At 36.0% G+C, this 72,089-nt stretch overlaps 1 pseudogene; it reads right to left on the minus strand.

The window, feature by feature from the left end:
* Positions 1-20,673: 20,673 nt before the first annotated feature.
* LOC119529486 lies at positions 20,674-55,880 on the minus strand (annotated as a pseudogene).
* Positions 55,881-72,089: the final 16,209 nt, after the last annotated feature.

Genomic DNA, 72,089 nt, shown 5'->3' on the forward strand with positions numbered 1-72,089 from the left:
ATCTTAGCAGGTATGTGCACTGAGGACTGAGGAAAAAGTGGAATAAGTAGTTAGAAGCATATATGATAGTTTTTCCAGGAAAAAATTGTGACAAGTAGAACTCCAGTTCCCAGGACTATTCCAAGGCCCAAATGGTGGGAAAAGATCCCATTAAAAAGTTCATAAGCATGTCCTCTAATTTCTCTCTAGTTGAAGAGGGCTGACACAGGATAATGGTAGTCAACATTACTGAGCTGTTTTCTCAGTTTTGAAGATCATGACACTGTGATACTTTTTGCTTTGTATTCACTTGTGTGTTTGTGATGCAAAGGATAATGTCACTTTTAATAGCACCAAGATAAGATGCACAAAAGATTGGTTTAAGCGGCTGCATGTCCATTTACATAGACTTTGAATTTTGAAGATAAGCATCTTCTTAGAAGGAGGGCCTCTAATATAATTGGGAATTGCAGCAGCAAAGTAATGCAGTTAACATCTCCAATTGCAAAAATGTTGTAACAGACAAAGAAGGACACCATATAGTAATAAAAGGGGCAATTCAACAAGAAGAAATAAACAATCATAAATATCTATGTGCCTAATCAAGATGCTCCAAAGTTCTTGAGGCAAACACTGGGAAAATTGAAGGGAGTAATAGATGACTCTACCATTATATGGGGGACTTCAACACACCACTCTCTCCAATAGATAGAACAACTAAACAGAGGATCAATAATGAAACAGAGAATCTAAATAATATGATAAATGAACTGGACCTAAGAGATGTATATAGAACATCACACCCCAAAACAGAAGGATACACATTTCTTTTAAGTGCTCATGGAAAATTCTCAAGGATAGACCATGTGCTGGGGCACAAAACAGGTCTCAATAAATTTAAAAGTTTGAAATTATACAAAGTACTTACTCTGATCATAATGAAATGAAGCTGGAAATCAATAACAAATGGAGAACAGGAAAACACACAAATATATAGAAGTTGAACAACATGTACTTAAACAATCAGTGGGTCGAAGAAAAAATTGCAAGAGGAATCAGTAAATATCTTGAGATGAATGAAAACAAGAACACAACATATCAGAACATTTGCGATGCAGCAAAGACAGTGCTGTGAGGAAATTTATAGCCCTAAATGCCTACATTAAAAAGGGAGAAACTGTAAAATCAATGACCTAACTGAACACCTGGAGAAACTGGAAAAAGAACAGAAAACTAATTCAAGGAAAGAAGAATGAAAGAAATAACAAAGATTAGAGCAGAAATTAATGAAATGGAGAATAAAAAGAAATAGTCAATAAAACCAAAAGTTAATTTGATAAGATCAATAAAATAGAGAAACCCTTAGCTAGACTGACAAAGACAAAGGGAGAAACTGCAAATAAATAAAATCAGAAATGAGAGGGGACACATTACCATGACCCCAAAGAAATAAAAATGATCATAACTGTATGCCTACAGCAATGAACAACTGTATGCCTACAACATAGACAACTGAGATAAAATGGACAGCTTCCTACAAATACACAAACAAACTACATTGACTTGAGAAGAATTAGAAGGCTTCAACAAAACAGTCATAAGTAAAGAGATCAAATCAGTCATCAAAAACCTACCAACAAAGAAGAGCCCAGCACCAGAGAACTTCACAGGTGAGTTTTACCAAGCATTCCAAGAAGAGTTAATAACATTCCTGCTCAAAATCTTCCAAAAATTGAAGAAGATGGAAAACTACCTAATTCTTTCTATGAAGCTAAGATTACCCTAATACAAAAGCTGGATAAAGACACCAAAAGAAAAGAAAAGTTCAAATGAATCTCTCTAATGACTATAGATGCAGAAATCCTCAACAAAATGTTTGCAAACAGAATCCAACAGCACATTAAAAGAATTGTACACCATGATCAAGTGGGTTTATCTCAGGGATGCAAGGTTGGTTAAACACAAGGAAACCAATTAATGTATCACACCGCATAAAAAAATTAAAAGGGAAAAACCACATGATCATCTTGATTGACACAGAAAAGGCATTTGAAAAATATCAGCATCCTTTCTTTGTGACAACACTTAAAACATAAGAATTGAAGAAAACTTCCTCAAGATGATAAAGGACATGTATGAAAATCCACAGGTAACATCATACTCAATGGTGAGAGAGAGCATGTGTGTTGGGCACAAAGTTAAGTCTTAATAAATTTAAGATTGAAATTATACAAAACACTTTCTATGATCATAATTGAATGAAGTTGGAAATAAATAACAGCCAGAGACCTGGAAAATTCACAAAGAGGATACTACGAACAACTGTGGCAACAAATTGGATAACTAAGATGAAATGGACAAATGTCCTAGAAACACACACAAAAAACTTACACTAACATGAGAAGAAATAGAAGATCCCAACAAACCATCACAAAAAAGAGATTGAATCATTCACCAAAGACCTCCTAACAAAGAAAAGCCTAGGAACAGACAGTTTCCCAGGTGAACTTTCCCAAGAACTTTAAGAATTAACAATTGTGCTCAAAATCTTCCAAAAAATTAAAGAAGAGGGAAAATACCAAACTCATTCTATGAAGCCAGCACCACCCTAATACAAAAGCTTGATAAAGATACTACAAGGAAAGAAAACCACCTGTAATTAATACAGATGGAAAAAATCCTCAAGAAAACTCCAGCAAGTCAAATCCAAAAGTACATTAAAAGAATTACACACCATTACCAAGTGTGTTTTATCTCAGGGATGCAAGGGTAGTTCAATGCAAGAAAATCAATTAATGTAATACACCAATCAATAAATCAGAAGAGAAAAACCACATGATCATCTCAATCAATGCAGAAAAGACATTTGACAAAATCCACCATCCTTTCTTGGTAAAAACACTTCACAAGTTAAGATATGAAAGGAAACTTCCTCCACATGACAACATGTGTGAAAAACCTACAGCTAACATCATACTCAATGGTGAGAGGCTAAAAGTTTTCCTACTAAGATTAGGAACAAGACAAAGATGCCCACTGTCATCACTGTTAGTCAACCTTGTGCTAGAAGGCCTAACTAGATTAATTAGGCAAGAAAAAGAAATAAAAGTCACCCAAATTGGAAATCAAGAAATAAAACTTGCACCATTTGCAGAGGACATGATCCTGTATTTAGAAAGTCCCAATAAAACTAGGGCAAATCTACTAGAGTTAATAAATGAGATCTTTGAAGTGGCAGGATACAAGACCAATAAGCAAAATCAATAGCACTTCTATACAAGAGATAATTAGGAAAAGATTCCATTCACAATAGCAACTAAAACAAGAAATATCTAGGAATAAACTTAACCAAAGATGTAAAGCACCCATACACAGGTAACTACAAAACATTTCTAAAAGAAATCAAAGAAGACTTAAATAAATAGAAATAAATTCTTTGTTCATGTATGGGAAGGCTAAATATTGTTAATATGTTAATTCTACCCAAATTGATCTACAGATTCAATGCAATACCAATTAAAATCCAAACAGCCTACTTTGAAGAAATGGAAAAGCAAATTATCAAATTTATTTGGAAGACAAAGGGACCTCACTAGCCAAAAACATCTTGAAAAAGAAAAATGGAGTAGGTGAACTCATGCTTCCTGAGTTTAAAGCATATTATAAAGCCACAGTTGTCAAAACAGCATGGTACTGGCATAAAAATAGACATATTGATCAATGGAATTTAATTGAGGGCTCAGAAATAGACCATCATATCTATAGCCAATTGATTTTTTTTTTTAATGTATGATTCCTTTTCATAGGACATTTTGGAAAAGGCAAAAGTATAGAGACAGAAAAACACAGAATTGGTGTCAGGGACCAGAGGTTGGGGAAGGTATTGACTACAGTTGGGTACAATGTAATTTTTTGCAGTGATGGAATTCTTCTATATTTTAATTTTTTTAAATTTCCAACTTGAAATTTATTCCTCAGACATCACACAAAGAGGAATGATTTTATCCCTATTTCCTATTGAAATGAATTATTTCAATGGCAAGATCAGTTGATGCTTCTTGGGAAGAGTATGGAGGAAATAAAATGGCCAATGGATGAGGGTCCATATCTGGAACACGAGGATTTGGGCTTTGGGCCCAGTACTGCAATTTGACAGCTAAATTATCTTGGGCATCTCTAAGACAGATGTAATAATATATTCACAGTCTTGTTTTTACCCTCCTAGCCAATAAATTGCAATATACTTTTTGCAAAAATATTTGAAGAAAATAAACCTTCCTTGGAAATGACATGGATACAAATGGGCAGCTAAAAGTTAAACAAGTGAATAAAACAAACATGGAACCAAGGCCCCTAATACAGGAACCCTAGTGCTGACCAGGTTGGACCAGAGAGAATAAAAAATTCTGAACCACTCAAAACTAGGAATTCAGATGAGAATGGAAAATATCCATGGTTTTGCCAGGGACTTCCTTTAGAATCTTTACCAAATACTATGAGTTCAAGCTAAAAACTGATAACAGAATTGTAACATGCATCATTTGTGTACATAATTAATCTTAGGCTAACTCTATAGTAAATTGTGTATTTTCTTCAGTTTATGGTGACATTTCAATCATTTTCTGTTAACTTGTTTTTTAACCTCCCAAAAGTTATGGTTTAAAGAATATTTCTATATTCTAAATAGAGATATGTGATACTTGGACTTTTGTGGCTCAAAATTATGGTTTCAAAATAGGTCAAACCAGGAAATTTCTCACTATAGAATACAAAATTAGATTGGCTTATTTCATAGTGGCTTATTTCATTCTGTGGCAGTCATGTCATGTCATAATTCTGCATCTTTTTTTTTTTTGCATTATCAAATGACCTCAGCTCCTAATCTTCATCTTTATATGTCTGGAGTCAAATTCTTCCTGTTTCTCCCCCAAGTCAGCTCTTCTTTGCTATATAGTTATGCAATCATTATCAAAGATCAAGGCTACTGCATTACAGCTCAACAACTTCAGGTGTTTCTTTCTGGATATTCTAAAACACTAGACACTAAAAAGAAATACCTATATACTGTGTCAGTCACAGTCATTAGTTAAATACTAATTTCTCAGTTACATCTCCTCCCTCTCATTTCATCTTTCTCTCAATATTTAGGGATACCTGGGCAATGGCCATTTTAACTTCTTTATGCTGGAAAGGGGTATTGACCTTATAGCACAGAGGAATGAAACTGGTTAATGTCCTTGGAGAGACTGGTTCCTCTGGGTTCAGGGCTCATCTGGCATAGGATCAAACTGGAGGCCTTAAATTTCTGAAAAAATAAACTTACTAAGATAAACTTTTATAGAGACTAGATGGAGACCAGTGCACTCCTAAGGGTTTTCAGGAATAATGTTGGTTGGGGTTTGGCATACTATACTAGTTTGCACTATCTGGCTGAAGCTTGCATAAGAGTAACCACCAGAATGACTCTTGGTGCTATTTCAAATCTCTTAGCCACTGAAACTTTATTTTGTTACATTTCTTTTCTCCATTTTAGTCCAGAAGGCATTCTCAATCCCTCAGTGCCAGGGCAAAGCTCACCCTGGAATCATGTCTCATGTTTCAAGGGAGAATTACACCCCTGGGAGTCATGTCCCACGTAGGGGGGAATGTAGTGATTATAATATTTGCAGAGTTGACTTAAAGACAGAGACCACATTTGAGCAGCAAAAGAGGCTATCTGGGGGTGACACTTAGGTGTAATTACATGCAGACCTAGTTTTGCCATTTCAGAAATAAATTTCATAAGGACAATCCTTAAGATTGAGGCCTTTGCTTATTAAATTGTGAGTCCCTATTGCCTGAGAGAATATCAGGAATTCTCCAGATGGGGGTTTTTAATAGTTCCATATTTTTTCTTGATTCACTCAAGGGACTTGGCAAATACTTTTTAAATTTCTGCCCAAATTACTCTGGAATGTATCAGGTTATTACATTAATCTCTACAGAATAACAATTCCCTATTCTAGGTTCCATGTAATTAGGTTGTTTAAAGAAACTAACCAGACAGGGTCAAAGTTAGATACTGTGCTACAGAAAACTAAAATTTTGGACAAAATAAACATGCTTCCTTTGGTGTCTCACATAATTTGAAGTTTTAAACTACAGCCAATATCATCCTTTACCCTGTATTCTGATTTACCTTTGCCCTAACCAGGTCCATTTCATTCATATCTCTAATTGGAGTCTGAGCTCATATTCAGCTTCTTTAACAGTCCCTGTATGGAGTAATGATTACTTATAGGGCTTTGGAATTCTAACTCTGAGTCTCAGATGTCACATAGATACCCAATGTTCCAGGGAACTACCAGGTTATACACAAAAAGCAGAGCATCTCAGAATTTAGAAATGAAAATTACAACTTAGAAATAGATGTGACTGCTGTAAGGGCTTACAATCTAGGAACCTTTATAATGAGACTTATTTGAACATTCTGTACTCCTTAATCATTGACTGCTCAATCTCTGCCCACTTTCTATTCCCTGATAACCTAGGCACTCAGACTCAATTCTGTTTCCTCATTATAGTTTGCTATGTTAGTGAGATCATACAGTATTTGTCCTTTGTTTCTAACTTATTTCACTCAGCATAAAATGTTTAAAAATGTTTATGTCCCTGATTTCAGTTCCTCAGGGTACATTCCTAGTAATGGGATTGCTGGATCATTTAGCAATTCTATACTTAGCTTCCTGAGAAACTGCCTTCCAGAGAAGTTGCACTATTCTTCATTCCCACCAAAACTGAATGAGTGTATCATTTCTCCACATCATCTCCAGCATTAGATTTCCATTTTTTTTTGTTTGTTTTGTTTTTTGATAATGGCCATTCTAGTAGATGTGAGATGATATCTCATTGTGGTTGTGATTTGCATTTCCCTAATCACTAGTGAAGCTGAGCATCTTTTCATGGTTTTGAGCCATTTGCATTTCCTCTTTGGAAAAGTGTCTGCCCATGTCTTTTGCCCCTTTTTCAATTGGGTTATTTGTCTTTTTGTTGTTGAGTTGTACTATCTCTTTATATTCTGGATATTAAAACCTTAACGAATATGGGGATTCCAAATAATGTCTCCCACTGCATAAGCTGTCTTTTCACTCTCCTGACAAAGTCCTTTGATGTGGAAAAGTATTCAATTTTGATGAGATTCCATTTATTTATTTCATTGGCTGTGTTTTGGGTGTAAGGTCAAGGAAACTACCTCCTACCAAAAGATCCTCAAAATATTTCCCTACATTTTCTTCTAAATGTTTCATGGTATTAGCTCAAATGTTTATGTCTCTAATCCATTTGGATTTAATTTTTGTATACAGTGTGATATGGGGGTTGTCTTTTATTCTTTTGGATGTGGATATCCAGTTCTCCAAGCACCATTTGTTGAAGAAGCTGCTCTGTTTCAGTTCCTCTGACTTGACCACTTTAGCAAAGATCAATTGTAGATGAGAGGGTCCACTTCTGAATATTCAATTTGATTCCACTGTTCAGCATAGCTATCTTTCTGCCAGTACCATGCTGTTTTGATCACAGTAGTTGTGCAACATGCTTTAAGGTCAGGTAGTGCAACACTTCCCACTATATTTTTCTTTCTCATTATTTTTTTTTTCTATTTCCACAAAGTAAGTTGGGATTTCAATGAGTATTGCACTGAATCTATAAATCAATTTAGGTAGAATTGACATCTTAACTATATTTAGTCTTCATATAGACATACCATTGACATACGATGGACAGACCATGTCCCTGTTTTCAGTTCCTCTGGGTACATTCCTAATAATGGGATTGATGGATCATATAGCAATTCTATACTTAGCTTCCATTTTTTAGGTCTTCCTTGATCTCTTTTAGCAATGTTTTGTAGTTTTCTGTGTTTAGGTCTTTTATATCCTTGGATAAATTTATTCCTAAATATTTGATACTTTTGGTTGTTTTGTAAATGGAATTTTTTCTCCATTTGCTCCTCAGATTGTTCCTTACTAGTGTATAGAAACACTGCTGATTTTTGTATGTTGATCTTGTATCCTGTCATTTTGCTATACTCACTTATTAGCTCTAGTAGCTTTATTGTATATTTTTCAGGATATCTATGTATAGAATCACGTTGTCTGCAAACAGTGAAAGGTTTACTTTTTCCTTTCCAATTTGGCTGCCTTTTATTTCTTTTTCTTGCCTAATTGCTCTAACTAAAACTTCTAGCACACTGTTGAACAACAATGGTGACATTGGGCATTTTTGTCTTGTTCCTGATTTTAGCAGGAAAGCTTTCAATCTTTCCCCACTGAGTATGTTAGCTGTGGGTTTTTCAATATATCTTTTATTATGTTGAGGAAGTTTCCTTCCATTTCTACCCTTTGAAGTGTTTTCATCAAGAAAGGATGTTGAATTTTATCAAAAGTCTTTCCTGCATTGATTGAGATGATCATGTGGTGTTTCCTCTTTAATTTGTTGATGTGGTATATTATGATAATTGATTTTCTTCTGTTGAACCACCCTTGTATACCCAGAATTAACCCAATCAGTCATGGTGTATAATTCATTTAATGTGCTGCTGGATTCAATTTGCAAGTGTTTTTTGTTTGTTTGTTTGTTTGTTTGTTTGTTTTTGTTTTTTTTTTTTTTTGAGGATTATTGCATTTATATTCATTAAGGGATTGGTCTGTAATTTTCCTTTCTTCCAGTATCTTTACCTGGTTTTGGAAAATAACAAGACAGACAACCCAATTTAAAACAGGTAACAGGCATTTTTCCAAAGAGAATAAACAAGTGGCTAAAAAGCTCTTGAAAAGATGCTCACATTCAGCAGCTATTAGGGAAATACAAATGAAACCCACAATGAAATATCATCTCACACCTACCAGAATGGCTGCTGTTAAACAAAAAGGAAAATGTAAGTGCTGGATGGATGTGGAGAAATAGGAACTCATTTAATAATGGTGGGAATGTGAAATGGTACAATCACTGTAGAGGATGGATTTACAATTTCTCAGAAAGCTAGGTATACAATTGCCCTACAATTTAGCAATCCCAGTACTTGGCATGTACTCAGAAGAACTGAAAGCAGGAACACAATCTGGTACTTGCACACTGAAGTTCATAGCAGCATTATTCACAATTGCCAAAAGATGGAAATAACCAAAGTGTCCATCAACTGATGAATGGATAAACAGTATGTGGTATATAAATACCTTGGAATTTTATTCAGCAGTAAGAAAGAATGAAATCCTGATGCATGCAACATAGATGAACCTTGTGGACATTGTGTTGAATGAAATAAGTGAGACACAAAAGGACAAGTATTGTATGATCTTACTAACGTGACCTAATTATAATTTGTAAACTCATAGCATAGACTCCAGAGTATAAGTTACCAGGAGATAGAATAGGGCTAGAGAAGGGGGATTGCTTGTTTAAGATATACAGAATTTTTAACTAGGTTGAATTTAAACGTATGGAAATAGTGGAGATGGTAGTACATCATTGTGAGTATAAGTAACAGTGCTGAATAATGTGTGAATCTGGTATAGGGGAAGTTTAGAGTCATGTATGTCATGAGAAGGAAAGCCAGAGGTTAAAACATGGGCCTGTATAACACAGTAAATTTTGTGGTGGATGAAGATTAACAGTAAATACATAAAAAATTTCTCCATGAACTGGAAAAAAATGTATGAAACCATTAAAAGGAGTTAGTAATAGAGTGGTATATATGAAAAATACACAAGTATTGCAAACTTTGGACTACAGTTAGCAGTAATATCTTAATAATCTTTCATCAACAGTAACAAATGTATCACATCAATGAAAGAGGTCAATGATGGGAGTACAATGGTTATGGGAGTTTTTGGTTTTCTCTCTTCTTTTTTCTGAATACTGAAAATGTTCTTAAATTGATGTGGTGATACAAAACTATGTGATGATGTTGTGAGCCACTGATTGTGTACTTTAGATGGATTATATGGTATGTGAGCACATATCAATAAAATGGTACTAAAAACAAAATTCTAAAAGAACATTCCAAACCAGACGTCTATGAGTAATATTTATAAAGTGCTGAAAGAAAGAAACTAAGACCAAGTATACTATAGTCAGACAGTGGTCATTCTCACATAAAGAGAACAAAACAACATTGCTAAACATCATCCCAGAAAACTGAAATCCTTGACCTTTCATTGAAAAAATATTTATAATATCCAGAGAGAAGAAATCAATCCAAAAATATTTCAGAATAAAAAATATCTAATTAAAAGACAGATGGTGAACATTAAATCAACTCAAATACAGCAAAAATACAGCAAATATAAGGATAAAAAATGTAATGCAAACATCTTAATCGGGTCATATAAATAATACAAATTGTGAATTATATTATGATAAAATTTAATGAGCATAGTTAAAAATAATGACCCCAAATATTATATAAATATACTATATTAATTCTCAGGGAATTGTTTAAGAGAAAAAATTAAGAATAAGGAGATCTGAGAGGCAGGGCAATGTGACGGAGTGGTGAAGTGTAGAATTTAGTCACTCCACTAGGGCAGTGGGTAATTAGCCAGGAAATGTAAGAAACAGCATTTTCAGGGTCTCCAGTGACCAGTCACACACCATACAGTACTCTGGAATGGATGGAACAGTGGAGATCACAGAAAAACCTGTAAGTTTCCCCAGCCAGGTGTCTGGAATTCCTCCCTGCCCAGACCCCATGGACTCTCTTACAGTTGGCTCTCTGAAGGAAAAAAGAAAAAAATCTGCTGGGATCAAGATGGGGGGGATCACCCCAGCCTCAACAGCAGAATAAATAAATTAATTAATTAACTTTTGGAGTGCAGTGTTCAGGGTACTGGAGAAGGGCTGGGTTCTGTGAATGGGGGAACATAGAAGGAGGCACACATTCCATGGCTCCAAAATGGCTTGTTTGTTTATCTACATATTGTACCTTTTATTTTCTTGCTCTCTGACTCCTTATCTTTTTACATTTTAATAGCCCCCTGGCAAGGGCAGAATTAAAGCTGTTGGAGACTAACTATCCAAATAATAGCCTAAAGTGCATATCTTTAAATATTCTGTAGTGACACTGAGAAAACTTGGTGTCTGCAGAAAGGCTTAAAAAGGAATTTTTTTCTTTTCTTTTTCTTTTTTTAATTCTTTTTAAAATAACTATCCTAAGTAGCTCTTTAAAGAAAGCCTAATTTTGCAACTCACCCCTAGACCCAGACAACAGAGAGCTGAGATATGTCTGACAGACAAAGCAATGAAACTAGTGGGGAACACAATTCCCTAAAGGGCATAACTTCCTCTAGAAAAGGGGGGCATGGTCCAGCTTGAGGGGCAGCCCTCCTCCAGGGAACTCAGACCTCAGGGTCTGGAAAATAGAAACCAGCTTCAGTCAGCCATGCCCCTGATAGGGACCAAGTCTTCAGACAACTAAAGGCATTACTCCTCTTTACATGGGGAGTTGCAGGCTGACAAGCACCGCCTGCTAGATAGGATAGGAAAAGTGTAGACTCTAGAGGCCTCAAAGAGGGTCTCAGTCTCACGGAAACTCCATATCCTCCTCCTGAGACCTGGGCCTCTCTGCACTGGGTAAAGCTGACTGGGGTTAACACATCTGAGAAGAACCTCTCACAAAAAGGCTACATAGAGGCAGGGCAAGAAACAGAAAAACAAAAGATGAAAAATACTGATCAACTAAATAGAACAAAGTTAGAGGTCTAGGAGAAGTTGAACTGAACCCCAAAGGATAGAGAACAAATCAACCAACAAGAAAAACCTACAAAAAAGAGTGAAAATGTGCTCAAGAGAAAACTAATCAAGAAAATCAGATGCCTAGGCAGCTTAAGATAATGGGTCATACTGGAAAACATGAAAATATGGACCACCCAATGGAACAAACTGAGATACAGGAGTTGAGACATCTAATTAACGATGTTCAAACAAATCTCCTAAATCAATTCAATGAATTGAGGGAAGATACGGCAAAAGAGATGAAGGATATAAAGAAGACACTGGATGACAATAAAGAAGAATTCATAAGCTTGAAAAACAAATGGTAGAACTTATGGGAATGAAAGGCACAACAGAAGACATGAAAAACAAAATGAGGGGATACAACAGTAGATTTGAACAGGCAGAAGAAAGGATCAGTGAACTAGAAGACAAGACATTTGAAATCACATACATAGAAGAACAGATACAGAAAAGAATGGAAAAATATGAGTAGGGTGTTAGCTAAGTGATGATATAAAGTGCATGAATATACATGTTGTGGGTGTCCCAGGAGGAGAAGAGAAGGGAAAGGGGGCAGAAAGAATAACAGAAGAAATATTCACTGAAAACTTCCCAACTCTTATGAAAGACAGAAAATTACAAATTCAAGTAGTACAGTGCACCCCAAACAGAATAGATCCCAATAGACCTACTCCAAGACACTGATCAGATTGTCCAATGTCAAAGACAGAGAAAATTCTGAAAGCAGCAAGAGAGAAGCAATCCATCACATACAAGGGAAGCTCAATAGGACTATGTACGGATTTCTCCACAGAAATCATAGAGGCAAGAAAGCAGTGGAATGATATATTTAAGATACTGAAAGAAAACCTGCCAAACAAGAATTCTATATCTGGCAAAACTGTCCTTCAAAAATGAGGGAGAATTTAAAATATTTTCAGAGAAACAGATACTGAGAAAGTTTGTGAATAAGAGACCAGTGCTACAAGAAATACTGAAGGGAGTGCTACAGATGGATAGGAAAAGACAGGACAGAGACGTCTGGAGAAGAGTGTACAAATGAAGATTATTAGGAAGGGTAAAAGGAGAAAGAGAGAAAAAAAAAATAAGAAAAGACATATAAAATCCAAAAGGCAAAATGGTAGAAGAAAATACTGCCCTTACAGTAATAACACTAAATGTTAGTGGATTAAAATCCCCAATAAAAAGACATATACTATCAAAATGGATTTAAAAATGGGACTCATCTATATATTTTCTTCAAGAAACTCACTTAAGACACAAGGACAAATATAGGCTGAAAGTGAAATGTTGGAGAAAGATATATCACTCAAACAACCACCGGAAAAAAGCAGGAGCAGCTATATTAATATCAGACAAATTAGACTTCAAAAGGAAGACAATTAAAAGAGACAAAAAAGGACACTATATATTAATAAAAGGATCAATTCATCAAGAAAATATACCTATCATAAATATTTATGCACCAGGCCAGAGTACCATAAAATACATGATGCAAACACTGACAACAATGAAGGGGGAAGTAGATACCTCTACAATAATAGTCGGAGATTCAATACACTGCTCTCATCAATGGAAGGAACATCTAGAAAGAAAATCAATAAGTGAATGGAGATGTTGAATTGTACAATAAATGAACTAATCTTGACAGATATTTATAGACCACTGCACCTCAGAACAGCAGGATACACATTTTTCTCAAGTGCTCATGGAACATTCTTTAGGACAGACCACATATTGGGACACAAAGCAAGTCTCAACAAGTTAAAAATATTGATATTATACAATACAATTTCTCTAATCATAATGGAATGAAGTTGGAGATAAATAACAGGCAGAAGGTCATAAAATTTACAAACCTATGGAGGCTAAACAACACACTCTTAGAAAACCGGGGGGTAAAGGAAGAAATTACATGTGAAATTAGTGAATATCTCAAGGCAAATGACAATGAAAACATGACATATCAAAAATTATGTACTGCAGCAAAGGTGGTGCTGAGAGGAAAATTTATTGCCCTAAACACCTATATTAAAATAGAAGAGAGAGCAAAAAATGAGGAAATAACTGTTCGCCTTGAAGAACTAGAGAAAGAACAGCAAACTAACCCCAAAGCAGACAGAAGGAAAGAAATAACAGAGAATAGCACATAAATAAATGAAATTGAGAACAGGAAAACAATGGAGAGAATCAAAAAAACCAGAAGCTGGTTCTTTGAGAAAATAAAGAAAATTAATGGACCCCTATCTAGGCTAACAAAAAAGAGATTGAATGCAAATAAATAAAATCAGAAATGGGAAAGGAGACATAGCTGCTGACCCTGCAGAAATAAAGGAGATAATGAGAGGCTACTAAGACCAACTATATGTTAATAAACTTAGATGAAATGAACAACTTCCTAGAAAAGCATAAACAATAAACATAGACTCAAGAAGAAATAGATGACCTCAACAGACCAATCACAAGTAAAGAAACTGAGTCAGTTCTCAAAAAGCTCACAAAAAACAAAAGCCTAGGACAAGAGGGCTTCACACGTGAATTCTAAGAAACATTCAAGAAAGCATTAGTACCAATCCTGCTCAAACTCTTCCAAAAAATGAAGATGAGGGAAAGCTACCTAATTCATTCAATATAGCCAATATCACCCTGCTACCAAAGTCAGACAAAGATACTACAAAAAAAAAAAAAAAAAAAAGAAAGAAAGAAAATTATAGACCAATCTCTTTAGTGAATATAGATGCAAAAGTCCTCAACAAAATACTTGCAAATCAAATCCAGCAGCACATTAAAAGAATAATACAACACGACCAGGCAGGATTTATTTCGGGTATGCAGGGCTGGTTCAACACAAGTAAATCAATTAATGTAATACACCACATCAATAAATCAAAGCAGAAGAACCACATGATCATCTTGATTGATGCAAAATGGCATTTGACAAAATTCAACATGATTTCTTGATGAAAACACTTCAAAGGATAGGAATAGAAGGGAACTTTCTCAATATGATAAAGGCAATTTATAAAAAACCCACAGCTAAGATCTTACTCAATGGGGAAAGACTGAAAGCTTTCCCTTTGAATAAGGAACAAGACAGGGAGGCCATTCTCCCCATTGCCATTCAACATTGTGGTGGAATTTCTAGCTAGAGCAATTAGGCAACAAAAAGAACTAAAAGTTATCCAAACTGGAGAGGAAGAAGTAAAACTTTCACTGTTTGAGCATGACATGATTCTTTACATAGAAAATCCAGAAAAATCTACAGCAAAGTTACTAGAATAATCATTGAATACTGAAAGTGCCAGGCTACAAGATCAACATGCAAAAACCTGTAGTGTTTCTATACACAAGTACTGTGCAACAAGAGGAGGAAATCAAGAAAAAAAATCCATTTAGAATTGTAACCAAAAGAATCAAATATTTAGGAAGAAACTGAACCAAGGCCACAAAAGAACTATGCAGAGAAAACTACAAGAAACTGCTAAAAGAAATCCACAGGACCTAAAAAATGGGAGAACATACTGATGTTCATGGATTGGAAAACTAAATATAGTTAAGATGTCAATTCTACCTAAACTGATTCATAAATTCAATGCTATAACAATTAAAATCCCAACATCTTACTTTGCAGAAATAGACAACCAATAACCAAATTTATTTGGAAGGGTAAGGTGCCCCAAATAGCCAAAAATATCTTGAGAAAGAGGAATGAAGTGGAAGGTCTCACATTACCTGACTTTGAAATATATTACAAAGTAACTGTGGTCAAAACAGCATGGTACTAGCATAAGGATAGATATATTGACGAATGGAATCAAACTGAGTGTTCAGATATAAACCCTCGCATCTGCAGACAATTGGTCTTTGATAAGGCAGTCAAGAGAAAGCATCTGGGACAGAATAGCCTCAATAAATTGTGTTTGGAGAACTGAATATCCATTTCCAAAAGAATGAAAGATGTCTCCTATCTCACACCTCATACAAAAATTAACTTGAAATGGATCAAAGACCTGAACATTAACACTGAGACCATAAGACTCCTAGAATAAAATGTAGGGCAATATCTTAAAGATCTTGTAATGGGAGGTGTTTACCTAGACCTTAGACCCAAAATGCAAACAACCAAAAAACAAATAGACAAATGGGATCTCCTCAAAATTAAACTTTTGTACATCAAAGAAATTTGTCAGAAAAGTAAAAATAAAGCCTACACAATGGCAGACAATATTTGGAAACCACATTTTAGATAAGGGTTTAATATCCCAAATATATAAAGGGATCCTACAGCTCAACAACAGAAAGACAAACAACCCAATTTAAAAACGGGCAAAATTCACAAAAAGACACTTCTGGAGAGGAAATACAAATGGCTCAAAAACATGAAAAAATTCTCAAGTTCACTGGCTGTTAGGGAAATGCAAATCAAAACCACAATGAGATATCATCTCATACCTGCCAGAATGGCCATTATCCAAAAATCAGAAATTTCAAGTTCTGGAGGCGATATGGAGAAAGCAACAGACTTATTCACTGTTGGTGGGAATGTAGAATGGTACAACCACTTGGGAAGGCAGTGTGGCAGTTCCTCCGGAAGCTGAGTATAGATTTGCCATATGACCCAGCTATTCCATTGCTAGTTTATGCACAGAGGAAATGAAAGTTAAGACATGAATGGACATTTGTAAGCCAATGTTTATAGCGCCATGATTCGCAGTTGTCAAGAGATGGAAATGGCCCAAATATCCATCAACAGATGAGTGGATGGGCAGACTGTGGCATATACATACACACTACGGATCATTATGCAGCTGTAAGACAGAACAAAGACATGGAACATATAATAACATGGAAAATCCTTAAAAATGTTATGTTGAGCAAAGTTAGTGAGAAACAAAAGGACAAATACTGTATGATCTCACTAATATGAACTAACATTAATGAGTAAATTTTGAGAGTTAAAAGCTGACAACACAGGCTGTCATGAGATAGAAAGAGGGTAGAAATAGGCCATTTGATGCTGAAAGACTACAGAATGTTCAGCAAGATTGATTGTATAGATCCAAAAACAGTTGGCAGAATACTGTGTGATGGTAGCACAATTTTGTAAGTACACTGAACAAAGATGTCTGTGAGTAAAGCTGAAAGAGGAGGGCTAAGGGTATGCATGACACCAGAGGTAAAGACAGATGGTAAAGACTGGGACTGTATAACTTAGCAAAAATTGGAGTGGCCAATGACTGTGACAAAATGTACAAATAAAAAAGGGTTTTTACATGTGGGAGAATAAATGAATGTTAACCATGCAAAGTGTTGAAAAAGGGATGGTATTCAGGAAAAAGTATAATCAAAGCACACTGGAGTCTATGGTCAACAGTAACATTATTATATGTTTCCATTAAATGTAACAAAGGCAATATACCAAAGCTAAATGTGTATGAGTGGGGGATATAAGGGAGGGATATTGGATTCTTGGTAGTGGTGTTGTTGTCTGCCCTTACTATTATATTGCATGATATTTTATTTTTATTTTTATTATCCTTTTTTATTATTCTTTTTAAAAAAACTTTTTTTATAGTAATCAATAGTTCAAGTGCTGAGTGTGTTGATAAATGCACAACTATATGATGATACTGTTAATGATTATACACTGTGAATAACTGTATTGTATGTGAATATATCTCCATAAAATCATAGGAAAAAATATAAATAGGGATAAAAGTGCTGGAAAAAAACACGGAGAGAGGGATGTACCTATTTACTGTTGGTAAGGAGGCAGAATGTTGTAGCCTCTCTGGAGGACAGAGTGCTGGTTCCACAAGAAGCTAAGTATGTAGGTGCAGTAAGGTCCTGCAATCTCGTTATGGGGTATATTCTTGGAAGATCTGAGAAGAGGAACATGTATGGACCTTTGCACACTGATGTTTATGGAGGCAGTATTCATGATTTGCAGTGGGTGGAGGTGGCCTAAGGGTACATCCATTGAGGAAAAGAAAGGTGAACTGTGGTGTATGGAATATTGAGCAACTGCCAGAAGGAGTGAAGCTGTGAGACATGCAACAAGAGGAATGGATCCTGTAGACAGCATTTTGAGTGAAGTACACCAGAAACAAAGGCAAACATTATAATGCCTCACCAATACGGACTGACTACAATGTATAAATTCATAATTGAATCTTAGAGCACAATTTATCAGAGAAATGCTTAATGTAATGGTCCTTAGATTATAAGCTCTTATAGCAGTCACATCTATTCCTGAATTGTAATGGTTATCTCTAAATTCTGAGATGCTGATCCCTTTATGTTTAACCTGATTAGTCTCTGGAACTTTGGGTACATGTGTGATACCTGAAACTCAGAGCTAGAGCTTGGCAGGTATGAATGTCAGTATTGGCGCATACAGCAAGTGTTAAAAAAGCTGAAAAAGGGTCCAGACTTCAATTAGAGATATGAATGAAGCAGATCTGGTTAGGATTAGGGCAAATCGGCCAAAGGGTAAAGGATTATACGGACTGTGTTTTAAAACTTCAACTTCTGTATGAGACCAAGGGAAAAGATGTTTATTTGGTGCAGGATCTATATTTTCTAAGCAATTTAACTTGTACAGTTTGCTCAAGCACCATAATTACACGGAACTTTGAACAGGAGGTGAGATCTGGTAGGTCTGTGTACGTTAGTGTGAAATAGTGACACATCCCAAAGTAATTTGTGCAGAGAATAAAAATAGATATGTAGGCCCCCATGAATTGCTGGGGGAAAATGAGAAAGTGTTGGACTTCCTCACCTGGGTTCTTGCTGATGTTCTCACTAACACTGTGGACTGACAGTTTGGTATGCTGAGCTCTCTGTCTTGGGGCTTCCCCTTATGAAGCTTGTTACTGCAAAGGAGAGGCTAAAACTGCTTATAATTGTTCCTAAGATTCTCCCTGAGTACTTCTTTTTTGCTCAGATGTGGCCCTCTCTCTCTAGCTATGCCATCTCAGTAGATGTAATAGCTGCCCTCCCCTCAATGTGGGGCCTGACTCAGGGTGTATATGCAGGATATGACTCCAGGGAATGGGTCTCCACCCAGCATTGTAGGATTGAGAACATCTTCTTGATTAAAATGGGGGATGCAAAATGAAACAAAATAAAGTGTCAGTGGCTGAGAGATTTCAAATAGAGTCGAGAGGTCACTCTGGTGGACATTCTTGTGTACTACATAGATATCCCTTTTTAGGTTTTAATGTATTGGATTAACTAGAAATTAACACCTGAAACTTTAAAACTCCAACCCGCTAGCCTTGACTCTTGAAACAATTGTATAATTATGTAGCTTACAAGGGATGACAAGGTGATGGTGAAAACCTGTAAATCACACTCCCTTTTTCCAGTGTATGGATGGATGAGTAGAAACGTGGGGACTAAAACTAAATGAAAAATAGGGTGTGATGGGGGATGATTTGGGTGTTCTTTCTTACTTTTATTTTTTATTCTTATCTTTTTCTTTCTGGTGTAAAGAAAATGTTCAAAAATAGATTGGGATGATGAATGCATAACTGTATGATGGTGCTGTGAACATGTGATTGTATACCATGGATGACTGCATGGTATGTGAATGTATCTCAATAAAACTGAATTAAAGAAAAAAAAGAATAAGGAGATCTATCTAAAATTAAATAAACATATGGTTTTATTTGAATTCATTTTTCAGTTAAATAAAATGGTATTATATTTAAAGATATTATTTTAAAGAACCACATATAGTTCCAACAATATGTATAAAATTATTTATTCACTTACATTGCTCCTCTTATATTATGTGCATAATGACGAATGGTTTACACTCTGTGTTAATGGTGATCATTTCAGAATGGGTAATATCAGGCAAATTATCTCTTCCATTTCTGTCTGTACTGAATGATTTATAATGTATAAATTAGAGTGTATATATGTGTGTGTGTGTGTGTGTGTTCACCAAAATAAACAGATCTTTCTGGAAAAACTCTGAGAATTTATATAAGCCATAATACTATACATTCATTTTGAAAAATATTTTGATGGAATATCTGTGGTCATCATTTCTTTATTGCAATTTCATTAAAGAACTTAGTTTGGGAAAAACACAAAACAGTGACTTTTATGTTTGTCATATTATGGTGGTTATTAGAAGATAAGCCATTTACAAAAATTACATGTTTTTAAAGAGCAGACTAGAAATATTCCCTTTGCTTTGTTCCTTCCTTCTAAGTGAGGCTCAGCTCACACACTGGCTCTTTGGGAAGGTCACTGCAAGCTTCTAAGGACTGTCTACCTTGGGGTCAGGCTTCAGGGCAGGGCCTGGGGGCTGTAGGTAAGGACCCAGGTGAGCCAACAGCTCCCTGCCTGCTGCTGACAGCTCATCCCCAGGTTTTGGCACATGCTCCCTTTCTGAGTCAGGAAGGTGAGGGCTGAGGGGTCTGCAACCTCCTTGAGGAGCTGGCCATAGCCCAATTAGGGGGATGTGGGGTCTGGGGACCTGAGCCTCCAACTCTCCATCTATAGAGCAACCATCTGTGTCTATGAATTACACATACTTTAATGCATCAGGCTTCTGAGTAAGCCCTCACTGAAGAGTTTTTCGGTGGCTATGTGCAGATCTGCTGCGTTGGGCTGTGAGGAATGAGCTGTGCCAGAGGCCTCCAAGGAACTGGAGCCTGAGGCAGGGGTCCTGCTGTGCCTGATCCCCAGGGTCTGAGGTCCTAGTGGCCAGGAGAGGGTGGGGGTGGGTTGGTCTTAACCCATCTCAGGCCTCTTCACATACATCTCAGAAATTATTGTTTACTTTGAAAGGAGACAACAGTCCTGACAGGGCAGGCCCGGCCTGGAGTGTGCTCAACAGCATTTCCAGGGCCCAGTGTGGGACAGGTGAGGGTGGAGCGAGGAGAGGGAGCATCAGAACTTCCTCAGTGTTAACACTGGACATTTTCTAGTAGGATGTTTAACACATCCATAGTGACTCTTTAGAGAGCAGCTGTACTTACGAGGGTTCATTAATGACTGCTCTCAAAGCTCTGAGCAAATCTGCACTTGTCATTGTGTTCATGTTCATGTCCACAGCTGCTCCTTTGGCCTTCACGTGTGCGATGTTATCAGGCTGATCATCAAACAGGGGAATTCCCACCATAGGGACCCCGTGATAAATAGCTTCATAGATTCCATTCAGTCCACCATGAGTGACAAAAGCTTTTGTTTTAGGATGACCTAGTTTAAGGGGGAGAGGATTGAAATGTGGGGTAGAATTTCATTACAACATGTTAACATAATTTCAGAGACAGAAGGGGAAGAAACAACAGGATTAATCAGTCAAGGAGGAATCATATTGCATAAAAGCCAAACACTTGATGCTTTGCTTCCACAGAAAAATTGCAGCATAGGAAATCCTGGCAACACCTCTGCATTGTCAGGAAGGTTTTACTGAAGAGATGCTATCTGATCTAAGCATGAAACTTGAAGAATTATGAGTCTGAACTGAAGATACACGTTAAGTCAACAATTGGAGGCATGAATCTATAAAAGTAGTGGACAGTTATTTAATTATTTCTGCTTTAAAACAGGAGATAAAATGTGAAACTTTACAATTATTAAATATGTCTTTAATTTCTTTGCTTTAAACAAATTCTCAATTTGTCCCTCGTGCAGCACTAAAGCTTTTCCTCCTCATAATCTTACCAAGAAGATCATTCTGGGGCATCCAATCATAGAGCCGAGTATTGGCTCCTAATGTGGCTGGTGTCTTTCCTTTGTATCTCCATAAAACCTGCACAAGAAAATGAATTAATTTCACAAGTAAAACCCCAAGACTATGGCATTTTAAGGCTTTAGAAGCATTTACAAATCACATAATCACAGTTTACATCGTACTTCAGGTGGTAGATGAGAGGGGGTATAAAATGGGTTCTTTGCAAACAGTGAATGATTTAGTAGGGTTGTTTGAAACCATCTTTTTTGAAGGGATTACTAATACTTTGTTAGGTATAGTATCATTTTGACAGTTACGTATTCAAAGATTTGGATAGTGAGATTACAAGTGAAGGATGAAAAATAAATCAGTATTGGTTCAATGAGATTATGGCGATAAATTTTTTCAGAAAACATGAATTTCTGTGTAGATTAAAGTCCTGGGCCACACTCTCATGTTCCAATTTTATTGTTTTATCACAAAATCATATTGCCATTTGTCATTTAAGAGCTTTGGATAATGAGATCATAGGAGCAAAATTACAAAATCAAAAGGACAGTTTAATAAATCAGGGTTGGGTGTTAAAATTTGTTGTGGACACTATAACTTCTGTTTAAATCTGTCACTTTGGACATCCTAACTCTCATGTATCAAATGTAATGTTTTACATAAATATAATTTGTTTTCTACTTTGTGTCTCCTATCTGAATGATTGGTTTCATTTCTTTCTCCCTTCCTTAGTCCCACCTTTCCTTCCTCTCCTCTTACCTCCCTCCCTCCATCCCTTCTATCCTTCTTTCCTTCTTTCCTTCCTTCCTTCTTTTATTTTTTTATAAGTTTTTTTTGAATGAGAATGAGATGAGGGGTTTGCTTTCATTCCATTCTTGTATGAAGTTTCTAGTGAGGTTATGAACCTTTTCTTTCATGCTCTTTATGCTTTGGGAAGTCTGTTAGACTAATTTCAGATTGAATAATAAAGAAAGATATACATGTCCTATACATTTAACTGAAGATATTTAAACACAAAATCAAAGTTTTAATATATTCAATTAGCATACTTGTTCTATAGAATGTCATGTGTTTTAAAAATGATAGAAATAAAAAGAGCCCTTGGATATTCCATAAATAGTGGTATCCAAATCTAGACTTCTTCTCCTAGCCCATCTATACTTGAATAGAGTCCTAAGAATGCCTAGAGGTGTGGAGTATATTCTTGAGCATAATTCCTCTCTACTTTCAGTCATTTCAGCTCTCCCTAATCAAGACCTTGTAAATAAAATACTTCAGAACTTTTGTCAGTAGTCAGACAACCCCTTATTTTCAAATACTGAAATACTGGTAGGGGCCTAATGTTTTCATATTTGTTACCTTTAAAATACATGACTACAAATATACATTTCCCCAGTAATTACAAGACTGAGTAGATAAATGACCAAATATTCCTAAGTGCACTATTTTAATATTTAATGAATTTTTACTTAATGCTCTTGCTAGTTATCCATGATAACTATATCTTGCTAGTTATGCACAATAAATAATATTCTATAATTAGTTCCCACATTCTATTCAGAGGAGCACTTGTGACTACATTCTCTTTCCAATTCTCATAGTAACTGCCTGGGGTGACTTGGAGCTATGCACTTCAGAAAAACATTCTTTATCTTAATCCATTCCATTGGATGTGAACCCATTAAAAATGGACCTTTTGATAAAGTTACTTCATTTATGGGATGGCCAAACTGAATCAGGATGGGTCTTAATCCTATCACTGGAGTCCTTGATTAGCAGAATGAAATTCAGGTAGAAAGAGGGAAAACCACAAGAAGAAGTCAGAAGGCAATGGAACCCAGAGAAACCAGGAGAGTCCACCATATGCATAGCTATATGACAGAAGGGCCAAGGACCAAGAATCGCCGACAGCTAGCCCCAGAATGCCAGTAATCAAACAACACTTGATGACTCCTTTATTGGAATTCTAGCCTCAAACTTGTGGTCCAATAAATTCCTGTTGTTAAGCCAAGCCATTGCATGGTATTTGTTTTCACAGATAGGAAATTCAAACAGTTTTTGGTACCAGCAAGTGGGGTACAGCTATTAAAAATAGCTAAAATGTGGAAACGGGTTTGGAATTGGATAATGGGTAAAGGCTGGAAGAACTGTGATGTGATTGATAGAAGACTAGAGACTGTTGGTAGAAATATGGATGCAAAAAGTCCTTTCAATGAGGTCTTAGAAGGAAAGAATGAATGTGCTATTGGACATTGAAAGAAAAGTGGTCCTTTTTAGGAAATTAGAGCAAGGTCCGCAAGATAAGCAGTTGAACTAACCTTCTGTGGAATCTGGGTAAGGGCGGAGGCAATGAGATTGGCCTTTTCTTCTGTGAGGTTTGTGATCATTGACCCAAGAGAAAGCACCACAACACCATCTTCACCCGAGCTCTGGACAAATTCTTCCATTTCCTCCCGAGAAAGAAAAATAGCTCTACTACAAACATACAGCATCAATGGAAAAAAAGTAAGGTTCACCTACATTTCTTAACTTGAAGATCCAAGCAAAGTGTAAAATCCATTGTTATTAAGACTCTATTAAAGGATAGAAAAATCTAATTTCTTTTGGAGGAAATATATCCTGATACTTATGGCTTAAATATATAACCAGTGATTTCTAAGATAGACATTAAATGAAATCATTATCCAACAGCATTAAGTGATAAGGAGTAGGGTAGCTCTTTTCCCGGTTTATGGACTCTTATCCCCCAGGTTTAAGTTGCAAATAACTGAGTTTGTAAACTTATAAAAATATTATTTGGAAGCAAGCCCAAGGAAGGGTCCTGATGTGGGCTTCTGGAATTTTCAGCAAGCTATTTTTCATCCAATAAATTATTACCAAATTGATCATCTTTCCTTTCAGGCAGAGTTTCAGGATTATTTTTTGCAAGCTTACACTTTACTGATTAATTGGGTAAAGAAGTTTGTTAGAAAAGGAACATATAATAATATCTTTTAAAAGAGGATAAATTGTTTAATGCTGTTATACCATAAGAAATATTATGAAACAGTGCTATTTTGGGCCTCCTGATATATAAAATTCCCACCCGAGTTAGAACATTGACTTCAGACTTTAAATTGAACCTTATCCCAGAATTGACAGGTAATTCCCTGTGTCACCACTTATACTTGTGCAAGTTTGGCACCGCAGCCTCTGGGTTTGCAGTCATTCATTTCATAATATCTGTGAGTGCTACCCTCTAAATATATGTCATACATTCCCTGTGAAACTGTTTGTCGCATCTCTGGAGTTACTATGTTTCTCAATTTACAGATATTAAAATAATCAGGGGAGAGGAAGTAAATGAGGTAAAATTAGAATGCTATTTCTCAGCTTGCCTAATGTTAAGGGAACATCTCAGTAGCCACAGAAAATGGTGTTTTACTATTTTGATTCTTCTATTCTCAACAAATGTGTTGTGCGGTTGTGTACAAATGTATACAAAAACATACATATGTATCAGTTGAGTTTTTGACCTTGATTCCACTATACTCTAGTGTCATTTTAATTTTTGTACTCCCAGTCTTATTGTTATTCTGTGCATTCATTGACAAATCATTTATAGGAGCTATAAACCATGATTTCCCAAACTTCTATATCAATAGGTACACTGAATTTGAAAGAGAATAATTATCTTCCTCTTGCATAACTTACCTGACATGTTTTTGGGAAATTATGAGATTCATGTGGTGTGTTTTTGTGTATCAGGGGAAGGTGGAGGTGGGAGGCTGTGCAGGTGGAAGGACAAGTATAGTAGTGTGTAATGAGAGAGGATCTAGAGAGCCATGACAAAGTCACATCTCTATCTCTAGTTGGATAGTGGTTCATTATCTCCTATAATACCAACTCTCAGTAGAGCTTGGTTTACAACTTTAATTTCACTGGTATCAAAAGGATATTCAGAATCCTCAAAAGAAATTTCATACATCAATAAGCACCTGATCACAAAAAGAAATAAAGAACTCTCCTGGAAGGAAATAACATTTACCCTGATATATTCCTAAAGAGATTTTGGTCATTTTCCCACAACCTAAGTAAATAGAGTCTGTATTCTTATTACCTATTGATAACTAAATACAAGATTCTTATCATACTTGTCTATTACTCTCTTTGATTCTCAGTACTGTTAACTTCCAACTTTCCTGGAACTCTACATTTATGCTTTGGTGCATGGTATGAATTTTATTTTTCACTCCAAAAATTCATGCTGATAAAGAATCAATTCAACATTTGAATCTCTCATTTCTCTGAATTCTACTTCATGCTGACGAACCTCAATCTATTTCTGTTGCTGTCTGCTGAGATTGGGACCTTGTACTATCCAATTAATTTCTAAATTCCCCCTAAAAATTGCATTGTCACCTTACAGTGATTTGGACCAAACTGAACTCATTCTCAGCACAAAGGTGTTTTTCCACTAAGTGTTTCCTATCTCGGTAAAATTCACCAGTGTCCAAATGACCTCCAAGATGGAAATTCAGGAGTCGTCAAAGAATCTATACTTACCAAATCTGTGGATTTAACCCAAAGTTCTTGTGAAAGCAACTTTATCTTTTTTTCTACCATGGTAAATTGCCTTGTTTAGAATTCTATCATGCTTGTTAGACTCCTAGTTTTTTTCTCTAGCTCTAGTTTCCTGGCCCACCAATCTGTTACCTGAATGATAGCCACAAAGACGTTTTTAAGAGTGTCTATGTCACTTTTCTGCTTAACATTTCAATGTGAAGACCAACATACTTAACATTACTCATAAAAACACCTGTGACCTGGAAAATAGAACTGGAACAGCAAACACAAGTTATCTAACCCATGTATCTGTTACTGAGGCAGCATGCTTTAAAAGAAAATAAGGATAAGCTATAGTGTCTTAAGGTATACAAAAGCCTCCCATTTAATAGACTTACCTTAGGTAAAGATTTAGCAGGCTTGCAGTGCAATCCTCCAACAAACTCAAAATTAGGTAAATATGGACGAGGATATTCAAAATCCCAAAATGTTCGAATTAGCCAAATTTCAGCTTTCCCCACAGTCTCACATAATGTAGTGGGTCTTCCTGGAGAAAAGAAAGAATGGTGGGTGGGAAGATTAGCATAAAAGATAAATAAGAACAATTGTACTGGTAATTTTCTGATAAGCTATGAAAGGAAAATCAATTTGTATCCTCTAGAAACTCATGGATTCTAGATGTCAAAATGTAGTGCATTATGGTGCATTAAGGCTCTAATAGGAAACTATTAGAATGTAAATATGGAATGTATATAAGAAAGAAAGAAAGACAGAAAGGTGAACAAGTTAAAAAAAAGAAAGAAAGAATGAAGGAAGAAGAAAGGAAGGCAGGAAGCAGGAAGGAAAGAGAAAGGTGGAAGAAAGAGAGAGAAAGGAAAAGATATATAGAGAGATGAATGAAATACAGGAGGAGAGGGCAAGGAATTTTGGGTAGAAAAGAATAGTTTTAAGTAAGTGTAATGGTACCACAATTAGGTTCATCCAAAATGTAACCACAGCTCCAAGATACTGAAGAATTAATTACTCATTTTTTTTTCTCTATGATTAAATTACAGATGCTGGTTTAGTCACAGCATATCTGTACAAAATCATCAGTCAATAGTTTCCAGTTTCCTGTCAAGAACATACTTGCCTCATATTTGAAAGATCTCACCACTTACATCCCCCTCTTTAGTCAATTCCATCATTTCTACTAAAGGGTCATTATTTTCTTAGTAGCAAGTCCCTGTGTAATTCACATCCATATTGACCCTCTTTTGGAATTTATGGTACACGTGAACATACCATTATTACATGCTTACTTTTATTTTATCTTTGAATCATGTTTTCTAAAGGGGAACAAATTCGATGTATTATTAGAAATTATGTACAAAATAACTACCTTTACAAATTACCAGTTAAATCATTTCAATATGAAGAAAACATATTTTTCAAATGAGAAAAAGAAAAGAAAATCTCAGCTGGTGGTCATATAAATGTCAAAAAAAGCATCTTTTTTGAGTTTTTACCTTCTAAGTTTGATGTTATGCTTGAGGGCATTTATTCCAATAATCTACTTTGATAGTGAAGAAACTTTGCACAAGGACAGTAAGTGTGAGATTGTTAAAATTTGGATGAGATCCTGATTTCATAGCTTCAGAGACAATTTATTTCTATCCTCCATATATCTTGATCTATGTATCTGACATCCTACTGTGATTATCAATGTCTGGTGATTTTGACGCATGTGATATTTTGATTGCATTTTAAGAAAGATCAACATTAAAGAATTATCCAGAGTTCAATATTAAAAGCAGCTACTCACAATGACAATTATGATGAGGATCAAAATAAGAGAGAATGAAATTGCACAGAGTATATAAAAGTTGATAAATAAATTCATAAGATTTATTTGTAATAGCATTCTGTGTAATAAGAATATCAAATTAAAATTAACCATTAAACCTTTCCCTATAATTATATTATTCACATAAAAGTTAGTCATAAAAACAATGGATAATAATATAAATTAAATTTGAGCTATCACATAAATATTGTTATTGAATGAATTCATTACTTTAAATCTACACAGTGAGTCACATGTGATTGCTTTTAATTGTGAGAATTCTTGAGGGCAGCATCAATGCATGACCAAATTCTTTAGTGTAGGTGAGACAGACTGGAGAGAACTTCACTGGATGACTGTTTTCCATTCTCTCAGAGGTAATTCATATTACCTTTTTGGATGTCTAGAGAAAACTCTCTTAGTCTCCCTAAGTTATTAAGTTCTTGTTCAAGCCATTTGAACAAAATAATATGTACAATTTGTGGATTGCATTTTTACAAGAGAATGTTGCTTGTCCTCCATTTCTTTTTAACTTTCTCTCTAGTCAGAAAACAAATGTCCTTTCTTAACCTTACAGACAAAAACTGCACTGTAAGGGGTGCCAGAGTAATATCATACTCAGTTCCTGGATACATGGGTGACTTGATAAGCAGAAATGCCTTTCTTCCTTTGAACACTTACATCAAGAGAAATTAACTTCTCTGCAGCTTAGAGCATGGTATCTGTTTTCTCTTTTTCACTGCAGCTTATACTGCAAAGTTAACTGGTTTAACTTAGGTGAGAAATGATGGTAACTCTCACCAGGATAATGCCAATAGATGTGCTAAAAAGAGTGAAATTCTGCACATACTTTGAGGGTATAGATGATAGGAATTTCGGGCAAATTGAGGAGTAGGAGAAAAAAGAGACACAGGTTGTTGCTTGTATTTTTTATTTGAGTAAGTGCATGAATTAAGTTTCCACCATCAAATGGAGAAAGATAGGAAGAACATGTTTGGGGTGGTTTTTGAGCTGGAACTCAGGTTTAAATAAGAAAATTATGAAACACTAGTTGACATCTGTCCTAGTTTGCTAATGCTGCAGAATGCAAAACACCAGAGATGGATAGGCTTTTATAAAATGGGGGTTTATTTTGCTACACAGTTACAGTCTTAAGGCCACAAAGTGTCCAAGGTAACACACCAGCAATCGGGTACCTTCACCGGAGGACGGCCAATGGTGTCTGGAAAACCTCTGCTAGCTAGGAAGGCAGCCGGCATCTGCTCCAAAGCTCCGGCCTCAAAACGGCTTTCTTCCAGGACGTTCCTCTCCAGCAAGCTTGCTCCTTTTCAAAACATCACTCCCAGCTGCACTCACTTTGGTTTCTCTCTCTCAGTCAGTTCATTTATATGGCTTTACTGATCAGGGCCCACCCTGAATGGGCGGGGCCACACCTCCATGGGAACATCTCATCAGAATCATCTCCCACAGCTGGGTGGGGCACATTCCAAGCAAATCCAACCAGCACCAAAAATGTTTGCCCCACACAAGACCACAAAGATAATGGCATTTGGGGGACACAATACACTCAAACCGGTACAACATCCAAACAGAGAAGTGGAGTAGGAAATGGGGTTTATAAGGCTGCAGTGCAGGGGAGAACATGTCACAAAGAAATGCAAATTTTGGAGTCTTCAAATTACAATTTATAATTAAAACTGTTTAATTGGATGAGATCATGAAAAAAATGGGTATAAATTGAGAACATAAATGTTTAAAAACAAAAAACTGGGCCTTTTCAAACTTAAAATCCCATATACTTAAGAATAGGTTATGAACCCAATGCATTCTATACTTTTTGTATTATTAAGTAGTATAGTAAAGATGTTAACTCCAGATGTTGCATATTTCTAAATATGCAATGAATGTGGTCACTAAAAAAAAAAAGACATAAATCTTTAACTGACTAAAAAGTAGAATTAAGATGCTAAAGAAAAAGAAACCTTCAAATAAGAAGCAAAGGAAGTGAAAAAATCAGAGAAAAATAAAATCTGTAAAATAATTATAAAAATAAAATACATCTTTAGCCCAATTGACATAAATAGATAAAAATTCCCAGATTAATGACATTGAAATCACATAAAATTAACACAAGTTCAGGTACAAACTGACAAAACAATGCACATTTACATATTTGTGCAATATTTAAGTTCCATACAACTATAAGAAAAATAGGAAAAGTGAAAAGAAAATGAAACAAAATTATCTCTCTATCAAATAAAAAGAACAGAAAAAGGAGGGTGGGAACAATTTAAAAAAATAGAAAGACCGTGAGCAAATGTTAGAAATTAAATACAGATATTTTCAGATAAATTCAAAAGGGTAAATATTCTCTAGTAAATCACATAAACATTAGATTGAAAAAAATTCAGTTACATTCTGGTGAAAAGAGACCACTTTTAATACTTTAAGATGCATAGTAATTTAAAACAAACTGATGGGAAAAGGTACCATATATATACTTGCCCAAGAAGGAAGATACAACTATACTAATAGCTTTAAAACACTATTGCTTTAAGCTCAGTAAGGGTTACCAGAAATAAAAAGTACCTTAAAAGTAATAAGATAGTTTCAATTCACTAGGAAGCTGATAGTTTTACATATGGATACAGCTAATATCATAACTTTAATCCCTATAAAGCATATAGTGACATTTAAGGAAGAAATTTAAAAATCCAACAATATATAGAGAGATTTTATCACAAATACTTCAAAAACTGATATACAGATCTATGACCAGCCACAAAAAATTCAAAATTGTTATCATACAGGCCATATTTCTGATTACAACCCAATTATATTAGAGATTAACAGAAAAAAAGTCCCTTAGCCAATTCCATGTGGTAGATTGATTGCCTTAATGGCCTCACATTTTCATACTTCTCTGCAGCCATGTCCAAATTATGAAATAGTGCTTAAAATTTCTCCTTTTATCTTTCACCTCTGCCTCGGTTTGAGAACATTCTAAAACTAACCTGCTGAATTGATGCAAAAGATACACTGAGAGATCAGGTAAACCTCATACATGTAGAGGAGTGATCCCTGTACCAGATCCACAGTTGATCACAGTTGAATAAGTAAGCCCATTAGAGACTAGAAGTACCCTGCCAATGCATAGGCCTGTGAACAATAATAAATGACCATTCTTTGAAGCCACTCAGTTTGGGGCAGTTTGTTTCAAAGCATTCTTGTCACAACAGCTAATGGATATACTCCCTAATGGATATACTCCCTTATACTTCAAAACTGAAAGACACATTTCTGCACTGTTCAGCCAAAGAAGAAATTAGAAAATATTTAGACCTGAATAATTTAAAAATATTAAAAATAAAAACTCTGGAAAAAGACTCTTCAATAAATAATGATGGGACAATTCCCTATTCTACTGCAAAAAAAAAGAAGGAAGAAAGAAAGAGAAGGGGAGAGGAAGGGAGGGAGGATGGGAAAGAGGGAAGAAGAGAAGAAGGAACATAGTGAAGAAACAGAGGAAAGGGAGGGAAGTAAAGGAAAAATGAAAGAAACGGACCCCACTTTCAATGTACACACACACACAGAAATCCAAGTACAAATAAAATTTTAAATTCAAAACAATATATAAGGAAACATTTATGATTTGGGGATAGGAGGGCATTGCTTCAAGCATATGAAGGAAAGTCATAAAGGAAATATTTAGTTTGACTACATGATATTTAAAAACTGCAAAGCAGTTCAAAATATGATATTGCAAAAAGAATGAGAAGGCATATTATTAGCTGGGAGAAGAATTTTCATTCATAAAACCAACAAAGTATTATCTAGAATATAAAAGAATTTCTTGAATCAATCAAAATTTAAATTTTATATACTTTTTGGAAGATATGCTATCTTAAAAGTCTGCAGATTCATTCATAATATTTAAAAGATGTAAAAATGTTTTAGTATATATACACTCCTTTAAACAATCAAAAGGAAATTGGTAGACTAAAAAATATATATATTTATAGTATTTATCACTGAACATGTGCCAGAACAATTAGAGATCAATAAATGTCTGAACAGTTAGAGATCAATAAAATAATCAAACCAAAAGAAAATTACACAAAAGATGCCCACCCTCAGGAAAGGTCTGAGAATAAAGCCTAAAACACTGAACTATTTTGGATGGCAACATGGCAGACACATGTGGAAGGAATTCAATGCAACATATTTTATAATAGTTATGAGTTGGATAACACAAGTAGTATTCTCAACTAGATTAATTAAACAAATTGTTTCATCCATACAAGGTAATAATATAAAATAAATATAAAGAATAATGATGATTTTAAAGTGATGATGTGGAAAATCATAAAAACTATATTTGTTAAAAAAAAGAAATGAATATTTAGAATTGGTCCTATTTGCTAAAAACAGAAATCAAAAGAAGTGTACAACGCCAATACTTAACAATGCATAGAAATAACTTGATATGAAGAAATGAAAAGTTAACAGTGCCAATTTAGCAGAAAATGAAGATGAAATTGAATTTTATTGCATATACTTTTGTCCATTTTGGTTTTTAAACCATATTTATTTGTTTATTCTATTATGACATCAAGTATGAAACAATGCTTCAGATCTGTCTAGTGAAGAACATGAGAATATATAGGAATGAAAACAAATGAGAGAACTTGTAGCAAAAGAAAACCTTCTATAGATTATAGAGTTAAAACTCTGTCATATATACTAAGGATAAATTTAACCCACAACATTTATATATAGAAGAGACTATCCTTTTTCTCTATTTCTTTTTAATATGACAAATTCATTCAAACCTTTGTCTTAGAAACTATGGTTTGGAACTAGGGTAGCATCCATAATTTTCTGAATAAAGAGAAACTGTAGAGCTGTTTTAGCAAAAATGAAAAGGCAGAATATATTGTTTCTTTAGAATTACTATTTGCTTACAGTAATATGTATCGGAAGACCCTTCAATACTGCAAAACAATTCTCAAAATTTCCTTTTTTGTTTTTTTTTAAATAATATCTCCATTGCTTGAAAGCTACTATGTGAGCAGTTATAATTTATCATTGGATTCATCAACAAATTGGCATCCACAGACATTTAAAGAGGCAGTTCAGTTCTGGAAAATAAACCAGCAGAAACAAAAGCTGATTGATGTTTCCAAGGTAGAGATTACAGAGATCTTGTGACACTTCTGGTTATATTCCAGAGGCCACAACCTGGCACTATAACTGTACAGCCATAAGAATAAAGGCCTCCTTGGACAAAAACATGGTATTCCATAAGGATTTTCCTTAGAAAACTTTAGTTAATCTCTTAAAATGTGTTTGGATCCTTAATTATTACCTTCTCATAGCTGTAAAGAGGAAAATTCTCCCAACGTATTTTGGGGATTAAAAATAGATTACATGCTAAGAAGATAAATGCAATTCTTATTTATCTTAAAGTCAATGAACCAACAAAATCTCTCTAATACTAGCTATGGTATTATTTATACGAAAGCACATTCAACAGAAATCAAGCGAGATCATGGAAAAGGCAAAATTAATGCTCTGAAAATTTCAAGTTTTTGTATGTGCTTTGTGCCACTAAAGGATATATTTATGTGGTTAATGGTGCAGCATAAAACCTTCCTAGATACACAAAGTTAGCCCCAGAATTTTCTATGTAGTAGTGGTGGCAAAGATCTCAACTGCTTAAGTCAACTGCTTAATGTTCAATGGAACCCAAATAACAGGGGAGAGGGGAGGTGACATCATCAACAGGGCAATGTAAGGCATCCTCTGAAAGAGCTTCCTGAGGTATTTCATGAATAAAAGAACAATTCCCACTTATTAAGAACTCTTGAGCAGATAGACTGTGGAAGGACTCCAAAAATGCTGAATCAAAGAAACAAAACTATCAGGTAGGAAAATTCCGTCCCGGATCACTGGTTGGCATCCATTCCCCTCCCCTTCACATGCTCCCAGGAAGCTTGGGAATCACACAGAGGAAGCATGGGCTGCGTTCCTCCCACCACAGACGGACACTGTGAAGTGAATCACAGCAGTGAGTTAGAACTACACACACACACTCACACACACACAGAGCACAGGGACCTAAGTCCTCAGTGACCCAAGACAGAGCACAAACCACTTAGGAGAGGTACATACAAAAGGGCCCCTAGGAAAAAAAGAGAGACTAGGCTGTGCTGGAAGACCTGCTGTGCCCTCACTCAATCTAGTTTCAGTCAGCTGGTCCACCTAAGGCAAAATGACTTTCAAAATTGACCCACTTTCTGGATACACTCCCCCTCATTCCCTGGAGCAGGGCACCATTGCAGAGAGGAAAGCAGAGGTAGAAGGGCCTCACAGAAAAAAAGGGGGTTAAAATGAACCACTGTGATATAGGATGGGTCCCGGAACTGAGAAGTGTAAGGAAATCAGGGCACTGAGTGAGGGAGAGAATTTAAATAATTCATAGGAGCTGGGGAGAAAACTCACCACTAAAACATACAGAACAGAGCAAGATTTCTGGAGAAGGATCAGAGGAAAGGAAGCTCACACCTGCAGGTGAAACAACTGCACAAAAAGTACAATATTAAAAATTGTACTGCATATATAGGGCAAGACTCAGATGAAGAAGGGCTGGGAAAATATGAACAGTTAAACATTACTTATTCTAAATGTCTAGAATAAGTTAGACTAAACATAAGGAAGAATGTTAACACAAAGCCAATCAACCGTAAAACTCTAAACAAAAGGGAGAAATGAAACTTCAGAGTTACTCTTCAAGATACTCAGAAGCCTAGACATCAGCAAGAAATTATATGACATAGTGAGAAACAGGAAGATGTGGCTCAGTCAAGGGAACAAATACAAATTTCATAGGAAACTCAAAAGCTGGAACAACTAATCAGAGATGGTCAAACAAATCTCTCAAATCAATCAAAGGAGATAAGAGGAAATATGCATGAAGAGATAGAGGATATTAAGAAGACAATGTGTAAGCTTAAGAAGAATTTGAAAGTATAAAAAGAAACATAACAGAAATGGGGAGGGAAGATAAAATAGTAGAGATTAAAAATACACTAGAAGCATACAACAGAAAATTTTAACAGACAGGAGAAAGAATCAGCATCTAGAAGAAAAGACAATTGAAATCATACAGTCAGAAGAACATTGCAATAGGAGAATAGAAAAAAATTGAGCAATGTGTTAGGGACTTGAGTGACAGCATGAAACACACAATCATATGCATAATTGGTGTCCCAGGAGAAGAGAAGAGAAAAGGGATAAAAAGAATATTTGAGGAAAAAATGGACAAAAATACCCCAAATTTTATGAAAGACATAAATATACATGCCCAAGAAGCGCAGTGTACACCAAACAAAACAAACACTAATTCACCTACTCTGAGACACAAACTAATTAGAATGTCAAATGTCAAAGATAAACAGAGTTCTGAAAGCAGCAAGAAAAAAGTGATTTGTCAATATATCTTCAATAAACTTAGTGTTAATTTTCATCAGAAACCATGCAGATGTGAAGGCAATGGTATGAATCTTTAAGGTACTGAAAGAGAAAAAATGCCAGGCAAAAATTCTTAATCAGACAAAACTTCCTTCATATATAAGGGTCAGTTTAAAATATTCATCTATACCCAGAAACTGAGAGAGTTATGTAACAAAGACCTTCCCTACAAAAATTACTAAAAGGATTTCTGCAGATTGAAAGGAAAACATAGGAGGAAGTGGCTTGTAGTAGTGTGAAGAAATGAAGGGTAAATAATGGATAAATTAAAAGCCCAGTAATGCTGTATCCTCAATATACAACTCTACTATTTAATTCATATAAAAATCACATCACAATTGAACAAGAGAAAAGCATATACTTTCTGATACCAGATGCACAAAATATAAAGTGGTAAAGAGGGACAAAAAATGTAAAAAGGTGAGACAGAGGAGTATGGAAGTAGAGAATGTGTATGCGATTGAAACTATTGTAGAATCCTTTCAAATTGGTAGATTGTAGATGGAGGTTATGTAAAACAGACCCCAAGGTAACCACAGAGAACGTATTTAGAAAATATACATAAACAGAACAGAGAAAGGAATCAATCAGATACATCAAAATATATCAACTATCCAGGAAAGTATGTTGCCATAAATGAAAAGCATGACAAAAAAAGAAAATCAATTAATGTAATACACCATATTAGCAAATCAAAGGGGGAAAAAACATGATCATGTTGATTGATGCAGAAAAAGCATTTGAAAAAATCCAGCATTCTTTCTTGATAAAAGCAATTTGAAAGATGGGAATAGAAAGAGTTTCCTCAACATAATAGGTATAGAAGCTAAATCCACAACTAACATCATACAAAAGGGTGAATGATTGAAAGCTTTTAATTTAATATCTGGAACAAGACAAAAGTGCCCTTGCCACCAATATTATTCAACATTTTGCTGTAAGTTCTGGCTAGAGCAGTTAAGAAAGGTAAAGAAATAAAAGGCATCCCAATGGGAAAGGGAGAAGTAAAAGTTTCACTATTTGCAAATGACATGATCCTATATAAAGTCCTGAAAATCTACCACAAAGCTACTACAAGAACTAAAAATTCCACAAATGTCAGGATAAAAGATCAACATGCAAAAATCAGGAGTGTTTCTATACACTCTTAATGAGCAATCTGAGGAGGATATAAAGAAAAAAATCCTTTTATAATAGCAACTAAAAGAGTCAGATATCTAGGAATAAATTTAACCAAGGATGTGAAACACCTGTACACAGAAAACAACAAAACCTGGCTGAAAGAAATCAGAGACCTAAATCTATAGAAGGACATTCTGTGTTCATGGATTGGAAGACTAAATCATTAAGAGTTCAATCCTCCCCAAATTGATTAACAGATTCAACACAACCCCAATCAAAATTCCAACAGTCTACTTAGGGAAAAAGGAATAGCCATTCAACAAATTTATTTGGAAGGGTAAGGGGCCCTGAATAGCCAAAATCATCTTGAAAAAAAAAAGCAAATTTGGAGGATGCACACTTCCTGACATTAAAGATTATTGCAAAGCTACAGACATCAAAACAACAGGGTACTGAACTTCTGGCAAGATGGCAGAGTGGTGAGGTGTGGGTTTAAGTTACTCCTCTGGAGCAGTTGGTAGAAAGCCAGGAAATGCATGGACTGGACACTGCAGAGGAATTTGAGTTTGGACATACTTCATACAACACTCAGAAATGCATGGATCAGCTGAGATCAGGGAAACCTGTAAGTTCTGAAAGCAAGGGAACCAATGCCCCTCCCTACAAGGCACAATCCCAAAGGAGGAGAGGCCATTGTGCTGGGAACCAGGAGGGAGAACTGCAGTTGTACTGCTGATTAACAAACTCAAACTCCTAAACAAAAACTCCAAACACAGATAAACTGAGACCAGACACTGGAAAATCTGGGAGCAATCAGCCTGGCAGAGAGTAGACAGGGCAAGAGAAACAGGAAAAAAAAGAAAAAGAAAAGAAAAGAAATGAAAAACAGAGATTTTTGGAGTTCTGGTGAACATAATATGGAGAAAGGCCAGGCTCAAATAGAATCAGACAAATATACAAATCCAGGGATCAAGAGCCCTTGTCTGAAAAGCTGGTTTCTCTGCTTCCTTGATTGTTCCTTAATCAGTTTGAACTCCTTGTATTTTAGCATTTCAACAACCCATTAGATCTGCAGGGACTATAAATAATCCATACTGGGCCCATCTTTTTCTTTCTTCCGTTTTTTTAAATCGTTTTCTCTTTTTTTAAAAACAATTATTCAAAGAAGCCCATTACAGAAAGCATCAAAGACTTGCAATTTGGGCCCAGGCAAGAGCAGAGCTAAGAAAGCTTTGAGAGACAAAACAATAAGTCTAGTGGTGGAGAAAATTTGCTAAACACCATAACTTCCCAAGAAAAGGGGAGAGTGACACAGTTCCAGTGGTAGCCCTCCTTTTGGGAACTCAGATCTCAGTGGCTGGAATTCAGAAACCAGGTCAGGGTCACCAGGGGAATTAAAGGCTCCACACCTCCTTACACTGGACAGCACAGGAAAAGCACCAAGCCTAGAGGCCTCACAGGAGGGATTCATTTTCAAGGAAACTCCATACCCTCCTCCTGAGACCTGGGCCCCTCTCTAATGTGGAAATCTGACTGGGGTTGACCATGTCTCATGAGACCATCACACAAAAAGGAGATCGAGGCAGGGCAAGAAACAGAAAAACAAGAGGTGAAAAACTCTGACCAACTAAACAGAATCTAAGTTAAAGGTCTAGAATAAGCTGAACTGAATACCAAAGTTTAGAGATGACAGTGACCAACAAGAAAGCCCTAGGTAAAAGAGTGAAAACAAGCTCTAGAACAAACTAGTCAAGAAAGTCAGATGCCTAGACAGCTTAAGATAATGAGCCATACTAAAAAACAGGAAAATATGGACCAGCAAAAGGAACAAACTAATAGTTCAACTGAGATACCAGAGCTGAAGCAATTATTGCTAAATCAATTCAATGAACTGAAAGAAGAACTAATCGGAGATGTTCAAGCAAATCTAAATCAATTCAAATATCAAGTCAATGAACTGAGGGAAATGAAGATTATTAGGAAGGGTAAAAAGAGAGAGAGAGAAAAATGAGACATGACATTAAAATCCAAAAGACAAAATGATAGAAGAAAGTACTGCCCTTACTGTAATAACACTAAAAGCGAATGGATGAAACTCCCCAATAAAATGACACAGGCTGGTAGAATGGATTAAAAACATAACCCACCTATATGCTGTCTACAAGAAACTCACCTTAGACATAAGGAAAAAAATAAGCTGAAATTGAAAGGTTGGAAAAAGATATTTCATGTAAACAGCAACCAGAAAAAAAAGCAGGATAGCTATATTAATATCAGCAAAGTAGACTTCACAAGGAAAATGAGTAAAAGAGACAAAGTAGGACACTATATATTATTAAAAGGGTCAACTCATCAAGAAAACATAACAATCATGAATATTTATTCACCAAGCCAGAGTGCCCCAAAATTTATAAGGCAAACACAGAGAGCACTGAAAGGAGAAGTAGACAACTCCACAATAATAGTTGGAGTCTTCAGTAAACCTCTCTCATCAGAGGATAGAACGTCTAGAGAGATAAACAAGGAAACAGAGATGTTGAATTCTATCATAAATGAACTAGACTTGGCAGACATTTATAGAACACTACACCCCATAAGAGCAGGACACACTTTTTCTCAAGAGCTCATGGAACATTCTCTAGGATAGAACACATGCTGGGTCACAAAGCAAGTCCCAACAAATTTTAAAAAATGCTATTACAAAACACACTATCTTGGATCATAAGGGAATGAGGTTGGAAATAAATAACAGGCAGAAGATTGTAAACCTCACAAATATATGGAAAGTAAACAACAAACTCTTAGAAAACCAATAGGTAAAGGAAGAAATTACAAGAGAAATTAGTAAATACCTTGAGGCAAATGACAATGACAGCACAACATATCAAAATTTATGGGATGCAGCAAAGGCAGTGTTGATAATAAAATGCCTATATTGAAAGAGAAGAAATAGCAAAAATTGATAATAAAATGATAAAAATTGATAATAAAATGCCTATATTAAAAGAGAAGTAGTATTGATTCTGGGAAGATGGCAGCATAGAAAGAAGTGGAAGACTTAGTCTCCCCCAGAACAATTCATAAATGAACAAAAAAACAGTAAATAACCTGGAATGGTAGCGGGGAGACAAACATGACAGTACACTCAACATCCACCGACATGAATTGGGAGGAATTCCCGAGATCACAGCATAAAATCTGTAAGTAAAATTGCGGACCCGTGCTGAGAGCCGAGAACCTAGAGCCGGGAGCCCCTCCCTCATGGAAGCCGCGCCATGCACTTTCTCAGCCCAGCTCCAAGTGAGCTTTTAATAATAACTGCTCAATACAGACAGCGAATCCTCAACAAGCAGACAGAGGCTTTTGGCGACAACTGACCTTGGGAGAATCGGGGGAAATATTCTGTCTCTCGCTCCCTCTCTGTGGAGAAAACCTCAGGTGTTCTCAGCCAACAAGGCATTGCAGTAAATACAGCCTCACACATTCTGCATTCTGAAACGAGCTGAGAGCCCCGTGGCACAGCTAAGCGGCCCAGGGATTCCCTAGAGGGATGGCGCATACTGATGACGTAGCACGGCATTTTCTCTCGGCTGAGGGAGGATCGCGGCTGGGAGGGGGGATCTGCTCAGAGAACCCAGGGGTGCTACGCCAAGTCCGGTGGTTTACCAAGAGAGAGCTGCCCTTCCTCCCTGGCCACCCGTGCACGCACCCCACATTCAGGGTGGGCGACTCCAGCGGCGCGCCCAGGCTGAGCTCTCCAACTGAACACACAAGAATCATTTCCCCTCACTATGCGAGAACTGTCTGGAGGGATATAGGTGGCTCACAGATGCCATCTGCTGGTTACTTAGAGAAAGTGTACATCATCAAACTGTGTCTCTGAAAAATTAGATCGATATCCCTTTTTTTTTGACCCAACTTGAAAGAACCCTATCAAGCAAAACAAATGCCAAGAGGCCAAAAACAACAGAAAATCTTAAAGCATATAATAAAACCAGATGATATGGAGAATCCAGCTCCAAACACAAAAATCAAGATTTTGGAAGAAATGTTATATCTCGCAAATTTAACTAAAGAACTACAATCAAAGAACGAAAACATAGCAAAGGATTTAAAGGACATCAAGAGGACCATGGCCCAGGATATAAATGCCATAAAAAAGACCCTATAAGAGCATAAAGAAGACATTGCAGGAGTAAATAAAAAAATAGAAGATCTTATGGAAATAAAAGAAACTGTTGGCCAAATTAAAAAGACTCTGGATATTCACAATACAAGACTAGAGGAAGATGAACAACATCTCAGTGTCCTAGAAATCCACAGAACAGAAAATGAAAAAACAAAAGAAAGAATGGAGAAAAAAATTGAAAAAATCGCAATGGATCTCAGGGATATGATAGATAAAATAAAACATCCAAACTTAAGACTCATTGGTGTCCCAGAAGGGGAAGAGAAGGGTAAAGGTCTAGAAAGCATATTCAAAGAAATTGTTGGGGAAAACTTCCCAAACCTTCTACACAATATAAACACACAAAGCCTAAATGCCCAGCAAACTCCAAATAGAATAAATCCAAATAAACCCACCCTAAGACATACTCTGATCAGACTCTCAAATACTGAAGAGAAGGAGCAAGTTCTGAAAGCAGCAAGAGAAAAGAAATTCACCACATACAAAGGAAACAATATAAGACTAAGTAGTGACTACTCAGTGGCCGCTATGGAGGCGAGAAGACAGTGGCATGACATATTTAAAATTCTGAGAGGGAAAAATTTCCAACAAAGAATACTTTATCCAGCAAAACTCTCCTTCAAATTTGAGGGAGAGCTTAAATTTTTCACAGACAAACAAATGCTGAGAGACTTTGCCAATAAAAGACCTGCCCTACTTCAGATTCTAAAGGAAGCCCTACCAACAGAGAGACAAAGAAAAGAGAAAAAGATATAGAGAATTTTAACAGACACATATAGTACCTTACATCCCAAATCACCAGGACACTCATTTTTCTCTAGTGATCACAGATCTTTTTCCAGAAGGGACCATAAGCTGGGACATAAAACAAGCCTCAAGAAATTAAAAAAAAAAAAAAAATGAATATACACAAAGAACATTCTCCAAACACAATGGAATACAAATAGAAGTCAGTAATTTTTTAACTATAACTCCACTATTTACTTCCTACATGATAAAAAATACACAAACTCTAAGGACAAATCAGTGGTTTTGAATTCAATGTAAAATGTGTAATTTTAGACAACTATATAAAGGTGGGGAAATGAAGGCGTATAGGAACATAGTTTATGTGCCCTATTGAAGTGAAAGTGGTATCAAAGAAAAACAAGATTGATAGGGATTTAAGAGGTTAATTTTAAGCCCCACAGTAAACACAAAGAAATTATCAGAGAATATAACCATAGAGATGAAATTAGAGTTTGGGTTAAGAGAAATGGGGGAAGGGGCAATGGGAAGTTAAGAAAGGAGTGTGGGGTTGCTGTTTGAGGTGAAGGGAAATTATTAGCAATGGATGGTGGGAAAGAGCATAACATCATTCTAAATGTGATTAATCCCACTAATGGAAGGTTAGGGAGGGGGTGGAATGGGAAGATTTAGGCTGTATATATGTTTCCACAATTGAAAAAAGGGAAAAAAAAAAAAAAAGAGAGACAGTCTAACTAGACAGCAATTGAATGCTAAGGATGAACTTAGATGGGATTGGAGGGTGGAGGACAGGTGGCTCGAAGGAACACGGTTGAGATATAAGGACAAGGAAATATAGAATGTAAGCATGGTATCATTGTTGAATCTCTTATGCTTCTTAGCTGTGCTTAATGGAATTACGTGAAACAATGTCCTTGTTCATGGGAAGTACAGACGTGAATTATAGTGTATGTTCAAGGATGTGTGCAGCTAACTCTCATATGTTCAGAAGACAGAGAAATATATGATGGATGATAGATAGGGAGGGAGGGAGGGAGGGAAAGAAATAGTGATGTGACAGCATGTTAAAGTTGGTGGATTGAGCTATCGGGGGAGGGGGATCAGGGTATGATGGAATTCTGTGTATGGGGCTAGTATTGTTTTTGCAGCTATTCATGTAACTTTGAATTTATTTCAAAATAAAAAAAAGAGAGAAGTAGGGGCAAAAATTTCAGAATTAAGGGTCCTCCACCTGGAAGAACTAGAGAAAGAACAGCAAATTAACCCTGAAGCAAACAGAAAAAAGGAAATTAAAGATTAGAGCAGAAATAAATGAAACTGAGAACAGGAAAACAATAGAATCAAGAAGCCAGAAGCCGGTTCTGAGAGAAAATCAACAAAATTGATGGACCCCTAGCTAGGCTAATAAAAAAAGAGAGTGGATGAAAATAAATGCAACCAGAAGTAGTAAAGGAAACAACTACTGACCCTGCAGAAATAAAGGAGATAATGTAGATACTATGAGCAACTATATGCTAATAAACTGAACAACTTACATGAAATGGACAACTTCCTAGAAAAGCATAAGCAACCAACATTGACCTGAGAAGAAACAGACAACCTCAACAAACCAATCACAAGCAAAGAGATTGAGTCAGTCATTAAAAAGCTCCCAAAAAAGAAAAGTGCAGGACTAGATGTCTTCAATGTGAATTCTACCAAGTACTCAAGATTGAATTAATACCAACCCTGCTCAAACTTCAAAAAAATTGAAGAGGAGAGAAAGCTACCAAACTCATTCTATGAAGCCAACATCATCCTGATAACAAAATCAGACAAGGTACCAAAAATAAAGAAAATTATAGACCAATGTCTTTAATGAATATTGATGCAAAAGTCCTCAACAAAATACTCACAAATCGAATCCAGCAGCACATTAAAAGAATTATACACCAAGACCAAGTGGAGTTTATCCCAGGTATACAAGGCGGGTTCAACAACAGAAAATCAATTAATGTTATACACCACATCAATAAATCAAAGAAAAAGAACCATGTGATCATCTCACTTGATGGAGAAACGGCATTTGACAAAATTCAACATCCCTTTTTGATAAAAACACTTCAAAGGATAGGAATAGAAAGGAATTTTCTCAAAATGATAAAGGCAATATATGAAAAACCCACAACTAACATCATACTCAATGGGGAGAGACTGAAAGCTTTCCCTCTAAGATCAGGAACAAGACAGGGATGCCCACTGTCATCATTGTTATTCAACATTGTGCTGGCATTTCTAGCAAGAGCAATTAGGCAAGAAAAAGAACTAAAAGACATCCAAATTGGAGAGGAAGAAGTAAAACTTTCACTGTTTGCAGGCTACATGATTCTATATGCAGAAAATCCAGAAAAATTTACAGCAAAGCTATTAGAGCTAATCACTGGATACAACAAAGTGGCAGGCTATGAGATCAACATGCAAAAATCTATAGTGTTCTTACACACAAGTAATGTGCAAAAAGAGGAAGAAATGAGAAAAAAAAATCCATGTAAAATAGCAACCAAGAGAATGAAGTATTTACAAACAAACTTAAGGAAGACCACAAAAGACCTATACAAAGAAAACTACAAGAAACTACTAAGAGAAATCAAACGGGACCTAAAAAAATGGAAGAACATACTTATGTACATGGATTAGAGGACTAAATATAATTAAGATGTCAACTCCACCTAAACTGATTTATAGATTCAATGCAATACCAATTAAAATCCCAACAACCTACTTTGCAGAAATAGGAAAAACAGTAACCAAATTTATTTGGAAGGGCAAGGTGCCCCAAATAGCCAAAAATACCTTGACAAAGAGGAACAAAGTAGGAAGTCTCACACTACCTGACTTTGAAACATATTACAAAGCTACAGAGCTATCTCTGTCCTGGCATAAGGACAGAGATATTGACCAATGGAATAAAATTAGTGTTCAGAAATAGACTCTCACATCTATAGACAATTGATCTTTGATAAGGCAGTCAAGCCAAAAAACTGGGACAGAGTAGCCTCTTCAATAAATTGTTTGGAGAACTGGATATCCATTTCCCAAAGAATGAAAGAGGACTCCTACCACACATCTTATACAAAAATGAACTCCAACTGGATCAAAGACCTAAACATAAGTGCTGAGACCATAAGAATCTTAGAAGAAAATGTAGGGCAATATCTTAAAGATCTTGTGATAGGAGGTGGTTTCCTAGACCTTACACCCAAAGCATGAGCAACCTAAGAACAAATAGACAAATGGAATCTCCTCAGAATCCAACACTTTTGTACATCAAAGGACTCTGTTGGAAAGTAAAAATGCAGCCTGTACAATAGGAGACAATATTTGGAAACCATATATCAGATAAAGGTTTAATATCCCAAATATGTAAAGCAATCCTGCACCTCAATAACAGAAAGACAAACAACCCAATTAAAAAGTAGGCAAAAGACATGGACAGACACTTTTCTAAAGAGGAAATGCAAATGGCTCAAAACCATATGAAAAAAATGCTCAACTTCACTAGCTATTAGGGAAATGCAAGTCAAAACCACAATGTAATATCATCTCACACCTACCAGAATGGCCATTATCCAAAAAAATAAAACAGAAAATTTCAAGTGCTGGAGAAGATGTGGAGAAAGAAGCACACTTTTAATTGTTGGTGGAAATGTAGAATGGTGCAACCAATCTGGAAGACAGTGTGGAGTTTCCTCAGGAAGCTAACTATAAACCTGCCATATGACCCAACTATTCCATTGCTAGGTATTTACTCAAAAGAACTGAAAGTGAAGGCACAAATGGACATTTGTAAACTGATGTTTATTGCAGCATTTTTTATGATGGCCAAGAGATGGAAGGAGCCCAAATGTCCATCGATGGATGAGTGGATAAACAAACTGTGGTATATACACATGATGGAATATTATGCAGCTGTAAGCAGAACAAAGACATGGAACATATAATAACATGGATGAAACTTGAGGACATTATGTTGAGTGAAGTTAGAAACAAAACGACAAATACTGTATGGTCTCACTAATATGAACTAACATTAATGAACAAATTTTGAGAGTTAAAAGCTGATAACATGGGCTACCAGGAGATATAAAGATGGGAAAGACCAGGCATTTGATGTTGAAGGACTACAGAATGTTCAGAAGGATTGATTGTATACATCAGAAATAGGTAGCATAATACTGAGTGATGGTAGCACAATATTGTAAGTACACTGAACAAAGTTGTCTGTGAGTAAAGCTGAAAGACGTGGTAGAAGGGAATGTATGACACCAGAGATAAAGATAGATGATAAAGACTGGGACTGTATAACTTTGCAAAACTGTAGTGGCCAATGACTGTTAAATACACAAATATAAAAATGTTTTTACATGTGGGAGAGTAAATGAATGTCAACCATGCAGAGTGTTGAAAAAGGGATGGTACTTGGGAAAAAACATAATCAAAGCAAAGTGGAGTCTATGGTCAACAGTAACATTGTAATATGCTTCCATTAAATGTAACAAAAGTAACATACCAAAGTTAAATGTGTATGAGTGGGGGATATAGTGGAGGGATATGGGATTCTTGATAGTGGTGTTGTTTTCTGTCCTTACTATTATATTTTATTGTGTGACATTTTATTTTCCTCTTTATTATCTTTTTTTTATTCACAAAAAAAAAAAAAACTTTTTCATAGTGATCAATATGTTCAAATGCTGACTGTGGTGATAAATGTACAACTATATGTTGATACCATGAACTGACTGTACACTGTGGATAATTGTAATGTATGTGAATACATCTCTATAAAATTGTAGGAAAAATATAAATATGGGTAAAAACGCTGGAGAAAACATAGAGAGAGTCATGTGCCTGTCTACTGTTGATGAGGAGGCAGAATGGTGTAGTGTTTCTGGAGGTCAGTGTGGTGGTTCCACAAGAAGCTAAGTATGTAGGGGCCATGAGGTCTTGCAACTTCATTATGTTGTACATACTTGCAAGAACTGAGAACAGAGACATGAGTGGACATTTGCACACTGGTTTTTATGGAGGCAGTATTCAAGATGTGTAATGGGTGGAGTTGGCCTAAGGGTATACCTACTGAGGAACAGAATACTGAACTGTGGTGTATGCATACAATGGAATACTGAGCAACCATGAGAAAGAGTGAAACTGTGAGACACACCACGAGGTGAATGGATTCTGTAGACAGGATTTTGAGTGAAGTACACCAGAAACCAGGGCAAACACTATAATGCCTCACCAATATGGACTAACTACAATGTATAAACTCAGAATTGAATCTTACAGCACAGCCTAACAGGGAAATGATTATTGCAATGGTCCCTAGATTGTAAGCTCTCATAGCATGTCAAAAAACATGACAGCTAGAAATCAACAAAAGGAAAGATAGAATTAAACTAAAGTACGATAAAACAGTCAGACAACATTACCAATGTAAAGAGTCCCATACCCATCCCTATATCCCCCTCTTACAGGCATTTAGCTTTGGTATATTGCCTTTGCTACATTAAAGGAAGCATAATACAATGTTTCTGTTAATTATAGTCTCTAGTTTGCATTGATTGTATTTTTCCCTATACCACCTCATTTTTAGTACCTTGCAAGGTTGACATTCTTTGTTCTCCCTCATATAAAACATATTTATACATTTTATCACAATTGTTGAGCACTCCAAGTTTCACTGAGTTATACCATCCCACTATTTATCTATTGCCTATTCTTCTGGTGTCCCACATGCCCCTTACCTTCCTCTTTCAACCATACTCACAGTCATCTTTGTTCAGTGTGCTTACATTGTTGTGCTACCATCACCCAAAACTGTTTTCCAAACCTCACACTCTTATCTTTTCCTATCTGTCTGTAGTGCTCCCTGTAGTATTTTCTGTAGAGCAGGTGTCTTGTCAACAAACTCTCTCATTGTCAGAGAACATTCTAAACTCTCCCTCATATTTGAAGGGCAGTTTTGCCAGATATAGGATTCATGGTTGGCAGTTTTTCTTTCAGTATTGCAAATATATCACATCACTTCCTTCTTGCCTCCATAGTTTCTACTGACAAATCCACACATAGGCTTATCAAGCTTTCCTTGTATATGATGGATTCCTTTTCTCTTGCTGCTTTCAGGATTCTTTCTTTGTCTTTTACATTTGATAATCTGATTGTTAAGTGTCGTGGTGTAGGTATATTCAGATATATTTTGTTTGGGGTATGCTGCGCTTCTTGGTTCTGTAATTTTATGTCTTTCATAAGAGATGGGAAGTTTTCATTGATTATTTCCTCGTTATTGCTTCTGCCCTTTTTCCCTTCTCTTCTCATTCTGGGACACCCATGACATGTACATTTGTGCATCTCTGTGTCATTAAATTCCCTGAGACATTGCTCATATTTTTCCATTCTTTTCCCTATCTGTTCTTTTGTGTGTTGGATAGCAAGTGACTTTTTCTCCACTTCCTGAATGTTTCCTTATGCCTCTTGAAATCGGCTATTGTATGTCTCCATTGTATTTTTCATCTTTTGTGTTGTGCCTTTCCTTTCCATAGATTCCACCAGTTGTTTTTCAAACTTTTGATTTCTACCTTATGTTCACTCTCTGTTTTCTTTATATCCTTTGTCTCTTTTGCCTTATCTTCCCTGAACTCTTTGACTTGGTTTTTGAATGGATTTAGCATATTTACTTGAAAATCTTTGATTGTTTCATTAAAGTGAAACAATATCTCAGCTGTATTTCAATTGAGATATGTTTTTTCCTTTGACTGAGCCATATCTTCATTTTTCCTACTGTAAGTTGTAGTTTTCTGTTGTCCAGGCATCTTGCTTCCTTGGGTATCCCAATCAGATTTTCCCAGACCAGGAAAGGTTCAGGTCTCAGAATTGGGCTGTATTCAGTGTCAAGTTTCCCTAAGGCTGTATCTTAGAAGATTGACAGAGTTTCCCAAGAGGCCCCCAGCCATTAGGCTTTCCCTAACCTGCCCAGCAGGTAGTGCCTGTCAGCCAGTCACTCCCCACTGGTTACTGTTGGAACAACTGTGGTCACTTTATTTCTCAGCTTAGGTTGTTTCTGTTTTGACTGTTTTCCCCCAGACCCTGGTGTCTGAATTCTGAGGGGAGGGGAGGGACTAGAGCTGGGGCCCCACCTCCTTCCTCTTAAGGAAAATACACCCCCTGGGGAGTTATCTTCTGCATTTAAATTACTCCTTATTGTCTCTGACTCAGTTATCTCCACCCTGTCTGGGTCAGAGCACTGCAAACTGAAAATGTCTGGGCCTTTCTCTATTGAGTGGAGAGGGGAAAAGGGAAAGAAAGTCCCCCCTTCAGAGCCAGTCTATCACCCCCAGTTTCACCTATCAGTCAGAGGGAGCACCCGGTCTTCTGGGCTCCCTTTCCTGGGGCATAGGCATTTTTTGGCTCTCTACTTTCAGACATCTCTAAAAGCCTCTGTATTTGTTTTTATTATTTTTTTTCCATCAGCCACACCTCCTCTCCCCTGGGAGTGACCTGAGGGTACTTTGCTATTTGTTGGGATTTGTCTATGTTTGTAGCTTGTATTCAGCAGTCCACTTTTGTTAATTAAAACCCAAGTTGGAACTAGGTTACACTATATTTGTTCACTCAGGGAATGCTGCTTTCTCTCACAGTGCGGTCTTGCAACTCAGCCTCATATGAGGGGGAGGGAGGGTCCTGGCATGTTTCTGCAAATTTTACTTACAGTTTTTATGCCATGATCTCAGCTACCCAACCCAATCCAGGTTGGTGTATGATGTGTGGACAGTCATGGTTATCCCTCAGCAGTAGTTCCAGATTATTTACTAGTTATTTCTGGTTGTTTATTAATTATTAATTATTTACTAGTTGTTGTTCCTGGTTGTTTATTAATTGCTCCAGGGGACTACCAGTTTTTCCACACCACTCTATGACACCATTTTGCCCCTCCTCCTTATGGTAATTGATTTTTGACAAGGCTGCCAAGACCACTGAACTGGGACATTTCAGTCTATTCAAAAAAATGGTGTTGGGAGAGATGGTTATCCATATGCCAAAGAATGGAAGAGGAACCCAATTTCACACCTTATACAGAAATTAACTCAAAATGTATCAGTGACCTAAATGTAAGAACCAAGACCATAAAACCAATAGAAGAAAATGTAGGGAAGCATCTTCAAGGTCTTATGGTGGTCAATGGTTCCTTAGACTTAACACCACAAGTAAAAGCAAAATCAAAAACAAATTAGAGAAATAGGACCTCATCAATATTTAATACTTTTATGCTTCAAAAGTCAAGAAAATGAACAGGCCCACTCCCCAATGGGAGAAAGCATTTGGAATCTATATATCTGATAAGTTTTAATGTCTAGAATATATGAAGAAATCCTACAACTCAATAATAAAAAGACAAAAAACAGAATTAAAATGGGCAACAGACATGACTAAGCATTTTTTTCCAAAGAGAAAAAAATACAAATGGCCAAAAAACACTTGAAAAGATGCTTGTCTTAATTAGCTTTTAGGGAAATGCAAATCAAAACCACAATGAGAATATCATTTCATACCTGCTAAAAAGCCACTGTTAAAAACAAGAAAGCTACTAGAGTTGGAGAGGATTTGGAGAAATAGGAACCCTCATTCATTGCTGGTGGGAATGCAAAATGGCACAGCAGCTGCAGAAGACAGTTTGGCAGTTCCTCAGGAAGCTAAGTGTAGCATTGCAATATGACCTGGCAATTCTGCTAATAGGTATATACCCAGAAGAACTGAAAGCAGGGATTCAAACAGATATTTGAATACCAGTGTTCATAGTGGCATTATTCACAATTGCCAAAAGATGGAAACAACTCAAGTGCCCATCAACTGATGAATGGATAACCAAAATGTGGTATATATGCAATAGAATGTTATTCAACTGTAAAAAGGAATGAAGTCCTGATGCAACTAACAGGGCTAAACCTTGAGGACATTACATTGAGTGAAATAAGCCAGCAACAAAAGAACCAATATGGTACATTCATGATGTTATGAACTAATTTTATAAGCAAAGTCAAGTCATTAAACTCTAGAGCATAGGTTACCAGCAAATAGAATGAGTGTTGATATGGGCAGCTGATTCTTAATTTACGTAGAGTTTTTAATTAGGTTTATTACAAAATTTGGAAATGGATATATGTGATGGCAGCACAGTTTTGTGAGTGTAATTAATGCATTTAATTATGTGATTGTGGTTAAAAAGGTAAGTTTAGAGTCATATATATGCTAGAAATAAAGCTAGAGAATAAAACATGGGACTCTGTAACACGGTGATCTCTGTTGTGGATGATGACTGTGGTTAACAGTACAAATATAAGAATGTTCTTTCATGAACTAGAACAAATCTACATCACCACTATAAGGTGTTAATAATAGGGTTATAAATGGAAAAAATACACTTAATGCAAATTATGGAGTACAATTAACAGTCATATTTTAATATTCTTTCATCATTTTTAACAAAGTTATTGCACCGTTGCTAACTGTGAATAAAATGGGGCTATAAGAGATATGAGGTTTTTCTTTTTGGAATAATAAAAATATTCTAAAATGGATTGTGCTGTTGAATACAAAACTCTGTGATTATACTGAATGTTTCTGATTGTATACTTTGAATGGATTGTATGGTTTGTGAAAATATCTCAAAACAAAACTGGTTAAAAATTTTTAAAAAATCAGTAGTGTTTATATACACTAGCAATAAGCAATCTGAGGAGGAAATGAAAAATTTCCATTTACAGTAGCAACTATAAGAATCAAATAGCTAGGAATAAATTTAGTCAAGGGTATAAAGGATCCATACACAGAAAACTAAACTACCTGGCTAAAAGAAATCAAAGAAGACCCAAATAAATGGAAGGACATTCCATGCTCATGGATTGGAAGACTAAATATTGTTAAGAGGCCAATTCTGCCCAAATTGATCTACAGACTCAACAAACTTCTAATCAAACTTCAAACAGCCTACTTTGCAAAAATGGAACAGCCAATCATAAGATTTATTTGGAAGGGTATGGGGCCCTGAATCTCCAAAGTCATCTTTAAGAAGAAGAATGAAGTTGGAGGACTCATACTTCCTGACTCTAAAGCATATTACAAGGTTACAGTGGTCAAAACAGCATTGTATTGGCACAAGGATATATCTCAACAAATGGAACTGAATTGAAAGCTCAGACGTTGACCTTCATACCTATGGCCAATTGATTTTGATTTTTTACAAGACTGCCAGTTCCCCTCAATTGGGAAAGACTTGTCTCTTCAACAAATGGTGCTGGGAGAGCTGTATATCTATATTCAAAAAAGTGAAAGATGACTCCTTTCTTACTTCACATGCATATTAATTCAATATGGCTCAAAGACCTAAATATAGGAGCCTAGAGTATAAAACTTCTTGAACAAAATGAAGGGAAGCATCTTTAGGATCTTACGTTAGCCAATGGTTTCTTAGACTTCACACAGAAGCACAAATAGCAAATGAAAAAATAGATAAATGGAACCTACTAAATAAAAACCTTTTTTGTTGCAGAAGGCTTTGACACAAAAATGAAAAGAAAACCTACTCAGTGGGAGAAATATTTGAACTATATATATTCAATGAAGGTTTTATATCTAGAATATATAAAGAATCATAAAACTAGACAATAAAAAGACAAAAAACACAATTTAAAAGAATGGCCAAAGACTTGAATAGACATTTCTACAAAGTGGAAACACAAATGACTAAAAAGCACAACATCACTATTAGGGAAATGAATATGAAAACTACAATGAGATATCATTTCACACTTACTAGAATGGCTACCATTAAAAAAACAGAAAATTATCGGTGTTGGAGAGCATGTGGAGAAATAGAAACCCTCATTCATTGCTGGTGGGAATGTAAAACAGTGCAGCAGCTGTGTAAGACAGTTTTTGACAGTTCCTCAGGAAGCTAAGTATAGAATTACCATATGATCTGGCAATCCACTTACTAAATATGTAACTAGAAGAACTGAAAGCAGGGACTCAAAGAGACTTTTGAACACCAATGTTCATAGTAGCATTATTCACAAATGTCAAAAGATGGAAACAACTCAAGTGTCCATCAGCTGAGGAATGGATAAACTAAATGCAGTATATACATGCAATAGAATATTATTCAGCTCTAAAAAGAATGAAGTCTTGCTGTAGGCAACAACAGTGATGAACTTTGAGGACATTATTTTGAGTGAAATAAGCCAGACACAAAAGAACAACTATTGTATAATCTCACTAATATGAACTAATAATGATCAGCAAACTCATAGAGTTAGAATCTAGACTACAGATTATAGCAGAAACAGATTGGGGTTAGAGAATGAGGAGTTGATGCTTAATTTGTACACAAGTTTCATTTTGGCTGATTGTAAGGGTTTGGAAGGGGATGGTGGTGATGGTAGCTCGTTATTGTGAGAGTATTTAACAGCATTGAATTATGTATGTAAATGTGGTTGAAAGGGGAAATTTTGGGTCATGTATGTTATTAGAATGAAAGAAGATAAAACATGAGCCTGTATAACAGTGAACCTTTTGTGGATGATGGACTTGGGTTAGTGAAGTACAGTAGAGGAATATTCTTTCATAAATCATAAGAAATTTATGAAATATAAGAATATAAGAAGATAGTGTGATATGTGAAAAAATAAATCTAATGTAAACAGTGGACTATAGTTAATAGTAATAGTTTGATATTCTTTCATCAATTGTAAAATATCAATAATAGGTGGGTATATTTTACAGGATTTTTCTGTATACCAACAGCATCTCTAAAAAAAATTAATAATTTTTTTGAAAAAGTGGAGAGAGGCCCCAAAACATGACAAGAGGCAGAGGCCAGTATGAAAATGCCCTGTATTATGTAAATCTGATGCTTGTGATCCAAAGATGTTGCAAAACAGGAAATTTCACTATTTGTTTTCAATATTTTTTGTTTTACGTTCTGATGTAATCCAGAATTGTTTATGCACTGCAAAATATTCTCTTAGATTTTACAGATACTAATAATAAACTTCAAAAGATTTTAGAGACAGAATGACATTTTCTCTCAGTCTGGTTAAAAATGTAGGAATAGGTAGAAGAAAATGAAGATTAGGGAAACAGAAGCAGAAAAATATATATTAAACATATAATAAAGAATGGGGGACTGAGGTGAAAAGACAGGGTCAATAAGTAGCCTTATGCTAGTAAGATGCAAAACTGAGGAAAGTTAGAGCTATCCACTTCTTTTCACCAGGGGAATGATATTGCAAATCTTTGTTATAATAAGTAGCACAAGGACAGCTATAACTGTCAGTACACACTCTTGCTTAATGGGAAATGATTTTCCCTATTCTTCCCCAGTAAGAATGTGTCTGTTCCTCTTGCCGTCAACTTCTACCCTCTGAGAGGGCTTTCTTCATAACCCTCATATTCCAAAGAATTCACAGTGATATATATAGAAATTTATCTCTTCCATTTATCTCTGAACAGGGACTTGAAGTCAAGATTCTTGTCATATTTAACTCGAATCTATTGTGCCTAATGTAATCCTGAAAAACAGGTAGTGCTTAGTAATTGTAAGTTATTTACTACAATATCAATGCAGTATAAATTCAGTCATGTCTAAAAGTAAGAATTTTTGAAGTGTATTCCTTTGATATTGGTTCTGTGAAACAATTTATCATTTTAAGATCACTGAGCTAAATTAGGTAGTATTTGTAGTGTCTAATATAATCCTTTCTTTGTTAGTTCATATCCCTAGGTAATTCTAAAAGATGATGGAATAAAAACCTGCCTTAGATGAATTCAGATAACAGCTGGGTGTATAAAAATTGCAAAGCCAAACACCTTTCAGTAGAAATGGCAACCAACTTAAAACAGGTAGAATTAGTAAATCACTGAAGGGAAAAATCAACTCTCTTTTAAGACTTCCGGATGCAAAGTCTTTTAATAGTCTCTATTTAACTTTTGAGGGCTCTGTTAATACTCTCCCAAGAAATATAGTGCATCCATGAAACTCTTCAGTATGACCAGCCATGATGAAATAGTTGACATAAGATTTTCTGAAATTCCATCTAAAATTTATGAAATGGGTAAGAAGGACAGGTACAGTTTTACAAGAGAAATTGTATAAAATCAAAAGTGATAATTAGTGATTCTCAAACATTCTCAAAAGTTGTTAAGGAATGTTCAAGCAAAGCAAAAAATGTACAAAATTCGGTCTCATTTTTAATGTAGATCATATTTCAGTTTATTACGGTATCCAAGCAAAGACGTTATCTCCTTTACACAAGCATTATACGCATATTACCAAAAAAGGTATAATAGTGTATCTAAAACCTATATGAAAATTCAGCATACTGCACTTATTTGGTGTTTACTTACATGTAACAAACAAAATCTCTTCATTAGATTAATATATTTCCGTGTTTTACATTTTGGTTTGTTTCAAAGGCATCTGTTAAGTATAAGCAAGATAACACACAGAAATGCTTAGAAGACTCTGAAGAAAGAGGAGCTATAGGAAAAATCTTTTTGCCTCCACACCTGTAATTAGTTACTAATGATCAGATCATTGGTATCACTTGAAGAGTTTTACAGGATAGACAGAATTTGAAAAAGGGCTTTCTTTCATCATTGTGGACTTTTCTTACACTTTGGTTACTAGTTTAGAAAGAAAAGTAGAGTCTCTTACCTAATGCTTCACTGTAAAACTGATCCCAAATCTGACCATCATATTGCTGGAGCCAGAAGTCAAAAAAAAGGGAAAGCATGAGATTTTTCAACCTTTCCAGAAAGATCATCTTGTCGTCTAGTACAGCCATGGGAACAGGCACATAGGAAGATGGAGCTGGAAGTTTTCCACAATATCTCTCCAACATGCTACCTATAAAAGTCCTTAATGTTTGCACAAGGGGATTGCAAGCAACTCAGCTATAAGCTCTCCACAGGGCATCACAGGATCTATAATCATTATATTGTAGATACTTTCCTTGAGATTCTTCATGAGAGTCTGATTGTACATGACATTCTCACACAGAATTTTCAGATCTCCAGTTGACCGAAGGAGCAACTCTTGTAGTTTTATTGCTGATTGCAAGTATGAAAATTTTGGCATGTCAGTAACAGCTTCATCCAAAAATTCATTTAGTAAATTCTAAGCTTTCTCTCTTTCATTTGGCACATAAACCACCTTGTGTGGAAGCCTTGTTGTGGTCAATGATGTAATTGTGTGAAAGAAACAGCACCGTCACCTCATGACCCCTTGCCATGAGTTCCTCCAGAATGATCTTCATGTTGAGCCAATGGCTCATGTCACAGGGCCACACCAGGACCTTCCCACACAGTCCACACCCAACACAGCACAGCTGCAGAAGCAGAAGTGCCAAAACCCACTTCTCAGTCACCATGACAGCAGCTCTATCACACACTGGTCTGCAGGAGTTTTTGTGCTGCTGGGTACAGATACAATATGGCAGTCAATCAAAGGATAAATTAAAATTTGATTTCTAGAGATAGGAAAGGACATTTATATGCACTGAACTTTGTTCAATGTTGTTTTTGGGCATGGCACAATCTGATCATTTCTGGCAGGGAGACTAGAAGCAAAGTTGACACAAGGAGGATACTCAAAAGTGAATAGAACAGCATGAGAAAGAGAATGGTTTCATTAGTAGACACGAACTCAGTGTTTATGGAGTAGATTTTGTTACAGGGGCAGTGCAGAAAAAGAAAGCTATTTCAAATAGTGTGCTTTGGAGAGCATCAATTTCTGTATTTTAGGCAGTGTTTTAATCTCTATAAAATGATGTCTACTCAAATATTCAAATCAGGTTCATAAGTTAACCATGTTTGTCCTTTAATATAACTGTTCTGCCATCTAAACAGAATTTGAATGGTAGACAAGAGAACACAAAATAGTGTCATGTGTTGAAGAAATATATATCAGAAAAGCAAGATTTGATGAAAATGTCAGTGAGTACATAATGTTGGTTTGTAAATGGAAAGCATAGAATGAGAATTCTTTGATGAGAAATAAGAGGTGAGAAATAGGTAAAAGATGTAGTAAGCGCTTTGGTTTCCAATTTGTGTAACCAGTGAATTACAATGATTCTAGCAAAGACAAGAAACCAAAAAGGAGGAGTTACTGTGGAAAGATTTTTTTTTTTTGGCCTGCAGTTTGTGGGTAATGATTAGACACATCTTGCCTATGGAGATACCTATCCTATTTGGCCAGTTGTTTTAATTTCCTAGCTGCTAAAAACAAACAAACAAACAACAAAAACAAAAACAAAAACAAAAAAAAGCACCGTACCATACAATGGTTTGGCTTGGCTTACAGATAGGAATTTATTGGCATTTATTGACTCACAGTTTTGAGGCGAAGGAGGTCCAAAATTGAGGTTTTAGCAAAGTGATGGTATCTCCCAGAAGATTCTGGCATTCTGGGGTTGGCTGCTGACTATCCTTGTTCTTTGGCTTTTCTGTCACATGGTAGTTCATATGCTGGCATTTTCTATTTTCTTTTGGTTCTGTTAACTTTTGGCTGCTTCTGATGGCTTCTCTCTTTCAGACTTTCACTCTGCTTATAAAGGGCTCCAGTAATACAGTTTAAAGCCACTCCTGATTCAGTGGGGTCATTGGATAACTGTAACAATACTTTGAAGTTTTTTTATCTACAAGGGGTCCACACCCACCAGAATTCACACCAAGACCAAGAACATATCTAAACTGGGCTACACAGTTCAATCCACTAAATGTATGAACACTTGAATTTTTTGAGAAGTATATTTAATAATATAGGTTTGATGTCCAGTCATCCATACATTTTTCAATTCATTTTAAATTTCCCTCTAAATACATTATTTTATACCTTCAACAGACAACTTTTAGAAATAACTTACTATTTGAAAAGTTTACACTATGCACAGGACATAAAGTTACAAGAAAGATACAGTTTCAATTTAAAGTAGAAATATTGCAGACTATAATTCAGTTAACCAACACCAATTCTACAAGTGTAATGGGGATAAGTCTTAGAAGATATGAATACCTAGAGAGGGGCCAATCCTATGAATGTGCTTGCTTGGTGGAGGAAGGAAATGATGAATAATGACTTAGCTTAGTCTTTAGGAGTGAGTATTTTAGCAGGTTGAAAAGTATCATTTGAGAGAAATGGATTATTGATACATGTGTGTTTGTGTGTTCTAAGAACCATGATGTAGGTTATATAAAGGACTGTATTTAGATATAAAATTTTGTGGAATAGATAAACTAATGAAATTTAAAATCTATGACTTTTTAATATTTTCCTAAAAATAGATTTTATGGAAGGTGCAAAGGTAAATCCAAGGTCAGGGATTAGAGAGCAGCAATGTATTTCATCATTATATTTTCCATAATATCTGGTGCCAACTCTGAGTAGAGATAAATATAAAAAATCACAAATGGGGAGACAGCAGAGGACCATACCGGAAAAAAAAAAAAAAAAAGAGAGAAGAAATAGTAGTTGAAAGTCCTTTTTTAAGAGGATAAATAACTCAGAAGTGATAAGGGAAAAAACTGATAAATTCATCTTCCTGTTTTTATAAGTTTTATGATATGGTATAATAGATTTTCAATCAACCAAATGTTGAAATACACAAAATGAAATAAATCTGCCATAAATATAATAGTATAAGGACTGTTTTGCTTTGTTTTCCTGACACATAAAAGTTTTAAAGATACTTCACCAAATCTTAAAAAGATGAAAGATTTTAAAGGACATTTTAATAAAATAAATACCATTGACAAATAAACTTATGATTTAGTAAATGCAATGCAAAAACCAAGAAGATACTTTACTTATCCCGGTAGCAAAACTTACTGCTAGAAAGAATATGAGCAAATAGACAGTGATGAACAATGTGGGCTTTGCAATATTCTCCAAAATTAAAAATGCACCCCTTTTCAAGAAAACTTTTGAAAACATACTTCTGCCAAATAGGAGGTGGAAACAGAAAAACTTAGAAAGAGGAAGACTGTTTTCCTAGAAGACCAAGGAATTGAGGGATTTACTGAAGAGAGTGGAAAAGGTTACATCACTCAATGCAATCTCTGCATCAGCCCTAGATAGCACAGCCCCAAATAGACCAGGTGCAGGGAGGTCTCAGAAAAGAAAACCTTGGGAAAATAAGACAATGGGAATAGATATGCTGTGGCAGTTTGGAAAAATAAGTATATATATGTATGTATACATATGTACATATCTATATTATCTATGTCTATATCCAATTTATATATACATACAGAGAGACGGAAGAAATTATTTTGTTGAAAATTCAGGCATAAAGGAACAAAAAGAAAAGCAAAAATTTTATGCCATTGGAAAATCAATCATGATAAAATATTTGATTCTGGTTTGAAAATATGTGTAACATCTTGATATAAAAATTTATTATTTTTGTTTCTAAGAAACATAGTCTGAAAAATTATATGATTTTTTGATGTGTAGCAAAGATTTTCAATTACTCTGTAGTTTTCCTTCCATGTTTACATGATTTTTAAAATAAGTTTTAAATCATGTTTAAATATTTGTTAATCTATTCCTTTAGGTCTTTGCCTGTTATGTCTTACTGTATAAGAAGCTTTTTCCTCTCTCGATTGATGCATGTATTCTCTTATATGTTCCTTTTTTTTTTTATTAGAGGGGTTGTGGGCTTACAAAACTATCATACAAAAAATACAGGATTCCCATATACCACCCTATTATTAACACTTTGCACTGATGTGGCAAATTTGTCAAAACTGAAGAAAGCACAATTGTATAATTGTACTATTAATTGCCATCTGTGGTTTAATTTATGGTCCACTTCTTTGTAGTGTGGTTCCATGGAGTTTTGACATTTTTATTCTATTACCATGTATACACCCTAATATTTCCCCTTTAGGCCACATACAAATATACACTTCAGTGCTGTCAATTACATTCACAATATTGTGTTACCATCACCACCATCGGTTACCAAAATATTTCCTTCACTCCAAATAGGAAATTTTTACATTTTAAGCCTTGATTTCACTTTCCCTAGTTCCATCCCATCCCCTGGTAAGCTATATTCTAGATTCTGCCTGTATTGGTTTGCTTATGCTAATTATTTTATATCAGTGAGATCATAACATACTTGTACTTTTGTGTCTGGTTTATTTCTCTCAACACGTTGTCTTCAAGGTTCATCCATGCTGCTGAATGTATCAGAAATTCATTCCTTTTTACAGCTGAGTAATAGTCCATTGTATGTATGAATCATATTTTGTATACACATTCATCAGTTGCTGGACAATTGAGTTGCTTCCATCTTTGGCAATTGTGAATAATGCCACTATGAACATCATTGTGAAAGTATCTGTTATAGTCTCTGATTTCAATCCTTTTGATATGTACCTACTAGTGGGATTGCTGTATCATATGGTAAGTCTCTATTTAGCTTCCTGATGAGCTGCCAAACTTCCACAGTGTCTGCTCCATTTTACATTCCCATCAGCAATGCATGAGTGTCCCTATTTCTCCACATTCCCTCCAATACTTGAATTTTTCTTTTTTTTTTTTTTGATTCATAGCAGCCATTCCACTGGGTGTAAAATATTGTCTCATTGTGGTTTTGATTTGCATTTCCCTGATGGCTAACACTGTTCAGCATCTTTTTGTTTACTTTTGACTATTTGTATATCTTCTTTGGAGAGATCTGTGTTCAGGTCTTTTGCCAATTTTTAAATGGGTTTGTTTGTCTTTTGGTTGTTGACTTGAAGTATTTTTTAAATATATTCTGGATTTTTCATCTTCACTGGATATGTGGTTTCCAAATATTTTCTCCCTTTGTGTAGGTTGTTATTATACGTTCATGATAATTTTTTTTATGTCACAAAGTTTTCAATTTTGATGAAGTCCATTGAGCTATTTTTTCTTGTTCTTGTGTTTTGGGTGAAAAGTCTCAGAAACCATTGCCTAACACAAGGTCCCAAAGGTGCATCCTTAGATTTTTTTTTTTTTTTTTTTAATCATCATTTTATTGAGATATATTCACATACCACGCAGTCATACAAAACAAATTGTACTTTCGATTGTTTACAGTACCATTACATAGTTGTACATTCATCACCTAAATCAATCCCTGACACCTTCATTAGCACACACACAAAAATAACAAGAATAATAATTAGAGTGAAAAAGAGCAATTGAAGTAAAAAAGAACACTGGGTACCTTTGTCTGTTTGTTTGCTTCCCCTACTTTTCTACACATCCATCCATAAACTAGACAAAGTGGAGTTTGGTCCTTATGGCATTCCCAATCCCACTGTCACCCCTCATAAGCTACATTTTTATACAACTGTCTTCGAGATTCATGGGTTCTGGGTTGTAGTTTAATAGTTTCAGGTATCCACCACCAGCTACCCCAATTCTTTAGAATGTAAAAAAGGTTGTCTAAAGTGTGCGTAAGGGTGCCCACCAGAGTGATCTCTCGGCTCGTTTTGGAATCTCTCTGCCACTGAAGCTTATTTCATTTCCTTTCACATCCCCCTTTTGGTCAAGAAGATGTTCTCCATCCCACGATGCTGGGTCTACATTCCTCCCCGGGAGTCATATTCCACGTTGCCAGGGAGATTCAATTCCCTGGGTGTCTGATCCCACGTAGGGGGGAGGGCAGTGATTTCACCTTTCAAGTTGGCTTAGCCAGAGAGAGAGGGCCACATCTGAGCAACAAAGAGGCATTCAGGAGGAGACTCTTAGGCACAAATACAGGGAGGCCTAACCTCTCCTTTGCAGCAACCGTCTTCCCAAGGGTAAAACTTATGGTAGAGGGCTCAACCCATCAAACCACCAGTCCCCTATGTCTGTGGTCATGTTAGCAACCATGGAGGTGGGGTAGGCGAATACCCCTGCATTCTCCACAGGCTCCTCAAGGGGGCACTACATCTTTTTTTTTTTTTTTTTTCCTTGTTTGTCTTTTTTCTTTTTTTTTTTTTTTTTAACTTTCCCTTCTTTTTTAAATCAACTGTATGAAAAAAAAAGTTAAAAAGAAAACAAACATACAATAAAAGAACATTTCAAAGAGACCATAACAAGGGAGTAAGAAAAAGACAACTAACCTAAGATAACTGCTTAACTTCCAACATGTTCCTACTTTACCCCAAGAAAGTTACATAATATAGCAACATTTCAGTGAACTTGTTCCTACTACATCCATCAGAAATTAAGAGACCATAGTCATTTCTGGGCATCCCCAGAACGTTAAATAGCTTATCTGTTCTTCTTGGATTATTGTTCCCCCTTCCTTAATTGCTCTCTACTGCTAGTTCCCCTACATTCTACATTATAAACCATTTGTTTTACATTTTTCAAAGTTCACATTAGTGGTAGCATGTAATATTTCTCTTTTTGTGCCTGGCTGATTTCGCTCAGCATTATGTCTTCAAGGTTCATCCATGTTGTCATATGTTTCACCAGATCGTTCCTTCTTACTGCCGCGTAGTATTCCATCGTGTGTATATACCACATTTTATTTATCCACTCATCTGTTGAAGGACATTTGGGTTGTTTCCATCTCTTGGCAATTGTGAATAATGCTGCTATGAACATTGGCATGCAGATATCTGTTCGTGTCACTGCTTTCCGATCTTCCGGGTATATACCGAGAAGTGCAATCGCTGGATCGAATGGTAGCTCTATATCTAGTTTTCTAAGGAACTGCCAGACTGACTTCCAGAGTGGCTGAACCATTATACAGTCCCACCAACAATGAATAAGAGTTCCAATTTCTCCACATCCCCTCCAGCATTTGTAGTTTCCTGTTTGTTTAATGGCAGCCATTCTAACCGGTGTTAGATGGTATCTCATTGTGGTCTTAATTTGCATCTCTCTAATTGCTAGTGAAGCTGAACATTTTTTCATGTGTTTCTTGGCCATTTGTATTTCCTCTTCAGAGAACTGTCTTTTCATATCTTTTGCCCATTTTATAATTGGGCTGTCTGTACTATTGTCATTGAGTTGTAGGATTTCTTTGTATATGCAAGATATCAGTCTTTTGTCAGATACATGGTTTCCAAAAATTTTTTCCCATTGAGTTGGCTGCCTCTTTACCTTTTTGAGAAATTCCTTTGAGGTGCAGAAACTTCTAAGCTTGAGGAGTTCCCATTTATCTATTTTCTCTTTTGTTGCTTGTGCTTTGGGTGTAAAGTCTAGGAAGTGGCCTCCTAATACAAGGTCTTGAAGATGTTTTCCTACATTATCTTCTAGGAGTTTTATGGTACTTTCTTTTATATTGAGATCTTTGGTCCATTTTGAGTTAATTTTTGTGTGGGGGGTGAGGTAGGGGTCCTCTTTCATTCTTTTGGATATGGATATCCAACTCTCCCAGCCCCATTTGTTGAAAAGACCATTATGGCTCAGTTCGGTGACTTTGGGGGCCTTATCAAAGATCAGTCGGCCATAGATCTGAGGGTCTATCTCTGAATTCTCAATTCGATTCCATTGGTCTATATGTCTATCTTTGTGCCAGTACCATGCTGTTTTGGCAACTGTGGCTTTATAATAAGCTTCAAAGTCAGGGAGTGTAAGTCCTCCCACTTCGTTTTTCTTTTTTAGAGTGTCTTTAGCAATTCGAGGCATCTTCCCTTTCCAAATAAATTTGATAACTAGCTTTTCCAAGTCTGCAAAGTAGGTTGTTGGAATTTTGATTGGGATTGCATTGAATCTGTAGATGAGTTTGGGTAGAATTGACATCTTAATGACATTTAGCCTTCCTATCCATGAACATGGAATATTTTTCCATCTTTTAAGGTCCCCTTCTATTTCTTTTAGTAGAGTTATGTAGTTTTCTTTGTATAGGTCTTTTACATCTTTGGTTAAGTTTATTCCTAGGTACTTGATTTTTTTTAGTTGCTATTGAAAATGGTATCTTTTTCTTGAGTGTCTCTTCAGTTTGTTCATTTCTAGCATATAGAAACATTACTGACTTATGTGCATTAATCTTGTATCCCGCTACTTTGCTAAATTTGTTTATTAGCTCTAGTAGCTGTATCGTTGATTTCTCAGGGTTTTCTAGATATAAGATCATATCATCTGCAAACAATGACAGTTTTACTTCTTCTTTTCCAATTTGGATGCCTTTTATTTCTTTGTCTTGCCGGATTGCCCTGGCTAGCACTTCCAGCACAATGTTGAATAACAGTGGTGACAGCGGGCATCCTTGTCTTGTTCCTGATCTTAGAGGGAAGGCTTTCAGTCTCTCACCATTGAGTACTATGCTGGCTGTGGGTTTTTTCATATATGCTCTTTATCATGTTGAGGAAGTTTCCTTCAATTCCTACCTTTTGAAGTGTTTTTATCAAAAAGGGATGTTGGATTTTGTCAAATGCTTTTTCAGCATCTATTGAGATGATCAATTGATTTTTCCCTTTCGAGTTTTTAATGTGTTGTAATACATTGATTGTTTTTCTTATATTGAACCACCCTTGCATGCCTGGAATGAACCCCACTTGGTCATGGTGTATGATTTTTTTAATGTGTCTTTGGATTCGATTTGCAAGTATTTTGTTGAGGATTTTTGCATCTATATTCATTAGGGAGATTGGCCTGTAGTTTTCCTTTTTTGTAGCATCTTTGCCTGGTTTTGGTATTAGATTGATGTTAGCTTCATAAAATGAGTTAGGTAGTGTTCCATTTTTTTCAATGTTTTGAAAGAGTTTGAGTAAGATTGGTGTCAGTTCTTTCTGGAAAGTTTGGTAGAATTCCCCTGTGAAGCCATCTGGCCCTGGGCATTTATTTGTGGGAAGATTTTTGATGACTGATTGGCTCTCTGTGCTTGTGTTGGGTTGGTTGAGGTCTTCTATTTCTTCTCTGGTCAGTCTAGTTTGTTCATATGTTTCCAGGAAATTGTCCATTTCTTCTACATTATCCAGTTTGTTGCCATACAGTTGTTCATAATATCCTCTTATAATTTTTTTAATTTCTTCAGGGTCTGCAGTTATGTCACCTTTTTCATTCATTATTTTATTTATATGGGTCTTCTCTCTTTTTGATTTTGTCAGTCTAGCTAGGGGCTTGTCAATCTTGTTGATCTTCTCAAAGAACCAACTTTTGGTGATATTTATCCTTTCTATTGTTTTTTTGTTCTCTATGTCATTTATTTCTGCTTTAATCCTTGTTATTTCTTTTCTTGTACTTGGTTTAGGATTGGTTTGCTGTTCATTTTCTAGCTTCTTCAGTTGATCCATTAGTTCTTTGATTTTGGCTCTTTCTTCCTTTTTAATATATGCGTTTAGTGCTACAAATTTCCCCCTTAGCACTGCTTTTGCTGCATCCCATAGGTTTTGGTATGTTGTTTTCTCATTTTCATTCGTCTCTATATATTTAGCAATTTCTCTTGCTATTTCTTCTTTAACCTACTGATTGTTTAGGAGTGTGTTGTTTAACCTCCAGGTATTTGTGAATTTTCTAAGTCTCTGATGGTTATTGACTTCTAATTGTATTCCATTGTGGTCAGAGAATGTGCTTTGAATAATTTCAATCTTTTTAAATTTATTGAGGCTTGTTTTATGTCCCAGCATATGATCTATTCTGGAGAAAGTTCCGTGAGCACTAGAAAAGTATGTGTATCCTGGTGATTTGGGATGTAATGTCCTGTAGATGTCTGTTAAATCTAATTCATTTATCAGATTGTTTAGGTTTTCAATTTCCTTATTGGTCTTCTGTCTGGTTGATCTATCTATAGGAGAGAGTGATGTGTTGAAGTCTCCCACAATTATTGTGGAAACATCAATTGCTTCCTTTAGTTTTGCCAATGTTTCTCTCATGTATTTTGTGGCACCTTGATTGGGTGCATAGACATTTACGATTGTTATTTCTTCTTGCTGAATTGCCCCTTTTATTAGTATGTAGTGGCCTTCTTTGTCTCTCAAAACATCCCTGCATTTGAAGTCTATTTTATCTGAGATTAATATTGCTACACCTGCTTTCTTTTGGCTGTAGCTTGCATGAAATATTTTTTTCCATCCTTTCACTTTCAGTTTCTTTGTGTCCCTGTGTCTAAGATGAGTCACTTGTATGCAACATATTGATGGTTCATTTTTTTTGATCCATTCTGCGAATCTATATCTTTTAATTGGGGAGTTTAATCCATTTACATTCAACGTTAAAACCGTGAAGGCATTTCTTGAATCGGCCATCTTATCCTTTGGATTATGTTTGCCATATTTTTCCCTCTCTCTATTAATATCCTTTATTGTACCCATACCGAATCTCTTTAGTACTGAACCTTTCTCCAAGTCTCTCTGTCCTGTCTTTGTTTCTCTGTCTGTAGGGCTCCCTTTAGTATCTCCAGTAGGGCAGGACTCTTGTTAGCAAATTCTCTCAGCATTTCTTTGTCTGTGAAAAATTTAAGCTCTCCCTCAAATTTGAAGGAGAGCTTTGCTGGATAAAGTATTCTTGGCTGGAAATTCCTCTCACTCAGAATTTTAAATATATCGTGCCACTGCCTTCTTGCCTCCATGGTGGCTGCTGAGTAGTCACTACTTAGTCTTATGCTGTTTCCTTTGTATGTGGTGAATTGCTTTTCTCTTGCTGCTTTCAGAACTTGCTCCTTCTCTTCTATGTTTGACAGTGTGATCAGTATATGTCTCGGAGTGGGTTTTTTTGGATTTATTCTATTTGGAGTTCGCTGAGCATTTATGATTTGTGTATTTATGTTGTTTAGAAGATTTGGGAAGTTTTCCCCAACAATTTCTTTGAATACTCTTCCTAGACCTTTACCCTTTTCTTCCCCTTCTGGGACACCAATGAGTCTTATATTCGGACGTTTCATATTATCTATCATATCCCTCAGGTCCATTTCGAGTTTTTCAATTTTTTTCCCTATTCTTTCTTTTATGCTTTCATTTTCCATTCTGTCATCTTCCAGGTCACTGATTCGTTGTTCAACTTCCTCTAGTCTTGTACTATGAGTGTCCGGAATCTTTTTAATTTGGTCAACAGTTTCTTTAATTTCCATAAGATCATCCATTTTTTTATTTAGTCTTGCAATGTCTTCTTTATGCTCTTCTAGGGTCTTCTTGATTTCCTTTATCTCCCGTACTATGGTCTCATTGTTCATCTTTAGTTCTTTGAGTAGCTGCTCTAGGTGCTGTGTCTCTTCTGGTCTTTTGATTTGGGTGCTTGGGCTTGGGTTATCCATATCGTCTGGTTTTTTCATATGCTTTATAATTTTCTGTTTTTTTTGGCCTCGTGGCATTTGCTGAACTTGATAGGGTTCTTTTAGGGTTTGTAGACCAGTTGAAGTCCTTATCTCTAATTTATCAGATCTACAGCTTCGTGGAGTACACTTTCTCTAACTAACCAGCAGGTGGCGTCCACGAGCCACCTGTTCTCCACAAGCCAGATCTCCCCTGCTTAGCCTTTTTGGTGAGTGGGGGAGTGAGTCTTGTGGGGCCCAATTGGTGTACCAAGCTTGCGTGTGTAGTTGGTGTTGCCTGCCCTGTATGTGGGGTGTGTTTCTGGGCAGTCGGGGAGGGGGGGTGGCCCTAACAATCAAATCTCCCGGATGATCCTAGAGTTTTAAAGCTGCTGCAATAGTCTAATCCTTCAGTTCAGTCCTGCCACAGTTTGTCTCTGCCACTGACCCACAAGTCTTTGGTATTGGCGTATGGCTCCTGAGACTTGCAAGTGGGCCCCTCTTCCAGGCTGTGCACCCCGGGTCCTCTGTTGAGGGATGACTGTGCTATGTCACAGGTGAGTGCCGTCCCCCCAGGGCAGTTCTGGGCTGCTGGGCTGTGTTGGGAGGCTCCCAGTCTGCTCAAATGATGGCTGAATGGGGCTCTGTTAATTCACACTGCTCCCCCTTCCCAGCTCTGGGACATTCAGCTGAGGTTGCAGGGAAGGCTAATGTCCATGCCCAGTTTTGTGGTGTGTGCCTGTTATTTGAAGCACTTCCGTCACACTGGGTTGTCTGGGGCAGCTCTGGGCTATGGGGCTGGCGATGGGCAGGAGTGTTTCCTGTCCATCAGGATGGTGGCTGTGAGCGGACACCCCACTTTTCTTGGGAATTTGTGTTGTTTAGTGAATTTTCCCAGCCACTGGATTATTGCCTTTTGTCTCAGAGCTCTCTTAGTTCTGCTCTTGACTTCACGTGCCCAAATTTCAATTCTTTGAAGCTTTCTGTATTGAGCTTCTTAGAGTAATTGTTTTAGAAAAAGCAAAAAGGATTTAAAAAAAAAAAAAAAAAAAGGCCCTCCTCAGAGATCTAATGGGTTATTGAAATGCTAATAGACAAAGCAACCAGGGCCATTAAGGAAAGGTACACAGGGCAGAGAGATCAGCTTTGCTTCGGGATTTGCATATGCGCCTCAAGGCCTGATCTCCGCCCTTCCCCTTTCTGTGTTCACCAGAACTCCAAAAATCCTCTGCTTTTATTTTGGAGTTTTTCGTGTTGTTTTTTTTCTATGCCTGTCTCCTCTCTGCTGGGCTGGCTGCTCTCAGAGTCTCTGGTGTCTGGTCTCAGTCTATCTATGGTTGGAGTTTGAATCAGTAGAATGAGTTTCCGATAAGAGCAGCCACTGCAATTCTCCCTTCTCCTTCCCGGAGCTGACAGCCCCTCCTCCCCCGGGACTGAGCCTGGCAGGGAGGGGCGCGGGTCCCCTGGCCGCAAAAACTTACAGATTTCGCTGATCTCAGCAGTTCCACGTTTTCATGAGTGTTGTATGAAGTATGCCCAAAGACAGATTGCTCTGTGGTGTCCAGTCCACGCAGTTCCTGGCTTTTTACCTACTTTCCTGGAGGAGTAACTAAAACATACAGCTCACCAGTCTGCCATCTTGCCCCGCCTCCCTGATCCTTAGATTTTTTTCCCAGGGGTTTGATAGTTCTGGCTCTTATACTAGGTCTTTGATCAATTTCAAGTTGGTTTTTGCATAAGGTGTGAGGTAAGTGTCCACCTCCTTTCTTTTACAAATGGAAATCCAACACCATTTGTTGAAGAGACTTTTCTTTACCAATTAAGTGATTTTTGCCCCCTTATCAAAAGTGTAAGGGTTGATTTCTGAGTTCTCAATTCTATTCCATTGGTATATATGTTTGTCCTGATGCTAGAACCCTGATTTGATTACTGTGACTTTGTAATAAATTTTAAGATTAGGATATGTGAGTCCTCCTATTCATTTTTCTTTTTCAAACTGGGTTTGTCTATTCTGGGTCATTTAAGCTTCCATATAAATTTGATGATTGGCTTTTACATTCCTTCAAAGAAGGTTGTTAGAATTTTGATTGGATTGTGTTGAACCCATAAATCACTTAGTATAAGATTGACATCTTAACCATATTTTGTGTTCCAATCCATGAACATAGAAATTCCTTCCATTTGTTTAGGTCTTCTTTGATTTCTTTTAGCAATGTTTGTAGTTTTCTGTGTATATGTCCTTTATATATTTGCTTACATTTACTCATATATATTTGATTTATTTAGTTGTTATTGCCAATGGAATTTTTTTCTTGATTTCTTCTTCTGTTTGTTAATTACCTATGTATAGAAACACTACTAATTTTGGGGTGTTGGAATCTTGTACCTCACCTTTTGCTGAATTCAATTATTAGCTCTTGGATCTTTGTTGTGTTTTTCTAGGATTTTTTTATGTCATCTGTAAATAGGAAGAGTTTTACTTTTCCTTTTCCATTTGGATGACTTCAACATCTTTTTCTTGCCTAATTTCTATGACTAGAACTTTCAGTGCAATGTTGAATAATAGTGGTGACAGTGGGCATCCTTCTCTTGTTCCTGGGCAAACAGGTAAAGTTTTCAGTCTTTCACCAACAAGTAGGATGTTAACTGTACATTTTTCATATGTGTCCTTTATTATGTTGAGGAGGTTTCATTCTATTCCTAGGGATCAAAGTGTTTTTATCAAGAAAGGGTGCTGGATTTTATCAAATGCTTCTCTACATCAATTGAGAAAATTGTGGTTTTTTCCCTTCATTCTGTTAATGTGGTATATTACATTAACTGATTTTCTAATGTTGAACTACCCTTGTATACCAGGAGTAAATCTCACTTGATCATGGTGTATAATTCTTTCAACATGCTGTTGAGTCAGATTGTTTTTATTTTGTTTAGGATTTTTGCATCTATATTCATAAGAGATATTGCACTTTAAGTATTTTTATTCTGGTATCTTTATCTGGCTCTGGTATGAGAGTTATCCTGGCCTCATTAAATGAGTTTGGGAGTGCTCCCTCCTCTTCAATGTTTTGGAAGAGTTTGAACAGAAGTGGAGTTAAGGCTTATTGGAATGGTTGGTAAAATATCTCTGTGACGTCATCTGATCCAGTGCTTTCCTTTGCTGGGAGTTTTTTGATAACTGATTCAATCCCTTTACTAGTTATTGGTTTCCTGAGATCTTTTATTTCTTCCTGAGTCAGTATATATACTTTGTGTGTTTCTAAAAATTTGTCTATTTCATCTAGGTTATCTAATTCATTCATGTAAAATTGTTCATAGTACCCTCTTGTATTCCATTTTATTTCAGCTGCTTGGTAGTTATGTTATCCTGATTAATTTTTGTTTTTTGTTATTTTTGTCCTCTCTTTTTCTTTGTCAGTCTGGGTAAATATCTGCCAATTTTATTGGTCTCCTCAAATAACCAACTTTTGGTTTTGCTTACTCTGTTGTTCTTTGATTTTTATTTCATTTACCTTCTCTCTAATGTTTGTTATTACTTCTTTCTGCTCATTTTGGTCTTAGTTTGCTCTTCTTTTCTAGTTTCCCAGCTTTGAAGTTAAGTATCTGTGCCAGTTTGGATATATTATGTCTCCCCAAAGGCCATATTCTTGAATGCAATATTATGGGGGCAGACATATTAATCTTCTTTATTATGGTGTGACCTCTTGATTGAATATTTCCATGTAGATTTGACCCCTCCCCCCCATTCAGGGTAGGTCTTGATTAGATCACTGGATTACTTAAGAGAACTCTAGGCTTTGACACTTGCTGATGCTTAGAGATGCTTAGAGTTGCAGACAGAAGGACTTTTGGAGATGTTAAGCTAAGAGAGGGAACCAGAGTTTGACCCAGAGAAGCTAATAGAGGATGCCCAGATTCTTAGTGAAAAAGTCACTGGAATCAGAAGCTGAAAAAAATGCAATTCAGTAGGAAAGGACCAGCAGACTCCCGCTATGTTCCTTCCCAGCTAACAGAGGTGTTCCAGACACCCTTGGCTGTTCAGTGAATGTATCCTCTTCTTTGTGCCTTAATTTGGACACTTTTATGGTCTCAGGACTGTAAATTTGCAACCAAATAAACACCCTTTATAAAAGCCACTCCATTACTGGTATTTTGCATATTAGCAGCTCTAGCAAACTGGAACAGTCTCTGATTTGAAATCTTTCTTCTATTTTAATGCCAGCATTTAGGCTAGAAATTTCCATCTCAGTACTGCCTTTACAGAATCTCTTACATTTTTGTATGTTGTGTTATCATTTTCACTTTCCTCAAGATATTTTCTGATTTCTCCTTTAACCCACTGTTTGTTTAAGAGTATGTTATTTAATTTTCACATTTTTAAGGTTCTCCACTGATCCCTCTATTACTGATTTCTAGCTTCATTCCATGGTCATCAGAGATGATACATTGTATGATTTAATTATTTTTTTAGTTCATTGAGACTTGTTTTGTGACTTAAGAAATGGTTGATCATGGAGAATGATCCATGTACACCTAAGAATGTGTAATCTGTTGTTGTTTGGTGAAGTATTCTATTTATATCTGTTAGTCTAGTGGGTTTAGATTATCATTCAAGTCTTGTATTTCCTTATTGATCTTCCGACTAGGTTTTCTATTCATTATTGAAATTCGCATACTTTAATATCCTACTTTAATGTAGCACCATCTATTTCTCTCTTCCAATCTGTCACAATTTGCTTCATATAATTTGGGGCTTTGCTGTTAGGTGCATACATATCTATAATTGTTACATGATTGTAACATCTTCTCATTGAATTGGCCCCTTTATCAGTATATAATGTCAATTTTGCCCCTGAAATTATTTTTGACGTGAAGTCTATTTTATCTGATATTAATTTAGGTTCCACAGCTCTCTTTAGGTTACCACTTACATGATATTGTTTTCCCCTACCTTTCACTTCAACCAATTTGTGTCTTTGAATTTAAGGTGATTCTCTTGCAGATAGCATGTAGCTGGGTCATACTTTCTTTTATTATTACTATCAATTTTATTTATTTATTTATTTATTTATTTATTTATTTATTTATTTATTTATTTTTTGACAATCTCTGCCTCTGACTGGATAGCATAATCTGTTTATATTTAAAATCACTGATGATAATACAGGAATTTCTTCTGCCATTTTGCCATTTATCTTTTGTAAGTCTTATACATTTTGTGTCCTTCAATTCCTCTGTTAATTTCTAATTTCATATTTATTTTATTTTGTCTCCTGTACCACAATGAGTGCCTTTTCTTTCCTATCTCAATTTTTGTTTATTCTATTTTCCTTGTTGTTACTGGGTGGCTAAAATTTAACATACTAAATATTTAATAATCATATTTTGTTTGATACCAATTTGATTTCAGTATCATGC

This window comes from Choloepus didactylus, chromosome 3, assembly GCF_015220235.1.
Source record: "Choloepus didactylus isolate mChoDid1 chromosome 3, mChoDid1.pri, whole genome shotgun sequence".
Taxonomy (NCBI): domain Eukaryota; kingdom Metazoa; phylum Chordata; class Mammalia; order Pilosa; family Megalonychidae; genus Choloepus; species Choloepus didactylus.